Here is a 72,089-nt window from a genome sequence, read left to right as displayed (position 1 = left end):
AAACAATAAATAATAAAAATGACTTCTACCTCAGGAAGGCCCAGCAAAATGGTCCTGGTTCTAAAAATCCTTGTTCTGTGCTACCTTCAAAACCTTCTCTGCAGTGGTGCTTGCTCTGGCCAGTCCTGCTGTCTGTCTTGCTTTTCCTGTTTTATCTGTTCTGTCTACCCTCAGTCTCTGCCTGTGTCTTTCTCTCTGTCCTTCACCTCTGTTTTTTCTTTCCTTTCCATCTTCTGATACAGCCACAGTATAATGAGGGGTTCCATGTTAGTTCCAAGAAGCTGGTTTGTCAGGGGTGTTTACTTGATGTTATATGTATTTACCACCACCCTTCAGGTGACAACTTTTTTCATTATTTATCACCATAATAAATACATCACCTCTTACTGCACTCAGTACACGTTGGTAGAATGCCTAATCAGCTCATTACTCTTCATTAGCATGCCCATTACCATATTTACACAGACAACCATGATAACCCCATTTAATATGTCTTATTAAAGGCAATAAATAAGTAGTTACTAGGGAAGAGTTTGCTGGGAAATAGCTTGATCATGTGCTAAATGTTTTATCACACTTTAGTACATCTACCTCAATATGAACTATACTATTTGAATTGTTATAAATCAAAATGAAAGTAAACCTGAATGCTCAGTGGATATGTGTTTAATACTTCAGCATGTTCCTGTTATATAATCCAACTAGAGTTGGGAGTACAAAAGTTGCAATGTCTTCAATTCTAGAGGAAAATAAGTCACATACTTGATGCTGCAGTGATGTCTGTGAATTAAAAAACATCAGAACCTGAGCAGTTTGCTTTCCCAACCCAAACTTGGACTTGGGCTTGAGAGGGCTGTAGTTGGAGGGTAGAGAGGGTTAGTTCTAGTGAAGAAAACAGCCTGCAAGTATTAAACAATGCACACTTATATTTCTAATGAAAATCTTGCCTCCATGATACACAAATTAATTATAAATCACCTGGCCTGTTATAATTCTTTGGAAATAGGCCATAACTCTTCTGCTGGGCACAGTCTGCAAAGAATGTAAAATACAGTTGCCTGGATCCTTTGCAACTTAACACTTTATTGTCATATTTTCTAATGTTTCAAACTGTCCATTGATTGTCTATATATTGAGAACACAATGCCTTCAATAGCTATCAAATCATTTGGTTTGCTATGTTCCAAAAAGAAATTCACATGCTTCACACGAGGTATTGTTAGAATCTTCTGCAGTCAAAGAAATTAGTCTAATTAACACTAAGAAGAAGGCCTTTGCCTGTATAGGTCCTTCTCTTGAAACCTATCTAGTGATTTGTACTCTACTGATGTTATGCTTAATTGATGTCTTATAAGGCTTGTAAGGTTTGGGTTTTTCTCTCGGCCTTTGACTGAGTTTTCTTGCTGCTGGCATTATGATTGGCTCTATATAGGTAATATTATTTATGTGTTCTTTATTTCTTGTTTTATGATGTTTAATGGTTTGTTTATGTTATGTGGTTTTGAATGAATTGTCAAAACAAAATGTTATGTGGTTTTGAATGAATTGTCAAAACAAAATGAATGAGGTCATTTTCAGTTTCTATGAATAATAGGAATGGAAAATTAGCCTCAGATAAAAGTACCCAAAATTTTCACGTATTTTTGTATTTAGGCATAAAAAAAAAAGGTCTCCGGTGGCACCAGGCCTTGTTCTAGATCCATCCCCCATCATAAGGCCTGGACTTGGGCCTAGACCTAGGCCTGACACCGGGCCAAGCTTGAGGCCAGGTATCAGAGGTCCAGGTATAGGCACAGGCCAGGTCCAATGCTCGAGTCACACCAAGACCAGATCCCATCGCCAATGCCCAGGCCTTGGACCAATGCTGTGCCCCTGTTGCTGAGGCCCAGGCCTGGGCCCCAGTCAAGGTTGGTTCCTGTTGCTGAAGCCTGGACCTGATTCTAGGTCTGAGCCAAATCAGGAGTCCAGGTAAGGCCGGGTTTCAGTCACCAAGGCTCCGGCCTAAGCCCAGATCCAACACTGAGGTACAGGACTAGTTCTGGTTCTGATTCTGAGTTCTGGCTGAGGCCATTATGTCAGCATAGTCTAGACTCAGGAGCATTTCTTCTAGCACTTCTTTCTTCTTCTGTTGCTCAAAATATTGTCCTTGGCTTAACCCCAGTGTCACACCCTGGCCTAGGCCTTGTAAACCTGGACCTGATTTGAAGCTGGGTCCTGGTGTCAGGCCTAGCCTAGGCCCAGGCCTAGGACAGGGGTGGATTGGCCTATCAGGGGATCAGGCATCCCCCGGTGGGTCGATTGCTCCAGTCACGTGGTCTGCCGTGCGCGGCCATGACAGAGCCGTGCTCGGCAGACCATGTGACGTGTCCTGGGCCAGCCTGAGCGGCGAATACCCGGGCCGGTCCGACATCGTGAGTCCGCCGCTGGCCTGGGACTTAACAATGGGACCCAGCCTTGATCAAACCCTGGCATTGGACCAAGATCTAGGCAAATGGAAATCAGCTTCTTGCCAGGCCACAGTATCAAACCTAAGAATAAGCTCATATCCTGACCTGAGTGATAATACCTAACCTTAGCCAGGCCATGGCATCAAACCCTGCTTAGGCTTTGAGCCTAGTCCTGGGCCTCAGTGACTGGGACCTGGTCTTGAGTCTGGTCCCAATATCAATCCTAGGCCTAATATTGTACCTAGTCCTAGTCCTCGGGCCTAGGCCTGAGCCTCAGCAATTGGGTCCTGGCCTTTGGCTAGGCACTTGTGTCAGGCCTAGGCCTTAGCAATGAAACCCAGACTTGGCTGGGCCACGGTTTCAGACCTGGGCCTGGGCCTCGACAACTTGTACCCCCATTATGGGACTCAGGTCTAGGCCTTGGGTCTATGCCTGCATATCGGCAATGGAACCCATCCTTGGCCTATGCCCTGGCATTGGGTCTAGGCCTTGGGCTTATGCCTGGGCATTGACAATGGAACCCAGCCTTAGCCTACATCCTGGCATTTTACCTAGGCCTATTCCCAGGCCTGAGCCTCGGCGATGAGACCTGGTCTGGTCCTTGACAATGGGACTTAACCTTATCGTGGGTCCCTTTGTCAAGCCTTGGCCCCAGCCCTTTTTTCTTTTACATTGACATCAATGAAGGCTTTCCCCATTGATTTCAGTGTAAAACAAAAAACAAAAAAAGCATAAAAATTTATTTTTAGACTCTGCACATCCCTAGTGGTTACATTTTTTTAGGTTTTAATATTTTGTTTTGATTTTGCATGCTAAATATGTTACTTGTATTATTTGCTATACTACCTGAAACCCATTGAATTTCCCAAGAGGCTCCTATTCACTGTCCTGCTCCCCAGTCAAAACCTAGCACTCCCTTCTGCCCTACTCCAGCACATCCTTCTCCTGATTCCTTCCCCAGCCCATTCCAATGCCCCTCACAGCCCACTCTGACTCCCTTCTCATCTCCACCTCATTATTATCTTCTCCCCTCCTACTGGCCCATCTTTTTCACACTATGACCAACAATGCCTCAGCAAACTCCCTCCTCAGCCTGACCCTGGCTCACTGTTAGAGACCTAGCCCTCATTCTTGCCCCTTTCCTCTCAATTTGCAGCATTCTGATCCCTCCTCCCTAGCCTGACACTAGTACATTGTGATCCACCCTCCCCAGTTTGACCTCAGCACACTCTGATCCCCTCATTGGCTTTTCCCCAGCATTCCCTTCCCCCTTACTAGGCCATCCCAGCACACTCTGCCCACAAACCCAAACACAGGACTCCCAACTCCTTCCCAGCTGAACCCCAATACACTCTGACCCTCTCATCAATCTGAGCACAGTACCTCATTTCCCTCTCCCAAGCTTTACTCCCCAGGATCCCACCCACAAATTCTGACTCCTGGTTATGGTCCATCATCCACCAGTAAACCTGATCATACAAAATAAATCTGTTCTCTAGATCCCCTTGATGTTATCCCTCCCTAAATCTTATCTTACTCCTTCATGGATCTAGATCTTCCCAGATACCCAGTCACTCCTGCCCCGCTGCTCCATCAATGAGGAATGGCTGCCGGTCAATCTGTGTCTATAGCCATTATTTATTTATTTATTGGGGCAGGCCTCAGATTGACTGATAGTCATTGTGCAATGATGGAGTAGCGGGGCAGGAGTGACTGGGCCTCATTCCTGTCCCCAGAAGACCCAAACATGTGAAGGAGTAAAGGCTGGGATGTGGAGAGGTCAAAGGGGGGGGGGGGGTCATAGAAACCAGAAGGTCCTTTGTTGAATCTTTTTTGGGAAGATGAGGGAAAAGAACTACACTTGATGTTTTGGGGGTGGAGTGAAGTCTAGAGATCCTTTGTCTACTAGGATCTTGTTCAGGGGAGGCTGCTTATTCTGGCCTAGCCAAGTGAATTTGAGATTGTTGAGGTGCACATACATGCTCCATGAGCCACCTGCTCCATTCTGCCACATATATTTGGGCCAAGCCTGATAGGAAGTGGAGTGTGCATTCATGCTAGCATTCACATATGCACCCATTCCCCAGAGACAGAGAGACAGCATCCAGCTATGCACATTATATATTGAGATGTCTCTGTATTTACTAGAGATGTGAATCGTGTCCTCGATCGTCTTAACGATCGATTTCGGCTGGGAGGGGGAGGGAATCGTATTATTGCCGTTTGGGTGTGTAAACTATCGTGAAAAATCGTTAAAATCGTGAGCCGGCACACTAAACCCCCCTAAAACCCACCCCGACCCTTTAAATTAAATCCCCCACCCTCCCGAACCCCCCCCAAATGCTTTAAATTACCTGGGGATCCGGCGGTGGTCCAGAACAGCGGCGGTCTGGAACGGTCCCCTCAATAGAATCGTGTTGTCTTCAGCCGGCGCCATTTTTCAAAATGGCCGCCGCAAAATGGCGGCGGCCATAGACAAAAACGATTCGACGGAGGAGGTCGTTCCGGACCCCCGCTGGACTTTTGGCAAGTCTTGTGGGGGTCAGGAGGCCCCCCCAAGCTGGCCAAAAGTTTCCTGGGAGTCCAGCGGGGTTCCGGGAGCGATTTCTTGCCGCGAATCGTTTTCGTACGGAAAATGGCGCCGGCAGGAGATCGACTGCAGGAGGTCGTTCAGCGGGGGTTCTGGACCGCCGCTGAACGACCTCCTGCACTCGATCTCCTGCCGGCGCCATTTTCCGTACGAAAACGATTTGCGGCAAGAAATCACTCCCGGAACCCCGCTGGACTCCCAGGAAACTTTTGGCCAGCTTGGGGGGGCCTCCTGACCCCCACAAGACTTGCCAAAAGTCCAGCGGGGGTCTGGAACGACCTCCTCCGTCGAATCGTTTTTGTCTATGGCCGCCGCCATTTTGCGGCGGCCATTTTGAAAAATGGCGCCGGCTGAAGACAACACGATTCTATTGAGGGGGCCATTCCGGACCGCCGCCGTTCTGGACCACCGCCGGATCCCCAGGTATTTTAAAGCATTGGGGGGGGTTCGGGAGGGTGGGGGATTTAATTTAAAGGGTCGGGGGTGGGTTTTAGGGGGTTTTAGTGTGCCGGTTTTCCTGCCCTCCCCCTTCCCCCGATTTACGATTTTTTAACGATAAATCGGGGGAATTGGTATTGTATCGTGGCCCTAACGATTTTTTGACGATTTAAAATATATCGGATGATATTTTAAATCGTCAAAAAACGATTCACATCCCTAGTATTTACCCAGATCTCTTACTGGAGAGGTGGTTATATAAATGCAAGACATAAATATGGTGTATCATTCATCAGTCTTTGTGCCTTCCCCAAATTTTAGGATTGGTTTGGAGGTATTAACATACCCCAATTAGATCCATACAAATATTTGATTGTTGAAAATCCCAGATGGGAATACACCTTGAGGATATCAATTTATTCTTCATATCTATAGCCAGTTATTTAAGACTGTACTACCCACCCACTAAAAATCAAACAGTTTTCATAGAACATGGTTATCAGAAGAGTAAAATCTGTGCCAAATAGAACTTAGTATGAAAGTTGTGCACTAATGTGGAACTATTATTAATAGGGATGTGCATTTATTTCAAATGAATAAGGAAGCCAAACTAAAAATGGCCATTTTTTGTTTGGTTCATTTCAAATAAACCACATCCAACATTTTGGGGTGTTTTTGTTTTATCAAATAGTGCACACTCTTAGCAAATATCATGTACTATCTGCTGCAAAAAAAAAGAAAAAGAAACGCTACCCCTCCACTCCCTGCTAACCTCTTACCCCTTGCATAGTGGTGCTAAAGGAGCAGGAAAGATCCCCAGTTCATCCTGCCCACTAGTATCCCTTTTAAATCAGCAACAGCTGACCTTGAAATGACCCCCCATTGATGTCAACAAATTGGTTCCAGTCTCAGGGCCAGCCAAAGCCATTTTGTGATACGGCTGAATGTTTGTACAGCCAAGCAAAAAATGGTACAAGACGGCCTTGAGATCAGTGTCAATTGGTGATGGTATCAGGGCTAGCTAGCACCATTTTTAAAGGGATATCAGCAAGGCAGAATTGACTGGGGGTTTACTACTGCCCCTTCCTTCATGGAAGACCCCATGGAAGGGGTAAGTCCAAGAAACAGGAGGGGGATCGTAGGGGCCATGAAGACCCTGACTGGGCTTGTCTCTTCATATCCAGGTAGGTCCAAGTTCAGGCTTAGTGGCAGGGGAAAGGTATGGAGGATCCCAGGAAGGCCCCAGAGCAGTAGTGTGGGTTTGGGGAGTCCCCATTTTGTGGGGTTTTTTGTTTGGGAATTTTAAGGAGGTTTATATTTATTTTGGTTCAACAAGCATTAAAATGAGCCAAAAAATGAATAACCCTCCACAAAATGAAAAAATGAAGAGAAACAGTATTTTTTGGTCTGCACATCCTAAATTATAATTTTCCATCTTTTATCCTATAAAATGTAGCCTTATAAAATTATAATATCTTTCCAATCCCTTCATTGTATATCCCTCTACTAAGTTTTTATCACAGTAGTAGAGAACACAGAGACTCCTGGCTTATACTCCTGTTGTGCCTCTATACCAATTCAATTCAGTTGAAATCACAGAGCAGTCAGAGCTAATTATTCAGTTATGAAGTATCTTGAAAGCTACCCTGTCATTGGTTGATGTCAAGCAGTTTGAAATCTACTCTGATATTATTTTAGTGTTTAAGAAGAAAGTAGAAAAGTATCATGAAATGTCCACACATCCTTATTATTTCCAGGGAAATCATGGTAATGGTAATGATAATTTCTATTTAATAGACCATTTTTCTGGAAATCAGAAATGTGTATAATAAATAATAATACTTAGAGAACATAATACTTTAAGAAACTTTTATCATAACCTACTGCTCAAAGTTAAGATGCAGAGAAAGTAACTTTGTTTCAACAAAACATTGGGAGACCAAAATTCAGCACTATAGTATTTATCCAGATTAAGTAGAAACTTATCCAGCGAAGCAGTAGTTAACCAGATTACCAGGGGGCGGGCAGTAAGCGGATTGGGGAAGAGCTAGTTATCTGGCTAGCATAGCCAAATAATTAGCGATATTCGTATTTATCCTGTTAAGTTAATTGGATAAGTTGGACCTGCCATAGAGCAGGTCTAATTTAGCCATATATAACTTATCCTGCTAAGTAGTGCCAAATATAAGGATATTCAGCCATGCTGCTGAATATCCTATGTAAGTTAGCCAGATAGGTTTTATTTGGAACCAGATAGCCAGATAGGGGGGCGGGGGGGGGGGGGGGGCAAAGCAGGGGGCAGTCCTGCGATAGCCAGCAGCGATTGCACCTCCGCGGTGCAATCGCTGCCGGCTTTCGCGCCGAATAACTACACCATAAAGGTGTAGTTATTCGGCGTGAAACTGGCGGCGATTTAGAATCTTACCTTTCTCCGCCAGCGATGTGTCCGCAGCATCGGCCCCCAGTGCCACCCCGACTCCTCCTCTTCTGCGGCCGACTCTGCCCTGACTCCGCCCTGAGCTAGCTATCACACATGAAAAGGGACTTTTCGCATGCAATAGCATTTGAGAATGACCCCCTTATCTAGCTATTTTCTTCTGAATATCAACTCCAATATCTTTGTCATAAGAATATAGAAACATAAGAATTGCCAATCTGTGTCAGACCAAATCCAATAACCTCAGCATCTTGTCTATAATAGTGGCCAATCTGGATCACAAGTAACCAGCAGATCCCAAAAAGTAAATCTGTTCCTTGTTACTCATTCCCAGCGATAGCAATGACTTTCATTAGTCTACCTGGCTAATAAGGTTCTATGGAGATTTACTCCAGGAACTTGTGAAACTTCTTTTAAATCCGGCTACTCTGGTCCCCTTAACCAGATCTTCTGACAACAGATTCCACAGCTCGATTGTGTGTTGTGTCAAAAAGTACTTTCTACGATTTGTTTTAAATCTGATGGTTGTTAGTTTCATGGAGTGTTCTCTTCTTTTAGTATTGTTTAAAAAGATTAATAACCTTATTTTATCTACCCATTCTACCAAACTCATGATTTTATAAACTTCTGTCAAGCCTTCTCTCAGCTGTTTCTTTTCAAGCTGAAGAGGCGTAATCAATGTCATTTTTCCTCATAAGGGAGTTATTCCACCCCTTTGATCATTTTTACTGCCTTTCTCTCACTTTTTCTAGTTCTGCTAAGTCTTTTTTGAGATGAAGGTGACCAAAACTGCACGCAATACTCAAAGTGTTGTCACACCATTGCATAATATAGAGGCAATATGATATTTTTCTGTTTCATTATCCATTCCTTATTGGATCATTCTAACATTCTATTTCATTTTTTGATCACCACCACACACTGAGCTGAGGATTTCATCATATTGCCCACAAGGACTCCAAGGTCCTTTTCCTGAGTGTTGACTCTTAATATGCAACTCATCACTGTTTGGCTGTAGTTAGTACAATTTTTTCCTATGTTGATCCTATGTACTTTTCCACATAGCATATTTGAAAAACCCCAATTAATAATACAATACCTACAGAGAAAGTGCTATGGTTTATGATTTTTGCAAAGTAGCTTTCAAGAAGCATTTTAAACACATTCTAATTTTGAATCTTTTTTCTGTGACATAAGCCTGGGAGGATACTGGATAGCATTTTTCCTTCAAAAAGTACAGCGTGCAAAATATCAGTGAAATAATAGGTCAATTCCATAAGTTAACCCTTTATGGTAGAAATACTATCATGAGAAGTCTGCAAACATTTTTTCCTTGTAAACTGTAAGCAGATTGTAACAGGAAGCATTAAATCCACTTTTAATTTATTCAATGCCTTTTATCAAGAAGTTGAGCAAATTGCATAGTGGATACATAAAATAGATCTGCAATATAAAAAAGGGAAAAGCATTATATTTGGCACTTGCTCCAGTTTTTCTATGGTAATTGCTTTGTTTTCTTTTACAAAGGGACTGCAGTCCTTTGTGAATCTAACTCCAAAGGCTGAAATCTCACATACGCTGCAAGGAACTGATTATTACTTTTGAGTTTCAGGTCAAGGTCTCTTCCTTTCATGTGGCTTTGATGAATAAATTGGAGGGAGCACTTTCAACTGCCGCATTCAGTATTATTTATGTGACTGAGCTCCATCTAGGAAGTACTGACCTTTGAAATCTGACATAAGTATGTTGATGTCATTCTTTAATACCCTTAACACTTTAGGGAGGTGTGCTGAATTTCCTCAGTGGATTCCATCTCTGACAATGCAGATCCAAATGTTCTCTCAGCATTCCACCCAGTATTCAGGTTTGTTTTTTTACAATGAAAACATAAAAGAGGAAGTGAGTCTGGAGCACAGGATAATCAGTTAGTTATTTTTTTTTCATTGTTCCTTTTGTCCCTTTATTTATTATTGCTTCATTCTTTTAAAAATGAACTCTGACCCAGCTCAACTTCTTGATCAAGTCCCATGGTTTATAGTCAGCTCATCCCACAGACAAGGGAACATTTATTTTCACCCAGGACTGAGTTAACTCTACCCCTTTTGAGATGTTTGCTAAGAATATCAGAGTAACCACGGAGATGCAGGAAAATTAAGTCAGTCCCAGAAATTCCAAATTTTAAATATGCAAATATTTTTATTCATCAAATCAGCAACTCCATTGCTCAAAAAGTACAGAATTTGTTTAACACAGGGTCCCCCGACACGGACCCGTGTTTCGCCAAACGCGGCTGCGTCGGGGGGGAACAGTATATTCTTTGTGGCATTCAAACTAAAATTAAAAGGAGAAACAATAAATTAATACTTAAAGTAAGGGGCTGATTACAGAAGTAGATCCTATATTGTCAGAACAATAAGTATAATGTACCATGTAGGTATGGCGTTTTTTATATTTCTAAACCACAGAGAGAAACAGTGCTTATGAAAGACATCGATAAACAAAAACAAAAAATCAAGACAAAAATCAGAACAGAATTCACCAGGATATTAAGCACCAATTTGGACACTAAGACATTTTTGGACATCAATATTGTGAACTCCTAACCTAAAAATAGCGACAAAATATGAAGCATATAACAAATTAAATCATAGGTATATTTAGTAAGTTGTGCAGATCACAAGAGATCTTCCCTCAATCAAATAAATCGACATAATTCGACTTTCAGTATGGACCTTATAACATCTCTAAAGTTTAAATGCTTATCAGTAATTCTAATCGTGTGTCAAAACAATATAAATAGAAAGCCGGGTACCTTTAAATTTCAGCGTCTTTGGTGGCAGTTTTGGCAAGGAGAGCCAAGAGCGCCGGCATTACCCAATATTTAAAGTGTCAAATTTGGCGCCAAAATTGACCAATCCGAAAAGGTTACCATGGTAACTTACAGCCAATCAAAATTAAGCAAGCCCAGGGGAACATAGAGGGTTCGGCAATAATCTCTTAAAGGAAGTATTGCCACTCGATTTCATTATTGAGTCCCTCAGGCGTGAGACTATGTAATTTAAAAATCCATTTTTGTTCCCTACGTGCCAGTATATCAGAAAAACAACCTCCCTGCGATGGTGGCATGACTACATCAATAACATAGAATTTTATATTGGATTCAGTGTGTCCCATAGAGGTCCAATGGGTAACTAGGGGAGCTGTTTCCCTGCTATTTTTAATATTCGAACGATGTTCGATGATGCGAGTTTGAATTGGGCGAGACGTCTTGCCCACATATAGTTTTGCACACGGACATATAATTATATAGATCACACCTTTGGTTTGACATGTTGAGGTAAAATTCAATTTGTATTGAACATGTGACCCAGGGTGTTCAAACATAGTTACATTGGACGTCAAAGAGCACATTGAGCAGTGTCCGCATGGACCGTGGCCTAAAAATTGTTGTGTTGCTTCAGTTGTGGTAGAATCTATTTATTTATTTATTTATTTATTTATTTGAGGTTTCTTATATACCGAGGCACGTTTTAAAACAAAACATCACCTCGGTTCACAATAAATCTATAAATTGTGAGTGTACTAGAACATCTTTAAGATTGTGACCTCGGCGAAATGAAAAACGAATTGGGACATCAAAAATCTTCTGTATTGACAACATTAGCCAGTACTGTTTAATAATAGTAGTGACACGATATATGTGGGTGGAAAAAGGAAGAATACAATTGAAGCAATCATCAGATGATCTAGTTTGTGGTAAAAATAAATATTCACGATTGGCATATAGGGCTCATTTAAAAGCTCTATGCAGAATTCAGCAAGGGTACCCACACTCCTGAAACCTTGCTATCATCTGCTTAGCTTCAATGATGAACTCATCACAGGTAGAGCAGATCCGTCTTAACCTAAGTAACTGGCCTGTTGGAATATTTGACCTTAAAGGAGTGGGATGATGGCTATCAAATCTTAACAATGAGTTTCTATCTGTAATTTTTCGAAAAATGGATGTACTAAAGCTTCCATTGTCCACTGAGATAGTGACATCTAGAAAAGCGATGGACCTGGGATCAATCATAAAATTAAACTGCAAATGTTTGTTACATGAATTAAGCCAATCATAAAACATATAAAATTGAATGTCAGAACCCGTCCATACTAAGAAGACGTCATCGATGTACCTTAACCATGTAAATATAAAGGGTGCCCATGAAGATGTATAAATGAAATCTTCCTCAAACTTACTAACGTAGAGGCAAGCTAAACTGGGAGCCATAGTGGCTCCCATTGCTGTCCCCTTGATTTGTTGGAACATAGTGGTTTAAAATTGAAAATAATTTCTAGTTAGGGCCAGCTGTGTGAGTGTAAGAAAAAAAGAAGTAGAAATGCGTATTGGATCAGGGCACTGATTCAAGATCTCCTCAGTCAAATTCAAAGCCTCTTGTTGAGGAATATTTGAATATAATGAGATAATATCTAGGGAAACCAGAAAACAACCCGAGTCCAGGGGAACTCTCAAATTTTCCAGAATCTGAATAAAGTGATTAGTATCTTTAACAAATGAATGTGCCTTACAAACCAGTGGTTCGAGAAAAATATCAATGAACTGTGATAAAGGTTCCAAAACTGAACCTATACCCGAAACGATCGGGCGGCCTACCTACCTACCCTAAAATGTCATTAACCTTTCTCTATCTTTTGGCAAATTTGGATGCCAACAGCTGGTGCAAGTCTAAAGAATGGACCTAGTGAAGAAGCAAAATACAATCTGAAATTAGATGTAATCCTAGAACAGACTGGGATCTTCCAAATTTAAGTTATTCTTTTTGTCAAATTTTAAATTCCTTGGAATTCTTCAGTTATCTCTTTATAATCTCTATTTCTTCCTCCCATTATCTGCAAAAAGTATTGATGAGATCCAGACATCTCTCCATGTGAAAAAAAAGCACAAATGCAATATTATAGTATTTTATGTCTTTCTTTGCAGTTGAACCTTCCAAAGGGTTTAACTGATTAACTTCAAGAGTTAGACCTCTGCTGTTAAAAATGTACTTTTCTCAGTAGATACATTTAACCACATATATTGCTAAAACACCATAATGCATGGTGTGATGCAAATTAGGAGTTTGGGGCAGGATTTCTGGCCAAGTGGGCTGGCTTTGCAAATTGTGAAGCCATATTGTACAGTTTTACCTACACCTTTTTCATTAAGCTGTGTAATATATAACTATTTTATATATTTTATATATTTTATATAACTATATTACTATTATAATTATCCTCTCATTACTCCCAAGCCCTATTTCTCTCGATACATCCATCTGTTATTTATTTTTTTAATTTTTGTTTTTAATTCCTCATTGGTTTTCTGCAAGGCATCTGGTTAAGATGAATAATTCAAACTCTATGCTTTATTATTGTTCCTACAGGTTTCATGTTAGTTGTTCTCTGTTACATGTAATGCTTTCAAGCAAGTTTAATTGTTCAATGTAAACCGATTTGATTTGCATCTATGCAAGAAGACCGGTATATAAAAAACCAAAATAAATAAATAAAATAAATATGGCTTTGTTGCAATGTTTTTGCAAATATGAGAGAGAGAGCAAGAGATTGACTGACTGACTGACTGACTAGCTACAAGGCCCTCATACTAAGTAGGTATTTATACCTCTATAGGAGGCCTACCTAGCTACTCGAGGTGAAGTTTAGGTATTAGTGTAGGGTTTAGGGACCACTTTGACATGCAGAGTACGACATACAAACAGAACAGTGAACTCTTGGTAAAATGTGATGACCTTCAGAGTGAGGAAACTCACCCAAAGATGAGATTTGTGCAATATTCTCTCAACCTACCTTGATGGACTCTCTACCTGGGTAACATCAAGCTAGGTTGAGAGAACATTGCACTAATCTCATCTTTGGGTGAGTTTCCTCAATCCGAAGGTCATCAAATCTTCACAAGAATGCACTGTTCTGTTCGTACGTCTCTCTCTGCATGTCAAAGTGGCCCCTAACCCCTACACTAATACCTAAATGTCACCTAGAGTAGCTAGGTGGGCCTCCTATAGAGGTATAAATCCTATAGAGGTATAAATACCTACCTAGTATGAGGGCCTTATAGCTAGTCTCTCTCTCTTTCTCTCTCTCTCTCCCCCCCCCAGTGGTTGTAGGTAGGAATTGCAACAATTGTGGTACTTACTGCAAAGTGTGAAAAAGTTATCACAGTCTGCAGTAATACCTATGCAAAGCACTGATAGTGCACTTTGTGATAAATAGCCTATTACCATAAAACACACCCCTTTTCCTATCACATGCAATATTTTGTGCATTTTGATAAATCCAGGCCTTAATTTCCTAAACCCAAGTGGACAAATACTAGACCTAAATCTAGTTGACTATTACTCCTGCATCTCCTATCAATTTCTCCCTCTGCCTAGTCATCAACTCTTATTTCCTGCAGCACCCATGGCTGAGGGTGGAGGGTGGGAGGAGATGCTGGTCAAGAAAGAGGGAGGTTGACCAGAGGCTAAGGCTAGCATAGGAGTCGGGGAGGTGATGGCCAGGTGGTGGGTGGGATTTGCAAGATTTATTTATTTATTTGGAAATTCTTATATTCTGCTTCTTCCAACAAATAAATCATCAGGGTGGATTACAAAAATGAATATCTATAAAATACAAGTAAATTACACTATAATAGCAGTATGGCAACTCAAGTTCCGACACCTATTGATACAAATAACCTGAATATTTCCACACTTCTTGAGACATTGGACACTGAATTAGCTAGTTCTGCAACATTTTTTGTCTCTTTTATACTTGAGTCAGATAGAGATGAGGATGTGTCAGATAGAGACTGGGTTTTGAGGATGGGTTTTTTTTCGATATTGCACCAAGGTTTTCTTAGGCTGTAAGGTTATAAAGTCTTTCCAGAATTCTCAAGGCAAACACAGAAAAGGAAACAATTTCTTATTATGTGACCTAGAGTTGTAGAAATAGGTGCTTCTTTTTTCTTAAATACCCTTGCAAATGGCTTGTTAAATATAAAGATGTACCTTATATTTTTTTCAGCCTTCTCAACTGACTCATTTTCTTAGTGATAAGCACTTGCAGGATGATTATTCTTCTGAATCTATTCCTTCTTGAACTGTTCTTTCTCTCTTTTTTTATTTAGCAGAGAATTTGGATCTATATTAGATTTATGATCTCTCTGACAGCTTTCTTGTTTCTTTGTAAGATTTTTCCTGATGATTAGTGTTGGATTAAATTATTGAGACTTAGATTGAATTGGATATGTTTGTTTTCCTATTTCTCTTGTAATCTATCTTTTTATGTCATATCTGTATTCTGGTTTTTTCCTTTTTCAAGTGTATTCTTGGAAAATGTCATATAAAAATGCAGAAATAGACTTCCGGCAATGACGTCACAGGCGCGGGTGTCTGGAGACTGAGCTCCGGGCCCCCCCGAATCCCCCCTGTTAAATCCAGCTGGTGGTGGCAGTTTTTGATTATTTTCACCAGGAAGGGCTCCTACATGGCTCGTGCCCCTTTTAAAGAGTTTTTTGGTGCGCCGCGGGTAGTGGGTGTTGCGACCGGCGTGGCCTGGCCCGGCAGGGAATGGCAAAGATGGCACCCGCTGCAGCACATTACCTCCTCTAATTGCCTGTCTGGCTGGTGTTTTTGAGGTATTTTTTCCCTCGGGAGAACTGTCCACCTTCTGAAATGCAAATTCCTCTTCTGGGGCCCCGTCGATAATAATGATTGCGGCTGGTGTGGTGCGGAGCATATTTCTGTACAGCATGGCCAAGAGGACGGCCGCCTCGTGATCCTCCTGTCCTGAGTACAGCAATTAATTCACTAATCTGAGGAATAATTGTTTGGGAGGCCCTTTGAGGGATCTGAACTCTCACAGGTGAGCCTTTGGTGTGCTGATGGGAGTGGGAGCCTGTGGCCAGGGTGGTACAGAAGAGTGCACAGCATGGTGCAGATGACTGCACAGCATAGCATAGCACGGACAGCGACTGCTTCTAAATTGGGTGCACAATTCGAGGGCTACTCCCACAGGTCACAATATCACCTCAGGTGTCTCAAGTTGCACAGGAGGCACGCCGGTGATGCGCCAACACAGCACCCGCAATAGTGCTACTCGCCGGCCTGGTTCGTACAAGATGGTGTCGGCCCCTGCCAGTGCGAAAGTGCTGGAAACTGTCTTTGAAGATGCACTGCTTCAAATATCGCAAAGCCTGATGGCAGCCCTCGACCTTTGTCTCATTAAAATTCAGTCCTCGATGGAGGAAATCAAGGCCATAGTTGAAGGGCAGGCTAAGCGGATAGAGGAAGCGGAGCATGTGCTGTCAGATCAAGGGGACACCTGACTGAATCAGAACGCTATGTGGCTGACCTTCAAGCCCAACAAAAGGAGCTGCTAACCAAAATAGAAGACTTGGAGGACTGTGGATGCCGGAATAACATCAAAATTATTGGCCTATTGGAGGCCATGAAAGATGGGGAACTATCTGATTTGGTGGAGCGGTGGTTCCCAGCGCAACTGGGTCTGGACTTTGCATTAGATCCTGTGAGATGTGAGAGAGCCCATTGAGTGGGATTGCCATGGGACGGTGCTAAACGGCCACGACCGGTGATGGCAAAAATATTAAACTGCACGCACAAAGCGCGCCTGTTGCAGGCTTTCAAGCAAAAAGCAGATGCGCTGGTCTACCAAAGTAACAAGATCTTATTATTCAACGATTTTTCTGCTAGCACGGCAGTGCAGCGGAAAACTATGATGCCGGCCTGCACTGAATTGCATAAACGGGGCATTAAATTTGGATTGCTGTATCCAGCGAAGCACCGTGTCTATCACGACAACAAGGTTCTAAATTTCACAACTAAAACAGAAGTGGATGGATTTATTGCTATCCTGCCATGTACTGGAGTAATGTTAGTGGTGTCTTTACATCTGCCAATTCACGACTTCCGTTATGATAGTTGGCTTTTTGTTTTTTCGCCACTGAAGATGCACAGATTTCTTTTCTCAGGCTCTTTCACCTACAGAGACTAACTCACAGAGCAGAGGCCTAGGAGTGCTACGATGACAGTGCCTGTGGTCAAAAGAGGCCTTTAAGCTCAATACTGCATAGTCGCACAGCCTCTGGGAGTCACGGAGGGGTTGTTTTGGGCCTGCCATTAAATATCTCTCACCCTGACCGTGACATATAGCAGTTTGGAGCCTTATGTGGGGGCTCAGCATTGTAAATCTTGTACTGTAAGATGGGATGGCAACGGTTAAGATCACCACACTGAAACTGGATGGCATTCACTCCCCTATAAAGAGGAAGAAATTGTTAAATATGTTCAACTGTATGCACTCTCAAATTGTATTTTTGCAGGAAACTCATTTGAACGATGCCGAATACCACAAACATCAAAGGGAGTGGGTGGGCCAGTGCATACATGCCTCATATATCGCTTGAAGGCGAGGAATAGCCATCCTCATACACAAGCAGTTGCCATTCCAAATAACGCGCACCTGTCACGATAAGGAGGGACGGTATGTGGTTGCAGCTGGAGTATTATGCCAGCAAAAGGTGGTCCTTTGTAACATCTATGCTCCTAATGTCTACTCCCCCGATTTTTTCTCACACTTAGTGGATATGCTGGCTGATTTTTCAGATCATATTTTGGTGGTAGGGAGTGTTTTTAATGTGGCAGCTAATAAGTAGCTTGACTGCAAACCACCTGAGCCTGTCACGCCTAAGGATCAGCATGGCCGGGTTAATTTCCTATGTTCCGAACTGCAGCTTTTGGACGTGTGGTGAGTTTTACATCCAGGGGAACTTGATTTCACTTTCTTTTCTAACCCCCATCAGGCCTTCTCTTGTTTAGACTACCTGCTAGTGTCTGATAGGTGGTTCCCCAGAGTGGAGGAGGCAAGTATAGGAGTCAGGTCGCTATCCAATCATGTCCCTGTCGCTGTGCGTATGGGCAGGATCCTAGACCCCCCCCTTTTCTTGGCACCTGCAGCCAGATCTGTATTTGGACAAGGCATTCCATCTTCATTTGCAAGGCTGCTGGTAAGATTATATGGCAAATAACTCTATGCCGGATATCACTTCAGCGACACTGTGGGAGGCTGGGAAAGCAGTTATGCGGGGGGATACCATAGCTTATGTGGCCCGGGTTAACCGAAAATGTAATGCCAAAATATTAAGGCTCGCAGAGGTGTTAAAAATACACAGCGCCAGCACGTAGTTGATATGACCCCGGAAATGAAAGGCCAAATGGACCAGGCTCGGGAAAACCCTGAATTGTTTGCTCCATCAACGAGCCTCCAAATCTCTTCGATATTATCAATATTAGTTATATAAATACGGTAACTGGGCTAGTCAGTTGCTTGCCAATCTGGTGAGGCCTAGGGATCATAGGAAAGCCATAGTGGGTATCAGGGACTGTCAGGGTGTCCATAAGACTGCCCCGAGTGACATTTCAAAGAGATTTCTTGAATATTACCAACAGTTGTATGAGGCAAAGCAGCAGGATCTGGAGGTTACTGAGGCTTTGTTCGGTTCTCTCCCCTGGCCACGGATAGCACCAGAGCAGGTGCGAGCCCTTAATGCCCCCATTGGCGAGCAGGAAATATATGCAGTTATCCAGAGGCTTAAACTGGGAAAGGCTGCGGGACAGGACGGGCTGGGCACCGAGTTCTATAAAATCTTAAAATTTCTACTTTTAACACCCTACAAAACTTCTATAATGGTATCTTGGAAACAAATTCTTTGGCGGAGACGTTGAATCACTCAGTAATAGTAGTGCTTCCGAAAAAAGGTAAGGACCTGTTGGAAGTGGGCTCTTACAGGCCCATTTCTCTTCTAAATGTTGACATCAAAATCTTAGCTGCTATTTTGGCTGGGCGGCTTAATGCCGTGCTTCCTTCCTTATTCCACAGTGATCAGATGGGGTTTGTCCGGGGACGACATGGGGTCAGCAATGTACGTCGCCTGGTAGCATCGTTAAGCTACAATTCAGGGGTGGAGGAGGCAATCCTCAGTTTGGATGCTGAAAAAGCCTTCGACTCTCTGTCATGGGAATATCTATTTTGGGTAATGCGGAAATATGGGTTTATGGGGGCATTCTTGAAGTGGATAAAACACTTATACAGCAATCCTACGGCTAGCATTTTAGTCAACGGTATGCCAACTCCCTCCTTTGCTCTGCACTGTGTAGTGCAACAGGGGTGTTCCCTTTCTCCTCTGATTTTTGTCCTGGCAATGGAGCCCCTGGCCACTCAGTTAAGGGGAGAGCAACAGTTTTGGGGTCTCAGTGTGGGGGGTCACCAACTCAAAATAGCAATGTTTGCCGATGACATTTTGCTTTTTGTTGGTCGGTCTCGTACCAGCATACCGGTGATTATTGCTCTTTTTGAACAATTTCAGCGGGTGGTGGGCATTCACATTAATTTTGTGAAATCAAAAGCTTTGGCTGTGGACCCCCGACTGCAACATTCTTGGATGGCCCCTTCCCTGTTAGGTGGACGGATGATCAGTTGAAGTATCTTGGAATCTGGGTTCCCCGGAATCTGGAACGCTTGTATGAACTTAATGTTAGCACTATTATAGATAAGATACAGGTTCAATTGGAGGGCTGGCGTACTTTTGCCACTGACTTTGTTTGGTAGATGCACCCGTCTTAAAATGGTGGTGACCCCTAAGATTTTATATGTTATACATATAATACCCTGTAGGTTGCGGGTGGGGGACCTTCGACGCTTGCGTGTCTTAATCCAGAAATTTTTGTGGAAGGGTAAAAGAGCGCGCCTTAGTTACTAGAGGGCATTCCATGAAGTTAGCAAGTAGCACATTTAAGACTAATCGGAGAAAATTCTTTTTCACTCAATGCACAATAAACCTCTGGAATTTGTTGCCAGAGGATGTGGTTAGTGTAATTAGTGCACCTGGGTTCAAAAAAGGTTTGGATAAGTTCTTGGAGGAGAAGTCCATTAACTGCTATTAATCAAGTTGACTTAGGGAATAGCCACTGCTATTAATTGTATCAGTCAATCCCAACTCCAAAAATATCCCATATATAAATTTGTATTGTGTCTTTATTTGTTATTCACTATGGGAAAAAATATTTCCCTTTTATATAATGTTTCACGTAACCTTTTTTTTTTTTTTAAATTGTGATGTACTCCAAAACACCAAAAAAAATTTTAAGGAGAGGGTGGAACATTTCATAAGTTTTTCAATGTCATTACCACTGTGCGCATGTTTCAGAAATTAAAAATATTTAGGACGGTGGTGGATCGTTAATGATTAGGAATTGGTACATTACATGGCGGACTACTGACCCCCCCCAAGACTTGCCAAAAGTCCCTGGTGGTCCAGCGGGGGTCCTAGAGCGATCTGCATGCAGGTCGTCGGCTGCCAGTATTCAAAATGGCACCTATAGCCTTTGCCCTTACTATGTCACAGGGGCTATGGGTGCCATTGGTCGGTTGCTCCTACCATGTGACAGGGGCCGACCAATGGCACCGGTAGCCCCTGTGACATAGTAAGGGCAAAGGCTATCAGCGCCATTTTGAATACTGGCAGCCGACGACCTGAGTGCAGGAGATCACTCCAGGACCCCCGCTGGACCACTAAGGACTTTTGGCAAGCCTTGACCCCCCAAGACTTGAGTCAGTATTGGCATACAAGATGAACCTTCATTTGAATCACCAAAATTTGAAGATAAGTATCTTTTAAATGTATATTTAAAAATTCTTAAAAAATATTGTGGAGACCCAAGTAACTTTGCTGACAAAGGTGGGGGGGTTTAGATAGGGCTGTCATGTTGTCATGTTGGCTATGCCTCCGTTCCCTCCGAGGCCGCTCCGATTTCGGAGCGGCCTCGGAGGGAATGGAGGCAGGCTGCGTGGCTCGGCGCGCGCAGGCTGCCGATTTTGGGCAGCCTTGCATGCGCCGACCCCGGATTTTAAAATCCCGCATACTCTTGTTTGTTTATTTATTTAGTGATTTTTTTTATATATCGCGGCACGTAAAAAAAATACATTACCTCGGTTTACATTAAACAATAAATCAGCAACAGGCTTTACAGACAAAAGAAATTAAGGTGTACATAAAATAAATCATTTAAGAACTATTATGAACAAATACATAATATAAATCAATAGCGAATTAGTTAAGAACAATAGGCAATTAAACTGTTGAATGTCCTATTCCATTCGTTAATGCCAAGTCAAAAATCATAAACAGAAGGTGGTCGGGAGTATAAGGAAAAAGGAGAATTTCGCAGCGAGCAAAATTAATTGGGGAGAGGAATAGGGGCAGGGAGATAGGGAACAAGAATACAAGTAAACAGCATTTCAGATTAATCGGTGTTCATTTTGTTCGCTCCTGGTGCGCGAACAAAAGTATGCATGTGCGCAGATTTATAAAATCTGCCCCATAATGTCAGAACATGATCTTCTCCAACTCCTGCATGGCAGCCATGTAGAAAATCAAGGGTCTCAAATCTGTATACACCTGAAAGCTTGCACCTCTGCTTGGGAGATGACAATCATGATAGCATGTCCCCCCTGAAGACTTCAGCCTATATGTTTTAAGGGTGGCCACATATAGGATAAGAGCTGTAACTGATGCTAGCAATCAGACCAAACAAACACTGTACTTACATAAGGCAGGACTATATGCATTGCCTAGAGCTGGACAGGAAGGTCCCTGTTAAACCCTTATATCTTAATTTTCCCCAATGGTTACATGTCAGGATAGGTTTATAACTTCTAACACTGCTTTGCCTTTGGTTCAATGAGGTAAATCATTTTCAATGCCACATGTGGGTGCCATTATTGTCATCACAGAATTTCACATGTTTCTATATACACCAAGTGAAGGCATGATACCATTTTATTCCCAATCCAAGCTTCAGATGGTCAGACCAGCATCCTTGAATAGACTCCTTGTGCAGCTAACATAGCCAACATGACAGACCAAGGGCCAAAGATCTCAACATCTATACATGAGAGTTGACTGCTTATTTAGGTATAACAGGGCCCAGATGTGCATGGTTGTGTGCAACCCCCATGAAATATGCTAGCTTGCAATGATCACTGAGAAGTTTGGGATTCCCACGCTATTGGACATGTGCTTATAAAAAGGCTATAAGTAAAGGCCTGCTAAGTATGAACTTAGTTGTCAGCACTGCCTCAGAAATTGAAGAAGCACATCCTTACATCTGTGTATTTGCATGCCGATCTGAGACTAGGATTCAGATGTACATGTGGATATATTCAGATGCATACGGATGTCAACTAGGGAATCAGACTGTAACATATAGGATCAGTGATTGATGATTATATTGTCAACTTCTTGCTTCATGCTGTGCCTTTAGGCCATCATGAGCCAATGCTTCTCACACTCAAGATGCATGTCTATGGGATGATATAGTAGGAGACTGCAGCAGATCTACTTGTACTTTATTGTACAAATGGAGCATTTGGCTGCTTGGCTTCCATTATACTTATTCAGCTATCTTGGCAACATATGAGGGCTAGGATAGGGTAAAAGGCATAGCCAGAGCTAGCAAAGTGCAATGCTATGCTGTTTTGATTGTCCTACATGACTGCGATGGCGAGACGTGACTCTTTTAGACACACATTCAATATTAATGCATTAGAATAGCAACTTTTCTTTGTTGTTAGGTTTATTTTGTGTCTACTTTGTATACTACGGTTGTGTCTATAGCAGCTAATGATATACTTTCATGATATTGCCTAACTAGACATAGGTGGTTTCTGTTACACACTGACCCAGACAGAGGATTGGTCACTAAATGATTAGATGCAGATTTGAAAAGCAAAAAACACTCTGCTGTGCTCTATTCCATGCAATGGTAGAGACAAGATTATGACTAACAGGCAAAGTAGCATTGTACAACACTTTGCTGAAGCTGTCTGCTAGCCTGTGTAGTCTCCCCAGAATGTGGAGCAGGAGATCCTGAATCCTCAGATAGATCTGGAAAAAGATCAGCTGAGATGCCATAGCATAGAGCAAGATTATAAAATACCGAACTGATAAGCACTATCTCTACTACTCTGACAGGGCCATACACCTCCCATTTTGTCCAGATAGTGAAATCTACATTTTAAAACTCCAAAAGTCTGTTCAATGACATAGCATGTAGAACATAAGACCTCGTTTTACCTCCTCTCTGCAACAGGTGTGAGAAGCCAGGTCCTGCAGCCATATCCTGAATTTCCGGTGGCAAACAGATAATAGCTGTGTCACTCGCACCACTATAACTTTGTTTATCACTACCAACCCACAGCATCCTAGAAAATGCTAGAAGCTAAGCTCTAGCTTGACATAAGCCCGGAAAGGCTGTGTTATAACAGAAAGTCCATGCTGCCTTTTACAGTTACACATATATGTAATAGTACTTTGGTATGTTGGGTCTGATCATCATGAATGGATACCTGCGTCTGGGATTCCAACAGTTTTTACATGTTTATAGCACCTAGAACATGTGGAAAATTTGCTATGCTATTGAAATCTCTCTTCAAGTCCAGCAAGTCCTGACTTTCACAAGGGAATCTTATGTAATTATGAATGTGCATGCATACAACTATTATAACCTGGCACAGACAATGGAAAAAGATGTTTGTGATATTCCCCAGTTAACCCCAACTATTGTTTGAAATGTGCCAGATGCCATAAAATGCAGGGCGCACAAAAATTTGGTTAGACCTGGCGTAGTATGGAATCTTTCTATGACTAGATCCAGATCTCCTCTGAGTTCTTGACCACATGATCCCCTGGCATCCCCAGCAATGTGATATAGGGATGAAAGTTGTGCTCCCTGTAAAGCCTGTGTGCCCTCCTGCATGGCAAGCCCTGACATGGGCCATCCCACTCCACCAGTGGTACTTCCAGCTCAGGCTCAGTGCAGGTACTTCCCTAGATGTCATTTGAATCTCCCTTCCTTGTTTGGGTTGTTGTTGAGCTGCCTGAAGCATTCAGTGTCCCAATACTAGTAAACTGCTACCTAACATTATGGCTATAGGAAGACAGGGCAGGTAGCAAAATGTGGGGTTTTTTTTTCCAGATCTTTTATATTGGCATTTTGTCATAAATACAAATAAGTGCAGTAACACACATTAGCTCAAGGATAACATAACTTGTAAACATAGTGAAGAGATTTTGTACACCATTTCAGGCCTCTCTCTTTTCCAATCCACCTGCCTATTTTGTAAATAAATAAAAATGGTACTAGGTTTGGTCCAGTGGCTGCCTCCTCTTTCCACTTTTTCCTGATGGAAAAAAGGAAGCAAGTTCAAAAAAGATTCAGGTGGTGACCTGGCAGAGACTGGCAGAAAATTAACACTGCAATGTTCTCTCCTGAAATCCCCATGTCTGGAACTAAGGCTTTCTTAAGGTCAGCAACTGCATTCCACAACATTTTCATGATAATTTCATCAGGAATGTCACTGCACCTGGAGATCTCTCTCTTCCAGGATAAGTTCCTCCAAGCTGGCCAGTTGAAGTGCTCCTAATAGTTGGGACTATACCTCCTTCAATAGACATTGGAACAAATCCCTCACACCACTGCCGCATTGCTCTCTCTACAGCAACAAAGTCTGCAACAGGGGTTAAGCTGATACAGTCAGCTGCGTGAAGAAATCTGGAACTAGAAGCAGCATCTCTTACATTCGCACTTCCAGGCAGCGAGGGCTTTCACTGACTGTTAAACAAGAGAGACAATTAAAACTGATAAAGGAGTGGAAGCTCCCAATCTCGCTCCCACCAAACCTTGCAGCATCAGTGAAGATGCTGCCTCTGGTTACTCAGAATGATGTATCCCTTCAGAGATTGATGTATGCCTCTGGATATTGCAGATATATTTTGTTTCAAAATGTTCACAAAGAAAGAGAAACGAAAATACTGTCCAGTAGGGGATTATTTGTCGCTTCAACAGACGTACCTGGTCAAATTCTGCACAGCAGCAGCCATTTTACCCCTCAGTTACAGTTTTTAAACCATTTTGTTTTACATAGACTTAATATAAACAATATATGGTAAAAAGTGACTTTCCCTCATTATAACATTTTGGGCATTTTTATTTGCTACTACTATGCTTGAAAAAATAGCTGAGTGCCTGGTTTTGTTTCTTATGCAAGGTTTTGACAGAAAACTTGACTTCAAAAAATCAACACTGTTTTTTTTCTTTGCTCCTTAATCTTCATTTCAAAGTTAAGCTCATCAGCATTTGACAAAAACTGCAAATAACAGCTAGGAGCTAGATTTGGTTTTATCTTTTAAAGCAAGTATGTGGTGCTAATTAGTGTAAATTGATTAAACTTTAATTGCCTGATCCATGGCTAATTAATATTTATAAGATGAATGAGCAAGGCAAGTAGACATTTATAAAATGCTTTAATGATTTTTTATATGTATTGACAAAGCAATGACAAATAAATGTTATTCAGAGGAAACATGCCAGGCAAAATAACTTTACCTGCTGCTATTCATGTGCATCTGGCAGTAAAAAATGTTTTTACAAAACAAAATTTGGAACAAAAAAAAGTTATTTAGAAAATCATAATGTTTAATAGAGGGATATTGTTTGTAGGTGATCACTTTTCATCATATTCATTCATCTAACAGTTAAAGAGCCCTCTAAAGACAGAAGTCATTTTGCAAATATAAGCCCTTTGGGGAACCACAGTATTTGCTTGATTAAGTCCTTATGAACTATATATTGCTTTAAAGCACTACAGCTATCTCTTATTAATTCTGAGAGTCTAGACCACTATTCTTCATTGTAAAGCCCAGCACCTAGTGGTGGATCCCATCAATCCTAAGTGCTTTTCTATGACTCTCTTCCCCTATTTTCGCTGGGGTTTTACTGCTGGCGCTGTCTGTGGAACAGATGTTCTCTTGTCTGCTAGCACAACATGATTCTCCATGAGCATGAGTCACATGGTGCCCAAACTCCCATGCTGTTCTCACAGTGTTGTGAGAACAGCATGAGAGAACGGACACCATGCAACTGTTGAAATTATTTACAATCCCAGGAGCTGCCTTCCCCTTTCTTGTCTTAGTTGACAAAGAACCAGAGGCAGGAGTACACATGAGGCTTAGTTTATTTAGCTACAGTGAAAGCAAGCTTTTTATACAAAGGAGAGTTTTCAGACCTTGATTAATTCCAAGTTCTGACAAGGTCTGAATACTGAGAAAAATCACACAGAATATATAGGATACAAGACAATAGTGGCATATCGCTAAACCCGTAAGTCATGAAGTTCTTGATAAATCTTGCAGATGCACAAACCACAGTTCTTTTCCTGAAGTTGAATGAAACCCACAAGGGAATGTCAGAGGCATAGTGACATTTTCCACCTGCACCTACAGAAAAGGTCACATGCCTCCACGCTAGGCTAGAAACATGTTTATGACATCACAAACACCTTTCTATCTTTAGCTTTCTTGGTACCCAGTGGGACTTTCCATCCACCTGCTAGAAGCGAGAGCATTGGTGTCACCTGTTATGCTTCTTGCTTGGTCCAGGTGAGACATTTAGCTAAAATGCAGCTGCTTGAGTTATTACTGGGACCCCAAGGAGAGAACACAACACAACTCCTGTGTTGAGAGACTTCCATTGGCTCCCAGTTAAATGGAGGGGTAGAGTTAGGTTGATTAGTATTGTTTTCAAGCTTTTGAGAACAGGGTCTCCATGTTCATTGAGAAACAACCTTGAGTTATATACTCCGGGTTGTTCTTTGAAGTCACAGGATGCTCAATTACTAGTTTATCCTCCAGTTAAAAAGTTTAGGTGGGTTCAGACTAGACGGATTTTCTCTTCAGTGGTAGCATGACTGGAAAAAATTGCATGCTGTGCTTAGACAGCAGCAAGATTTTAAAATGTTAAGCCTTAAAGGCAGCTCTTTTTTCAGGAGGCATTTGAATGAAGTAGTTCATTTTAAGAATTGTAAATATGATTTAGGCATATTTATATGTATGTAATATTTTAAATGTCAATTTTTATAAGTTGCAATTTTGTTTTAATATTGCACTTGAATATTTTATGATTGTTCTTCTGTAATCAGCACCGAACAGTTATTGGGAGGATGTGGAATATAATGACTTTAAATAAATAAAAATAAATCCACAAGCATGTAGGTTCGATTTGGCCAACCTCAAACATCTTGTCCCAGCTTTAGACTAGCTAAAGGTATATCTTGTAAATGTCACTGCCTTATAGTAAATTACTCTTATTTACAGCATTTATTGCTATATTGTATTTAACCCTTGAGCTTCTCACCAAGTGTAAAAGCATTTCTTCTCTACTGAATCTAACCCTTATCAGTGCACAACATTGTATTTCTTAACAAGAAGGATAACACATCCAGTAATTAACTAATCTCTGATTAGATTTAACAATTTCCCCTTTTTATCCTGATGGTCTAGCAATACCTATCTCTAATGAAATGTCACACAGTAAAAACAACTAATTTAATCTTGGGTTTCTTCAAACATGAGAGCATCCTCTGCTGAGTCGGGGTAGAAACTTGGAGAGGTCATCACAGCAATGACAATTGACTAAGTTCCTGTCTTCCTGCAGAGGGAAAGAAAACACTGAGCACAAAATCAGAAGCATAGCAATAATACTAATACAACAATAATAAGAAAAATAAAGGAGGCAATTTTAATGCCTAGGCCTCCAAACCATGAGCCAACATTAAGAAAGTCCCAGTCCCATCCAGGAGCTTTAATGCTGAGCTCATGGGCTTGTTGGCCCAGATCTTGAAAAGTGGTAATGGAGTAGTGTATTTGTCCAGACTTATCAACATAGGAACAGCAGAATGTATTAATAAACTGGCAAGCACCACCTTTCTCAACTAATATAATGTCTAAGGTCATTCTATTATTAAGGATGACACCTGCTAGGGAGGAGACTTCTTATTGGAGTGCAGAAAAGCCCTGTCTGGTTTCCATAACAATAGATTCAACTATAAATGAAAGGATTTTGACCACTTCTTTTAACTCATCTACACTCAAGGAAGGTATAGTAGTTCTAATGAAGCAGTTAAACCAATTATTATTTAAGAGATGATGGTAAGTTCTCTTAACTCATCAGTGGAGATGAATGGCTGAGTGAAAGGTGAATTCATTTCTGGGTTGTGGTATATAGAGAAAATGGGAACGGTATACCCTATGGTAAATCAGAAAGTGTTAGAGGCCAGAAGAGTTTTAAAGGCTTTCTTTCCATTGAGAAAATAGGTCCCCTGCATTTGTTTAGACAATAAATCTTGGCTGATGGACCACAGAAGTTGTTACGGTTGTGGACCCTTGGGCCGGTTGGGACAAAGGATGGAGCACTGTAGAGGTCCACAGCAAGTGCCCCAACCAGGAGGCGGTTCGGGGAACTCGGAGAAGGCCTCGGCACTGGACTAAGGCAGAGTCCTATGCGACCAAGGACTTGGCAGCCAGAGGAAGAACGGACGACGTTGGGCCCTGGTGACTGAAGAGTCTTCACCCTGGAGACCAGTACTCCCCCGGGAGGAGCCCTTAGGAGTCCAGCCGCTGGGACTTTTGGAGATTCACCCTGGAAGCCGGAGCCTCCCCAGGAGGAGCCCATAGGGGCCTGGCCGCTGCGACTTAGGCGAATCTTCAGGGCCGGTGAACACCAGGAACCAGAGGAGCAACGATGGCCAAGGTGGGAGTCCAGGAACGAAGCCGAGTCGGAAGCCAAGAGTCGCAGGAGGAACCAAGCCAGGGATGAGACAGGAGATGGAGTCGTGGACGGAGCCGGGTCAGAACCAGAGGTCGGAGGATGACAAGCCAAGGACAGAAGCTGAAGACGAAGTCGTGGGCGAAGCCGGGTCAGAACCTGAAGTCAGAAGGAGATGCCGGAACCAAGGGACAAGACGGAGGAAGGTCAAGAGTCAAGCCGGGTCGATGACGAAGAGCAATCCAAGGAACGCAGCAACTAGTAGTCAGGAGACCTGAGGAACCTCGTTGCGAGGCGAAGAAGGAAGCAGGGCTGAAATAGTCTGGGCGTCTGATGTCATCCTGGGATGGCCCAGAGATTTCCCGCGCTGGCCCCTTTAAATCCCCAGCCCCTGCATGCGCGTGCGTGCGCCTAGGGGGCGGGGCCAGCCGCGGCGAAACACCGGCGTCTCCCTCGAGGAGGGAGAGCCACGGCAGAGGCCTGAACAGGCCTCGACGGATCTTCGGCAACCCGAGCCGGCCTCAGGGTAAGTAGGGGACCCTGGGTACGGCCAGGGGCCATAACAGTACCCCCCCACGCCCCCTCCCTGGAGGCCGAGGCTTCCCTGGATGGTCCAGATGGAATTTGTGGACAGGTGAATCCAAGGTTCGGTAGGGACTGGTAATGTCTGAAGAAGACCCCAGGGGCGTCCATGCAGGGGCTTTTGCCACGCGCAGATGGGACATGACTGGACGTAGAGACGGACATCCCTCTTCAGTTGCGGCCACCAGTAGAATTCTGATAGGAGGTTCAGGGTCCTCACTACTCCTGGATGTCCGGCGGTCAGGGAATCGTGGGCCCAGGCTAACACTTTCCTATGAGAACGAACAGGAACTACAGTCTTCCCCTCGGGAGCCACCTCGGTGGCCGCTAAGAGGACCTTGGCCGGGCCCAGAATGTACTGTGGCGGCGGGGAATCCTCTTCAGTCTCAGTGGTACGAGAGAGGGCATCCGCCCGGATGTTCTTGGAGGCAGGTCGGTAACGCAGAGTGAAATCGAACCGGCTGAAGAAGAGGGACCATCGTGCCTGCCATGGGTTAAGGCGCTGGGTGTGACACAGGTATTCCAGGTTCTTATGATCGGTATAGACAGTTATCGGGTGTTGGGCCCCCTCCAGCCATTGATACCATTCCTCAAAGGCGAGTTTAATGGCCAGCAGCTCCTTGTCCCCTATGCCGTAGTTCCTCTCAGCAGGGGAGAACTTGTGGGAGTAATAGGAGCACAGCAAGAGTCTCCCTCTCTCGGATAACTGACTCAAAACGGCCCCGACCACTACGTCGGAGGCATCGACCTCCACAATGAATGGCCTTTGGGGGTCTGGATGTCAAAGGCAGGTGTCTTGGAGAAAGCCTCCTTCAGATCCTGGAAGGCTTGTATAGCCGTCTGCGGCCAGTGTTTAGCGTCGGCGCCTTTCCTGGTAAGAGCCGTCAGCGGAGCTACATTTGGGAATAGTGAGGGATGAACTGCCGGTAGAAGTTGGCAAAACCCAGGAAGCGTTGGAGCGCCTTCACTCCCAGTGGTTGTGGCCAGTCTTTGATCGCCGCGACCTTTTCAGGGTCCATAAGAAACCCGGTGGAGGACACAATATACCCTAGAAAGGGTAAAGAGTCCTGCTTGAAAGTACACTTCTCAAGCTTGGCGAATAATTGATTGTCTCGCAGCTTCTGTAGTACTCGGACATCCTGGCGGTGCGGCTCCAGATCCTTGGAGTAAATAAGGACATTGTCTAGGTAAACTATGACCGAAGAGTGAAGCAGGTCTCTGAGAACCTCATTCATGAGGTTTTGAAAAACCGCCGGGGCGTTACAGAGGCAGAAGGGCATAACCAAGTATTCATAATGACCGTCCCTTGTATTGAATGCGGTTTTCCATTCGTCCCCGGGACGGATCCGCACCAGGTTATAGGCTCCTCGGAGATCCAATTTAGTAACTATCTTGGCCCCTTGTAACCTGTCCAGGAGCTCCGGTATCAGAGGCAAGGGGTACCAATCACGGCGGGTAATGCTATTCAAGCCACGGTAGTCTATGCAGGGGCGGAGTGACCCATCTTTCTTGGCCACGAAGAAAAAGCCTGCTCCTGCCGGGGACTTAGATGGCCGAATGAACCCTCGCTCCAGGTTCTCCCGGATGTATGCAGACATGGCTTGGGTCTCAGGAAGAGACAAGGGATATACCCGACCTCGTGGGGGTGTGGTACCGGGCAGAAGGTTTATCGCACAATCGAATGGGCGATGTTCAGGGAGAATCTCGGCTTTCTCCTTGGAGAAAACATCGTGGAACTCCTGATAATGTGGAGGCAATGCCAAGAGAGTCGTCAGGAGCGGCACCGGGGCTCAAAGCACCTTAGTCAGGCAGGAGCGGAAGCAGGCCGGACCCCAGGAAGTCACCTGGAGAGAGTCCCATGCAATGACAGGCGAGTGTCTCCGAAGCCAGGGCATTCCTAGAATGATAGGATGCATAGATCTCTCTAAAATGAGGAAGGAAATCTCCTCCTGGTGCAGAACGCCAGTACGTAAGGTGAGTGGTTGGGTGCGTGTAGAAATGATTCCTGGAAGGAGTCCTCCCTGGATGGATGAAATGCGAAGCGGAGGATTTTGGGGTCGCACCCCGATCCGGAGTTGCCGAGCTAGCTCCTGAAGGATGAAGTTCTCTCCAGCCCCAGAGTCAATTAGGGCCTGGGTCTCAAATTCTCCCTCCAGGAGAAGTAAGGTCACTGGAATGAAGCATGGGGAATCGGTGGTGGTATGACCTAGGGGAAGCTCCCCAACAATTCCTAGGTCCAAGCGTTTCCCAGGCACTCGCTACACTGGGCAAGGAAGTGACCTCTTCCACCGCAGTACAAGCAAAGGCCCAGCGAGCGACGTCTCCTTCTTTCCTGCTGGGAGAGAGGTCCTTGACCCACCTGCATGGGTTCAACGTCTTGGGTCCCAGAAGAGGCTGGCGAGGAACTTCCCCGGTGGGACGGAGCGGGTCCTGAGACAGCAGACCTATGAACCGCCCTCCTGTCTCGGAAGCGACGCTGGATGCGGCGGTCCACCCTGCCGGCCAAGTCAATAAGATCGTTCAGATCATCAGGAAGGTCTCGGACTGCGAGTTCATCTTGTAATCTCGGGGAGAGACTTTCCAAGAAGATACCATGTAAGCTGTCGCTTCCCCAGTTTAGCTCCGCAGCGAGGGTCTGAAACTCCATGGCATGTTCCGCTAGGGACCGGTTGCCCTGCCGCAGCTGGAGCAATTCGGAGGCAGCAGTGGGTTTACGAGTAGCCTCATCGAAGACCTGCCTAAATGCGGAAACAAAGTGGACCAGATTGTTCAGGCGAGGATCCTGGCGTTCCAGGAGATTGGAGGCCCAGACCAAAGGTTTCCCATCCAGTAGGGAAATAATATAGCTGGTCTTGACTCTTTCAGATGGAAACTGAAGTGGGAGAAGGTTGAACCAAATATAGCACTGATTCAGGAATCCTCGGCAGCGCCCCGCATCTCCTGAGAACCGCGAAGGCGCCGGCATCTGGATAGGGGCTGCAGCTGCAGGAGAGGGCCAAGCTTCGGATGCCGTGGAACTGGCAGCAGTGGCTCCACCGACGCGATCAACTAAGGCTTGCACGCTTGCTGTTGTTGTAGCCTCTGGGCTATACCGGGGATGGCCTTCAAGCCTGCAAGGTCCGCCGGGTCCATGGCCTTGCAAACTGTTACGGTTGTGGACCCTTGGGCCGGTTGGGACAAGGGATGGAGCGCTGTAGAGGTCCACAGAAAGTGTCCCAACCAGGAGGCGGTTCGGGGAACTCGGAGAAGGCCTCGGCACTGGACTAAAGTGGAGTCCTATGCGATCAAGGACTCGGCACCCAGAGGAAGAATGGACGACGTTGGGCCCTGGTGACTGAAGAGTCTTTACCCTGGAGACCGGTACTCCCCGGGAGGAGCCCTTAGGAGTCCAGCCGCTGGGACTTTTGGAGATTCACCCTGAAAGCTGGAGCCCCCCCCAGGAGGAGCCCGTAGGGACCCGGCCGCTGGGACTTAGGTGAATCTTCGGGGCCGGCGAACACCAGGAACCAGAGGAGCAACGATGGCCAAGGTCGGAGTCCAGGACCGAAGCCGAGTCGGAAGCCAAGAGTCCCAGGAGGAACCAAGCCAGGGATGAGACAGGAGACGGAGTCGTGAACGGAGTCGGGTCAGAACCAGAGGTCAGAGGATGACAAGCCAAGGACAGAAGCTGAAGACGAAGTCATGGGCGAAGTCGGGTCAGAACCTGAAGTCAGAAGGAGATGCCAGAAGCAAGGGACAAGATGGAGGAAGGTCAAGAATCAAGCCGGGTCAATGACAAAGAGCAATCCAAGGAACGCAGCAACTAGCAGTCAGGAGACCTGAGGAACCTCGTTGCCAGGCGAAGAAGGAACCAGGAAGCAGGGCTGAAATAGTCTGGGCGTCTGACGTCATCCTGGGACGGCCCAGAGGTTTCCCGTGCTGGCCCCTTTAAATCCCCAGCCCCTGCGCGTGCACATGCCTAGGGGGTGGGGCCAGCCGCGGCGAAACGCCGGCGTCTCCCTCGAGGAGGGAGAGCCACGGCAGAGGCCTGAAAAGGCCTCAACAGATCTTCGGCGACCCGAGCCGGCCTTGGGGTAAGTAGGGGACACGGGGTATGGCCTGGGGCCATAACAGAAGTGAGTAGCAGAACATAAGAACATAAGAACATAAGAAAATGCCATACTGGGTCAGACCAAGGGTCCATCAAGCCCAGCATCCTGTTTCCAACAGTGGCCAATCCAGGCCATAAGAACCTGGCGAGTACCCAAAAACTAAGTCTATTCCATGTAACCATTGCTAATGGCAGTGGCTATTCTCTAAGTGAACTTAATAGCAGGTAATGGACTTCTCCAAGAACTTATCCAATCCTTTTTTAAACACAGCTATACTAACTGCATTAACCACATCCTCTGGCAACAAATTCCAGAGTTTAATTGTGCGTTGAGTAAAAAAGAACTTTCTCCGATTAGTTTTAAATGTGCCCCATGCTAACTTCATGGAGTGTCCCCTAGTCTTTCTACTATCTGAAAGAGTGTTTTAGGGAAAGGAATTACTCATACAGAGAAAACAGCCTAGCCACACAGGTATCCAATGTAAGTATTGTTTTCTGTGACAGTACAATTAGAACCAATATTAGGAAGAGCCAGAAGTTCAGGGGAAATAGTGGACTTATAGAACAAATGATAATGTTTTTGTTTACATCTATAAGTCTCTTCTGATGCCTCCTGAATTTCTGCTGCTTACTTTGCAGTTTCTGTGAATCTGTCATCTCCATATGCTTTTACCCACTTGCCTTCTATCCCACATGTTCTAGACTCTTTTCCAGTGACCTCTGATCACCAACAACCAACCAAATGTTGGTTTCAGTATGTTCCAAATGCAACCTACTATGACACCAAAGTCACCAAGGACAACCAACTGTACTTGAACTGTCTGACTCTACACAGAGGGCACCTTCACTCTTCCTGCTAGATGGACTGAAGGAGGCAGCAGAAGAGAGTGCGAAGTGTGAGAAATCCAATAGTTGCTGAGGTTTATTTTGCAAAAGGAGCATGCGTGTAAGGCAAAGATGCTTGACATCATCCAGTTTGTGGAACCCCTAAGAATATTGTGGCTGTGCCCATCCATGACATCATTCAGTATGCACAGGTGAGAATGTGGGATAATCCTCTTTCTGTGGCTCCAGTTAATAAGAAGGAATATGATATATATAATGTCTAGAAGGTGCCCAGATTTCAAAAACAGCTGCTGCCTCACAAATTCATAGTGGTTGAATCCACTATCAAGATGGTCAAGAGATCTAGAAACCATTCCTCGATACCCCTAGGGAAGTATTTTCATGCCCTGGACTTTCTTGAGAGAGGTTTTTTAGGGGGCTATGTTCAATGCCTGCATAGTGTCCTACCAACTCTTCATGAGCCAGAATATGTGGGACATACTGAGAAATATAAAGGAGTAGGCAGAACAGCTTCCTCAGAAGCAGCATGATGCCTAGGAGCCACCGGTGTACAAGGGTATGGAGTGTTGAAGGTCATAATCAGGATGTTTTTGAGATGGCATCAAAAGTCTCTGCAGTAGGTATTGTCACCTGCAGACTCACATGGCTGTGGGTCTCAGAGCTATGACAGGATGTCCAGAAAAGACTAGCTGACATGTCTTGCAATGGGGATAAATCTCTTTGGCAATAAGATCAAGAAGTGGTGGCTCAAATTAAAGATCACTGTGTGATGCTTCATACCTTTCCACTGCCACTGCACTCCCACCCTCCTCAACTAAGAGGTATTCAAGTAGGGTGCAGACAAGACATTTCTATCAGCCAGGGAGATATTTTCCTCTGCCCCCTCAATCCCATCAGCAACATGGTCTTCATTCTTACACTATACAATAGAGGTCCCCAAAATCACAGCCAGCACCCCAGCTAAAACCTGGAAAGAGTTTTAACTAGATCATGGAGACCATAGCAGGGATTCCAATATCATAAGAACATAAGAAATTGCCATGCTGGGTCAGACCAAGGGTCCATCAAACCCAGCATCCTGTTTCCAACAGAAGCCAATTCAGGCCACAAGAACCTGGCAATTACCCAAAACACTAAGAAGTTCCCATGCTACTGATGCAATTAATAGCAGTGGCTATTCCCTAAGTAAACTTGATTAATAGCCGTTGATGGATTCTCCTCCAAGAAGTTATCCAAACCTTTTTTGAACCCAGCTACACTAACTGCACTAACCACATCCTCAGGCAACAAATTCCAGAGCTTTATTGTGCGTTTGAGTGAAAAAGAATTTTCTTTGATTAGTCTTAAATGTGCTACTTGCTAACTTCATGGAATGCCCCCTAGTCCTTCTATTATTCGAAAGTGTAAATAACCGAGTCACATCTACTCATTCAAGGCCTCTCATGATCTGAAAGACCTCTATCATATCCCCCCTCAGCCGTCTCTTCTCCAAGCTGAACAGCCCTAACCTCTTCAGCCTTTTCTCATAGGGGAGCTGTTCCATCCCCTTTATCATTTTGGTTGCCCTTCTCTGTACCTTCTCCATCGCAACTATATCTTTTTTGAGATGTGGCGACCAGAATTGTACACAGTATTCAAGGTGTGGTCTCACCATGGAGCGATATAGAGGCATTATGACATTTTCCGTTTTATTAACCATTCCCTTCCTAATAATTCCTAACATTCTGTTTGCTTTTTTGACTGCTGCAGGATACTGAGCCGACAAGAGCCTTACTGACAGAGGGAGGTGAAATATTTTTGTAAACTGTTGGTTCAGAATAACTTCAGACAGTTGGGTCCTTTGTATAAATTGACAAGGATACTATTGCATCTATTGAATGTCTCAACAAATCACCCACCAAAACACATTTATATGGGCTCTCAAAATGAAGAAAATTTTGGAATAGTAACACCTTCTTCCAACAAGAGAGAATTACCACATTGATAGCCACTGTGGAAAGAATAAGAATAAGTCAGCAAATGTCAGCATGGGATATTTTGAGGTTGTTGGGCCTTATGGCATCAACAGTCCATGTTACTCCCTTTGGATCTACTCAAATGAATAGATCCCAGTGGACCCTCAGATCACAGTGGAATCAAGCTACTCAAGATGTTTGTGACATAATTAGCATTACTCACTCTCTGAAGAACTCTCTGTACTGGTAGCTGATTCATTGCAATCTGGCCAGTAAAATAACCTTCCAAATTCCTCCAGTGAAAATTGTCCTAACCATAGATGCATCCAACATTGATTGGGAAGTCCATGTAGAAAGACTGTAATCACAGGGCATTAATTTCCTCAGGAAAGGCTTCATCAGATAAGGATGGAAAAGTACACTCTTTTATTTATTTATTTGAAATTATTTGTAACCCGCATCCTCCAAAGGATAAAAATAATGCAAATTGACTCAAAAAACAACTGAGTTAACATGTATAACTCAAATGAAAAACAACTTCAATCTTGCAAGAATAAACGTATTATGCTGTTTGGACCTACTCATATCAGGAATAGTATTTTGATAAGGTGGTCATCAGGCTTATAAGAACCAACAAGGGTAGATTAGCTGAAGGCAGTATTGGGAGGGGGAATGTAACAATACTTTCTTAAAATCTGAGTCATTTAGAGTGCATAGGGAGGTAGCAGCAAGGTTTTCAGGGTAATTTCAGTTATTTTGCAACTCACATGGAAATTCTGGGAACCCAAGTAAAAACAGATTGATTTTCAAAAAGACCAGATTTTCCATCAACTCTGGCACCAGCCTTCAGCATTGAGGACTCACGATGCCCCTGGTCATTGAGAAGACATATTCACTGGGCATTCTGGTTTGTGGGCAGGAAATATAGTACTGAGCCACCTTGGACCTGGATTCATCTTTTTTTCACAGAATGATGAATCCTGTGAAAACGGGGGGCGGGGGCTGAAGGGAGGGTGGGCCTGCGAAAGCCCACAGCCTTCGCACCACGGTGGTGTGCCAGCTGCCGGCTTTTGTACCGAATAGCACCACCGTGAAAGGCGGTGCTATTCGGTGCGCTACTGCCAATGACAACATTACTAACCTTATCGCCGGCAGTGAAGACACCACCGACTCTACCCCCTCTCTGCCCCAACTCCTCCCCTCCCCCTAATTTACATGCTATCACATGTGAAAAGGGCCTTTTCGCATGTGATAAGCCTTTAGAAAATAACCCCCTTGATTAGGTCTGTGTGCCCAATATGCCAGTGCATCCATGTTCATGTCCTTGATGAGCTCTGTCATATAGAATGTCACAGAAATTTGTGCTAGGGTCATCTTTGTTGCATAGGTTGATGATCTCTCTTACTAGCTGCTTTAGCTATGGTCTGTGTCAGGAGTGATGGTTCTTTACAAGCAACCTGGCTTTAGCGTATTGAGGTGGGGGAGTAAGTACTAGTACTTGCTTGTAATACTCTCTGGAGTGACTATTCTCTGGGCTTTATCCCCATTGTCACACCGCCTCTGACATTCCTGTTCACATACTTTAGCTAACAGCATCTCCTTCATGTATGTGATACACTAGGATTAGAGGGTGAGACTCTATTTCAGCTGTGGACCACAAAATTTAGCAACTATATATATATATATATTGTTTTCTGTCAGAAGTTTCAGTTTCACTTGCACCTGCTGCTTCAAGGAGTTCACAAACTGCAACCTCTCTGCTACCATTCTATTCTGTTCACAGAAACCCTGTAACTTTTCTTCTAGAACATTTACTGTAGAGATGACCCCACCCAAGGTAGCACTTCTAGAACTCAGATCCTCCTTGGCATACTTGAAGGTCTTCAGGATTTCTATCAGCTGCCTCATCATTACCCAATCATGATGCTCCAGAGGGTGATCCACACCTATTGCTGTTTCCAGGGACTGATCAAGAAGGGGTGTCTGCTGCTCCATTAACCTCTGCAGCATCATCTAGCTGGAATTCCAATGGGTGCCAACATATTGAATCATATGCTTGCGATGTATCACAAATTCTTACTGTTTCTCAGGGAGAAGATTCCCCTAGTCACACTTTGATGAAAATGCCCCACTATTTTGCTGCACTCCTATATCAGGTCCTTCAGGAATAAATTCCTGTAGTCCTTGGGCCCCAGCCCCAGGGCATTCATCACTTCCATGTGTAGCAAGTGTGTGCAAAGCAATGGATAGCCTTAATGCTTCCCAACTTCTATTGCCGTTATCTTAATTTTCCCTCTGTCTTGTACAAAGAAACCTGTGTAAAGATTGTTGTCTCTCCAGCCTAGCTGCCAAACTTCCATCATCTTTATTGCTGATAGAATATTGCACAAAGTATGGCAGCTATCCATCACCTGATCTGCAGCCAGCTAAACTGCACCCTGATGCTCGGTACTACAAGAGCTCCTGCCTGCCTCTGCCTTGGCCATATCCAATCAGTGTGCTGTCAGAGAGAGGTAAACATGCATAGCATTTGCACTGATGCAGATATCTCTGGTGAAATGCATACTACTCCCCTTTGCCTTAGTCAGCTGAGCTTGTATGAGACTATGTGACTGGTTGTTCAGGATGAGGATAACCTATCTGCTAAATGTAGACCTGGAGGGTACTTTGGATATGAGGGATATGAGAAAATGAGAAAAATAGTTAGAAAAAAACTGAAAGGAGCAGCTACAAAAGTAAAAAGTGTGCAAGAGGTGCGGTTATTGTTAAAAAATACCAACCTAGAAGCACAATCCAGATGTATTCCACACATTAAGAAAGGTGGAAAGCAGGCAAAACGATTACCGGCATGGTTAAAAGGGGAGGTGAAAGAAGCTATTTTAGCAAAAAGATCTTCATTCAAAAATTGGAAGAAGGATCCAACAGAGGAAAATAGGAAAATGCATAAATGTTGGCAAGTTAAAAGTAAGACATTGATAAGACAAGCTAAGAGAGAATTTGAAAAGAAGTTGGCCATAGAGGCAAAAACTCACGGTAAAAACTTTTTAAAATATATCCGAAGCAGAAAGCCTGTGAGGGAGTCAGTTGGACTATTAGATGATCGAGGGGTTAACTTAGAGAAGATAAGGCCATCACGGAAAGATTAAATGATTTCTTTTCTTCGGTGTTTACTGAAGAGGATGTGGGGAGGTACCCATACTGGAGAAGGTTTTCATGGGTAATGATTCAGATGGACTGAACCAAATCACGATGAATCTAGAAGATGTGATAGACCTGATTGATAAACTGAAGAGTAGTAAATCACCTGGACTGGATGGTATACACCCCAGAGTTCTGAAGGAACTAAAAAATGAAATTTCAGTCCTATTAGTAAAAATTTGTAACCTATCATTAAAATCATCCATTGTACCTGAAGACTGGAGGATAGCTAATGTAACCCCCATATTTAAAAAGGGCTCCAGGGGAGATCCAGGAAATTACAGACCGGTTAGCCTGAATTCAGTGCCAGGAAAAATAGTGGAAAGTGTTCTAAACATCAAAATCACAGAACATATAGAAAGACATGGTTTAATGGAACAAAGTCAGCATGGCTTTACCCAAGGCAAGTCTTGCCTCACAAATCTGCTTCACTTTTTTGAAGGAGTTAATAAACATGTGGATAAAGGTGAACCGGTAGATGTAGTGTACTTGGATTTTCAGAAGGCATTTGACAAAGTTCCTCATGAGAGGCTTCTAGGAAAAGTAAAAAGTCATGGGATAGATGGTGATGTCCTTTCATGGATTACAAACTGGCTAAAAGACAGGAAAAAGAGAGTAGGATTAAATGGACAATTTTCTCAGTGGAATGGAGGGGGCAGTGGAGTGCCTCAGGGATCTGTACTGGGACCCTTACTTTTCAATATATTTATAAATGATCTGGAAAGAAATACGAGTGAGGTAATCAAATTTGCAGATGATACAAAATTGTTCAGAGTAGTTAAATCACAAGCAGATTGTGATAAATTGCAGGAAGACCTAGTGAGGCTGGAAAATTGGGCATCTAAATGGCAGATGAAATTTAATGTGGATAAGTGCAAGGTGATGCATATAGGGAAAAATAACCCATGCTATAGTTACACAATGTTAGGTTCCATATTAGGTGCTACTACCCAAAAAAGAGATCTAGGTGTCATAGTGGATAACACATTGAAATCAGTGTGCTGCGGCAGTCAAAAAAGCAAACAGAATGTTGGGAATTATTAGAAAGGGAATGGTGAATACAACGGAAAATGTCATAATGCCTCTGTATCGCTCCATGGTGAGACCGCACCTTGAATATTGTGTACAATTCTGGTCGCCACATCTCAAAAAAGATATAATTGCGATGGAGAAGGTACAGAGAAGGGCTACCAAAATGATAAAGGGAATGGAACAGCTCCCCTATGAGGAAAGACTAAAGAGGTTAGGACTTTTCAGCTTGGAGAAGAGACAGCTGAGGAGAGATATGATAGAGGTGTTTAAAATCATGAGAGGTTTAGAACGGGTAGATGTGAATCGTTTTTTTACTCTTTCGGATAATAGAAAGACTAGGGGGCACTCCATGAAGTTAGCATGTGGCACATTTAAAACTAATCGGAGAAAGTTCTTTTTCACTCAACGCACAATTAAGCTCTGGAATTTGTTGCCAGAGGATGTGGTTAGTGCAGTTAGTATAGCTGTGTTTAAAAAAGGATTGGATAAGTTCTTGGACGAGAAGTCCATTACCTGCTATTAATTAAGTTAACTTAGATAATAACCACTGCTATTACTAGCAACGGTAACATGGAATAGACTAAGTTTTGGGGTACTTGCCAGGTTCTTATGGCCTGGATTGGCCACTGTTGGAAACAGGATGCTGGGCTTGATGGACCCTTGGTCTGACCCAGTGTGGCATGTTCTTATGTTCTTACGTACAGCAATCTCATATTATCCATTCCCTACAGAGGTTGGTCATCCAGGGCAATACTTTCCATGATGCCAAGAGGCAATGTTAGTTGCCTCTTTCCCCAGGACAATGATATGGAATACCTCCCTATTTCCTTTATGGTGATTTACCACTGTGGCTTCATGGTAGAGGCCTGCCACTTGACTTCTGAAAGGGGCTGCGGGATCAGCATGAATAAAAACTCTTCCCCTTTTCAACCTCTTTCCTCTGGAAGTTGCTTTGAATGGCAGAAGGGGTCCCCAAGCTATTACTGCCATTCTCCCCTGATGCCAATTGTGCGCTCACCACTCATGAGGCCCATCCTGCGAGCAGCCTCATTCACCTCCCTAGCCCAGCTTCGGCCCTGCTGCCTTCCATGGCTGTAGGCCTCTGCTATCAGCCACTCCCTTGTGGTCTGGATGCCACTGACACCGCTATCCATTCTCCAGCCCGAAGCCGTCAAAGGCCTTGTCCCTTCTTCGTGGCATGGCTGAGTGCCATGCCATGAGTACCATGGTTGAGACCTCCCTTCATAGCTGGGGAACCACCATCACTGCTGCTTGCTGGCTGGACGCCAGCCCTGCTCTTCCCACGGCTGGGGTGCCGCTGCCTTTGCTGATCTCTGCGACATGGAGTGCCGCCACTGTGTTCCACCTACTGCTGCCACTGTGTTCCACTTCTTCACAGCAGGGACGCCGCCAACACTGCTGCGCCTGCCTAACCTTGGTCTCCTGCATAGGTGTGCACATGCGCCTCTCTTCAATATTTTAAGGGCCAGCAGTGGGAAAAGCCTAGTGGCCCCAACAGATTATGTCATCACCTCGCCCTGCCTGCAGCCCTATATAAGGGCTCTTCGTCAGTTCCTTAGGGCCTTTGCATTGGATCCTCACAGTTGTCCATGGTCTCTTCATCCTACAAGGTCCTCCATAGTCTACTTCTGTCTAGATGGTTCTATGTTCTTTGTTGGATATTCCTGATCTTCCTGTTCCAGTCCCGGTTCTGCCTTCTTTGTCCTTTGCAGCTCCATTATGTTGCCTGTTCTGTGTTTCTGGTCTCCTGTTGGTCCCTCATCCAGTCTTCTGAATCTTTGTCTTATGTGGCTCTTCAATCAAACTCTTGATGTTCTGGTCTTCTGGATTTTTCCTCATCTTTCCTCCAGGTGTGCTGGCATTGTTGTCCATGACCAGCCACGGGTGGATGTGTAGGGCGCTTCCTAGCACAGGGCTTGTTTCTAAGTCTGTCTTTGCTGAATCAAGTCCTCGGAGTCCATCCTTGTTCAGAGTTCCAAGTTTCAAATTCCAAGTTCTAAGTCAAGTCTCGAGTTCCTATTCATGTTCCTAGTTCTGGGCTCGTGGAGTTTGTCCAAACAGCGGATCTTCTTATTTCTCATTCCAAGTGATGTCCTGACTCCTGTCCTTCTCTGAGTCTGTCCTGAGCTTGACCCACTCCCCATGTGGTCCACAACCAACCTGTGGCAGGTTGTGTAGAGCGCACAGTGGGACAGCAATTTTGCAACCAGCCCACGGGGGACTGTGTAGGGTGCACTGAGGTATAGTGTCACAGGAGGTTGGACTCCGCTAGTTCCTGACTCTCCATCTCTAGTTCCAAGTCTCCAGAGTCTCTGTCTCTAGTTTCCCTTCTCTAGTTCCAAGTTTCCTGAGTTTCCATCTCTAGTTCCAAGTCTCCAAGTCAAGTTCCATGTCCTATGAGTCTCCATCTGAGTTCCAAGTCATGCCATGTCCTGCCTCAGCTTTCGTCTGTCCTGATGCACAAACCGTTCCCAAAGAGGTCCGAAAGGCCTATTGAGTGGCCGGAGGGCTACCCCTGAGACCAGCATTGCTTTGTTGGGTCTCACTCTGTGCATTCAGGGTCAGCAGAAAGTGAGATTCATTCCAAGACCCAAACTACGTTCAAAATTCTGAGTCCAGCCCATACTCAAACTGCTCATCTCCCACAGTGCCTTCCTTGGAGTCTCGCTCTGGGGTCATGCCGCGGTTCAAGTGATCACTATTCTTCAGCAAGCGCCCGCATGCCCCGCATTCACAACAGCCAATGCTAGAGAGCTCTACTTCTGCAGGTGATGCTGCATTGTCAATGTTGTCAGATGCCCCACTTGCTTCCCCCAACTAATAGCTATATTTCAGTGAATACACCGACCAAGGCATGGGTCCTTCCTAACTTTAAAGTGCCTCCATGATCTCTTCTCTACATTCTTGGGAATTGATGCTAGCACTGAAGTTGAAGATGAGGGTAGACCCTGAAGAAAAATGCCAGGATATGGTCCCTAGTACTATCCCGGTGCTTCATGAAGAGGCTATCTGTGGCTAAACAGTTATTTTACTGTTAAAAAAAAAAGTAGCCTGTTGTGACTGCAGCTGCAGAGTTGAGGGAGGGAAACTTCGGTGGCTCTGCTGCAGCTGCAGTCAGACCAAGAGAAACAGCTTAAAACATTTCTTATTTGCCATTTTGGTGCAAAAAGGGTTAAGCTTCCCAAAGCATACAGCTGAAAACCTAACTCTAGGTGGCACTGTAAAGGAACTCTGGGAGAAACATCAGCATAAACTGGTAGAGTATCATTAGAGATACTGTGGCAATTAGAGAACGGGAAGAGAGAAGAAAAAGAAACAGCAGAGAATAGACAAATGTCAGCTCAGCTGATCACTTGAAGCAGAAAAAGTGATAAAAAAGTAACAAAACATTGAAAGAACATAGGAGACACATTGGTGTGTGTGTATAAGAGAATGTGAGAAAACTAGTTTTATTGAATTGTACTTGATATAAAAGGTACCTACAGGTAAGGGACAGGAAGGCAAAGTTAAGTTAAAGTGGGATGATTTGAGGGCAGGTAACAATCAGCATAGTAAGGGGCGGATTTTCAGAGCCCTGCTCGCGTAAATCCGCCCCTATTTTACATAGGCCTCCCGGCGCGCGCAGAGCCCCGGGACTCGCGTAAGTCCCGGGGTTCTCCGAGGGGGGCGTGTCGGGGGCGTGTCAGGGGGCGGGCCCGGTTGGCGCGGCATTTCGGGGGCGTGTCGGCAGCGTTTTGGGGGCGGGTACGGGGGCGTGGCTACGGCCCGGGGCGGTCCGGGGGCGTGGCCTCTGGGAGGCGTAAATCCCCCGACAAAGGTAAGGGGGGGGTTTAGACAGGGCCGGGCGGGTGGGTTAGGTAGGGGAAGGGAGGGGAAGGTGAGGGGAGGGCAAAGGAAAGTTCCCTCCGAGGCCGCTCCGATTTCGGAGCGGCCTTGGAGGGAACGGGGGTAGGATGCGCGGCTCAGCGCGCGCCGGCTATACAAAATCCATAGCCTTGCGCGCGCCGATCCAGGTTTTTAGCAGATACGCGCGGCTCCGCGCGTATCTACTAAAATCCAGCGTACTTTTGTTTGCACCTGGAGCGCAAACAAAAGTAGGCTATTCGCGCGCCTTTTAAAATCCGCCCCTATGTGTATGAAAGAAAGAAAGTGAGAAGGGAGCACTAGGAGAACACTGAGATCACTTAAAGACTCACATCCCAGGGTGATGAAGGCTCTATGAACTGGCTGGAAGCTCTAAAAAAAATAGTTTATAATCCCAAAGAAACTTGAGGCACCGAAAGTGTAGCACAGCTTTAATAGTAACTGGAATATTTCAGAAGTAAATATTAAAAAAAAAAAAGGAAAAGAACACAGGAATTTCATGTTCCTTCATTGATTTTTTTAGATTAGGGCAAAATTAATTAACTGTTGTTTTTATTGATTAGCTAGATATTTAGTAAGTTCAATACATTTTCTGGACTGACACCACAGGGAGCTTTATTTAGAAATTTCGGAAGATATACAGTGCTAGAGCCACACAAGGGGTTTTGCCTCCTTTTATTTAACTAAAGCATAGTATAGTAGGGAGAAGATTGTTATACCTGTTGGTCACAGATGGCTGCGACCGCGTATACTTACTTTTTGTACCAATCTCCTGCCCTCCTCGCATCTGCTCGCGGCGCGGGCCAGTTTAGATCGCCGCATTCCCCGCGACTCCTCATAGCGGCATAGATGCCGTTACCACTCTCCACGACTTCGGGCCTTCTTTGGCACGTGCGCGCATCACCGGCCCTGCCTTTGAAGCCTCTTCGGTGGGACCTCGGTGGCGTCCCTGTTTGATGACGTCATGGGACTGCTGTATTTAAGTTCCACCTTCGCCCCCAGCTAGCCGACTTGGCAACAAGTTCTGTATATGTCCTCAACTCCTGCCTTCGTGTTCCTAAGACTTCGCTGCCTAGCCTTCACTCCTGGACCCTGTTTGACACCCGCTCCTCGGGGGTCAGTGTGTGCTCCTACAGGGACTCGCTCCCCTGGCCTACCCCACTCCTCAGGCTGGCTCTGCACCTCTTGGGTTCTATCTTGCAAGGCTTCTGCTTTTTGGAATTCTTCCTGGAACACCGCGGCAACCTGTGAGTTCCATGACAGGGCTTCCCCGTTCCTCGGGGTTGTGCCTGTACTCTACATAAGACTGTCTGCGCCTCCCAGCTCCTCGGGGCCGTGCCTACTAATATCAAGAGATTCTCAGAGCTTCCCCCGCTCCTCGGGTTTGTGCTCTCAGGTATCACTGTGATTGTCAGCCCCCTGCTCCTTGGATTAGCTTCTACTCTAGACTGCTGGCATTTCCTGCTCTCTGGGACACTACCTACATCTGCAGCAGAGGACTGGCTTGGGCTCTCCCGCAACAACTCGCATCTCGGGCCAAGGGTCCACACACCCACGAATCATAACAAAGATTCTCCAGGAGAACAGAGGTCCTATGACACAGAGACAGTGCACTCAATGAAGATACATCAAACAGCAATGTATACCAGCATCTGAAAGCAGTATTATTTAATAGCATGCACCCCAACAGACATTCATATAAAATAAGCAAAAAAAAAATAAAAATTAATGCATACATGTATTAAGGCAGAGACAGAGAAAGATTAGAAAAGAAGGGACATACAAAGAAGAAAGACATAAAAAGAAATATTTTAGATTATACTCACCACCAAACACTTAATTAGAGAATAGAGGAACCCTGAGGCAAAGAGTGCACAAAGGATCACTATCCTTATATACATTTATTTTATTTATTTAGGCATTTTATATACCTTCATTCCAAAAGAAGATCACAGTGGTTTACAAAAAGCAACATTCATATTCTGGGTCTGCATTCATGATCTAGGTCTATACAACAACAAATCAACATTTAAAATCTAGGTCTTTACAACAACAAATACATGTTCTAAGTCAACACAACATCAGATACATGTTAATTAGGGGCTGGGACAGTAGTTTATGATATATAAGTTCCAATTCAATGACCATTACGTCTTGGTCAGTGAGTTGTTATGATACACTTCATGTCTCTCATTACTTTTGCTCATTCTGCTAACAATATCTATGATGTTTTTTATATTGAAGTTATCTGCATATTGATAATCTAAGTTAAATCATATGCATTTTTGAGGAGTCATGCCTTTAGCTTGTGTTTGAAACTCTTTCTTTCTGTTATTAGATGTAATGCCTCTGGTAGAGAGTTCTACAACTTAGGACCCGCTATGGAAAACATTCTGTCCATATTTGTGTTAGATGTGTACTCTACATTGTAGGCACATTTTAGGGATGTGCATTCGTTTTGAACGAATGCGCAATCCGCAACATATAGGTCCCTATTCATTGCATTTGTGGGGTTCCGAAATGTATGGCGAACCCCTACGAATGAATGCAACGTATCACTAATGAATAAAACCCCCACCCTCCTGACCCCCCAAGACTTGACAAAAGTCCCTGATGGTCCTGCGCGGGTCCTGGAGCGATCTCCTACACTCGGGCCCGATGGCTGCCGGTATTCAAAATGGCGCCAATAGCCTTTGCCCTTACTATGTCACAGGGACTACCGGTGCCATTGGTCGGCCCCTGTCACATGGTAGGAGCAATGGACGGTCGGCACCATCTTGTGCTCCTACCATGCCACCCCTTGACATGGGTAATTTTAACACATACCTCTGACGTGCAGGACCTATGAATACAGATCAATGAGAATTTTACAATGAAAAAGCATGTAAGCAAATTAATTAAATCAGGATATTCCAAACTAAGACTATTGCGTCGGTTTAAACCTTTACTAACCTTACAAGACTTCCACACTGTTTTAAAGTCACTAATATTTTCAAACATAGATTACTGTAGCTCCCTTGTACTAGGCCTACCTTCAGGACTATTTTAACCTCTAAAATTATTGCAAAATGCCTCAGCAAAACTTTTATTAGGGGTAAGGAAATTTGACCACATCACCCCTCGCTGATTGCACTGCACTGACTGCCAGTACAATCCAGAATTCAGTATAAAGTACTAACAGGGACTAACGAATAAAACCCCCACTCTCCTGACTCCCCCAAGACTTGCCAAAAGTCCCGAGAGTGGGAGATCGCTCCCAGGGCCCACTGGACCACCAGGTAATTTTAAAACATTTTTGGGGGGGTCGGGAGGGTGGTGGAAGCTAAGGGAGCGGTTTTAAAGGATCGGGGTGGGTATTTTGTTTATCGGCCGACAGCCCGAGCACGAGAGAACGCTCCTGGGACCCCCGCTGGACCACCAGGTAATTTTAAAATGTTTTTTGGGGGTTTGGGAGGGTGGTGGAGGCTAAGGGAGTGGTTTTAAAGGGTCAGGGTGGATTTTTTGTTTATCGAATCGGGCACAATCGATAAAAAAAAAACCGATCGGGCCGGACGAAAAAAAATGCACAATTTGATTCGGAACCGGAACCGAACCGATTCTGGTTTCGATTCACATCTCTAATGGAGACTATGCTGAAGGAAAGGATAGTGAATAGGGATGTGAATCGTTTTTTGACGATTTAAAAAAATCATCAGATAATTTTTAAATCGTCAAAAATCGTTTGAGTTGCAATACAATAGGAATTCCCCCGATTTATCATGAAAAATCATAAATTGGGGGAGGTGTGGAGGGCGGGAAAACCGGCACACCAAAACAACCCCTAAACCCACCTTGACCCTTTAAAACAAATCCCCCACCCTCCCAAACCCCCCCAAAATATTTTAAATTACCTGGTGGTCCAGTGGGGGGGTCCCGGCGCGATCTCCCGCTCTCGGGCCATCGGCGCCATTTTGGCTACCACTAATATAAATGGCGCCGATGGCCCGATAAAAAAACAACCCACCTGACCCTTTAAAATGTCCCCCTTAGCCTCCCCCACCCTCCCGATCCCCCCAAAACCTTTCAAAATTACCTGGTGGTCCAGTGGTGCTCCCGGGAGCGATCTCCCGTTCTCGGGCCATTGGCGCCATTTTGGCTGCCACTCATAAAGATGGCGCTGATGACCCTTTGCCCTTACCATGTGACAGGGTATCCATGCCATTGGCTGGCCCCTGTCACATGGTAGGAGAACTGGATGGCCAGCGGCCATCTTTAAAGATGGCCGGCACTCCTACCATGTGACAGGGGCCAGCCAATGGCATGGATACCCTGTCACATGGTAAGGGCAAAGGGCCATTGGCGCCATTTTTATGAATGGCAGCCAAAATGGCGCCGATGGCCCGAGAACTGGAGATCGCTCCCGGGACCACCACTGGACCACCAGGTAATTTTGAAAGGTTTTGGGGAGATTGGAAGGGTGGGGGAGGCTAAGGGGGACATTTTAAAGGGTCAGGTGGGTTTATTTTATCGGGCCATCGACGCCATTTTTGAGTGGCAGCCAAAATGGCGCCGATGGCCCTAGAACAAGTGATCACTCCCGGGACAACCACTGGACCACCAGGTAATTTTGAAAGGTTTTGGGGGGATCGGCAGGGTGGGGGAGGCTAAGGGGGATATTTTAAAGGGTCGGATGGGGTTTTTTTTTTATCGGGCCATCGGCGCCATTTTTGAGTGGCAACCAAAATGGCACCAATGGCCCAAGAGCGGGAGATCGTTCCGGGACCGCACTGGACCACCAGGTACTCATAAAAAGTTTTGTTGGGGTTCGGGAGGGTGGGGGAAGGTAAGGGGTCAATTTTAAAGGGTCTGGCCTCACTAAAAAAAAATTAACAATGTGAATCGGAACAGATTCCGATTCACATCGCCACCGATCAGATTTTTTTGGCCCTCCAGCCGAACCCGATCGTTAAGACGATCGGGCACACGATTCACATCCCTAATAGTGAACTTTCTGCAGTCAGGAGGATTGCTGGAGCCAAGGCAACATGGATTCACCAGGGGAAGATCCTGTCAGACAAATCTGATTGATTTTTTTGATTGGGTAACTAAAGAACTAGATCGAGGAAGAATGCTCAATGTGATTGATCTACTTGGATTTCAGCAAAGCTTTTGATATAGTCTCGCATAGGAGGCTTGTGAATATAATGAGAAGTTTGGGAGTGAGTGCCAAGGTGGTGGCGTGGATTACAAACTGGTTATTGGTCAGAAGACAGCGTGTAATGGTCCATGGAAGCTACTCTGAAGAGAGAACAATGTTAAGCAGATTGCCACAAGGATCGATGTTGGGACCTGTTCTGTTCAATACCTCTGTAGGCAACATTGCGGAAGGGATAGAAGTTAAAGTTTGTCTGTTTGTGAATGATACTAAGATCTGCCACAGAGTGGACCCGCTGGAAGGAGTAGAGAGAATGAGAAGTGATTTAAGCAAGCTTAAACAGTATTCGAAGATATGGCTACTGGGATTCAATGCCAATAAATGCAGAGTCATGCATCTGGGGTGTGGTAATCCAAAAGAGCTATATGTAATGGGGATGAAGGGCTGTTGTGCACAGAGGGACCTTGGGGTGATAGTGTCTAGTGATCTGAAGAAGGTGAAGCAATGTGACAAGGCAATGGCTATAACCAGAAGAATGTGGGCTGCATAGAGAAAGGAATAACCAGTAAGAAAAAAGGAGGTGACAATCTCCTTGTACAGGTCCTTGGTGAGGTCTCACTTGGAGTACTGTGTTTGGTTCTAGAGACCATATCTCAAAAGGGACAGAAACAAGATGGAGGCAATTCAGAGAAGGGCAACCAAAATGGTGGGGAGTCTCCATCAAATGACTTATGAGGAGAAGTTGAAGGAACTATATGTATGCCCTGGAGGAGAGGAGGTATAGTGGAGATATGATACAGACCTTCAGAATCCTGACAGGTTTTAATGATGCACAATCAACAAATCTTTTCCATTGGAAAAAAATCAGTAGAAATAGGGGTCACATAATGAAACTCTTCAGGAAATATTTCTTCATAGAGAGGGTGGTGGATGTCTGGAATTCCCTTCCAGAGGAGTTGGTGAAGATAAAAACAGTAAAAAAATGTCAAAGGAGCATGGGATAAACCCTGTGGATCACTAAAGGCTAGTGGATTGAAATGAAGAAAAGAGTGCATGGGGATAACTTGCTGGTGTGGTAGTTACTACCCTTAATGAATAAACCTGATGCTTTTGAAGCAGCTCCAAAATAGCTCTCTGCTCCAACAGCAAAAGGTAACACAGAATTGGACTCATACAGCAACCAACAAGGGACTTGACTTTGATGGTCTGGGAAAATGATAAGTATGGGGGTGACATGTATGGCGCGGCAGATGCTACCATAAACTGGTTGGGCAGACTGGATGGACTGTTTGGTCCTTTTCTGCTGTTATTTCTATGTTTCTATGTCATTTCATCATTTCTATGACTGGACCTGTGAAAGAACTCTATATCAAACCACTAATCAAGAAAGAAGATCCTTTATTAGAACATAAGAACATAAGAACATGCCATACTGGGTCAGACCAAGGGTCCATCAAGCCCAGCATCCTGTTTCCAACAGTGGCCAATCCAGGCCATAAAAACCTGGCAATTACCCCAAAACTAAGTCTATTCCATGTTACCGTTGCTAGTAATAGCAGTGGCTATTTTCTGTCAACTTAATTAATTGTAATGGATTTCTCCTCCAAGAACTTATCCAATCCTTTTTTAAGCATAGCTATGCTAACTGCACTAACCACATCTTCTGGCAACAAATTCCAGAGTTTAATTGTGCATTGAGTAAAAAAGAATTTTCTCCGATTAGTTTTAAATGTGCCACATGCTAACTTCATGGAGTGCCCCCTAGTCTTTCTATTACCCGAAAGAGTAAATAACCCATTCACATCTACCCATTCTAGACCTCTCATGATTTTAAACACCTCTATCATATCCCCCCTCAGCCGTCTCTTCTCCAAGCTGAAAGGTCCGAACCTCTTTAGTCTTTCCTCATAGGGGAGCTGTTCCATTCCCCTTATCATTTTGGTAGCCCTTCTCTGTACCTTCTCTATCGCAATTATATCTTTTTTGAGATGCAGCGACCAGAATTGTACACAGTATTCAAGGTGCGGTCTCACCATGGAGTGATACAGAGGCATTATGACACTTTCCGTTTTATTCACCATTCCCTTTCTAATAATTCCCAACATTCTGTTTGCTTTTTTGTCTGCTGCAGCACACTGAACCGACGATTTCAATGTATTATCCACTATGACGCCTAGATCTCTTTCTTGGGTTGTAGCATAGGTCAATTGCATATAAAAAATCAATAATTGAAAATAAACAAATATGCCATCTCATTTCTGAAATACATATTGGGTGACCATGCCCTTGCTTGCTGAATTTCAATTTGCATACACTGAATAATCATCCTTCTGTCTCAGAGTTGGCCATAGAAGCCAACCCTCTTTAAACATTCTGCTGTCTAGGACGCAAGGCCATCAAGGCCTCACTCCTCAAGTTATCCTGCAATGTAATCCTTAATTAGTGGTCCAACATTATCTGAAGTGCTACGATGTCCTGGTCCATAGAACAGCAAGAATCATTTATGAATATGCCATTCCCAGCAACCAAAGCCAAAGACTTGATAGGCAACTGATCTCTGATCCTACCTACCCTTGAAACATAGAGATGGGAAAACCAGTTATTTGGTATTCCCTGCCCAACCAGCTTTAAACATAGTCGTTCCTGTGTGGCTTTACACATAATCAACCCCAGTGAACTATTCTGTGTCAGTTTGGTTCCCCCACCCCACCACACTTCACACGGACTGCCCACAAGCTGTCCATGTATGGGCAAGATAAGTGAAAAGAAGAGACTAGAGTGTGACCACTTATATTGTGGTTACTGGCCCACCCCCCTTCCCCACCAGCCTCCACGCCCCCTCCCGAGCTGTACCCCCAGGATCCAGAGCTGGAGCACCGCCCTGTTTGTGGCCTCCCCACCTTAGATGGGGATGGTTCGGCTCCTTTACCATAAGTATTCACAGTATGTAGTTTTCCTCATTGAATCATATGGAGCCAGAGTGAACAAGTACTGCAGATATGATGCAAATTAGGGAATGGAAACTGAAGTGTAGGCACGCTTTGTTGATTTTTGCCCTGTCTTTGTGCGGTGTGGTTTCCCCAACTTTTTCTATAGGTGATTGACATCACCCAAGTAACTTTAGTTGTTGGTAATAAGGATAAAGAGATTCCTACGTATTGTAATAAGGTTAATAATGCATTCTGCGGCTCAGAGCCAGATGGAAGCCAAATGCCATGGGCTCATTATTGGACAATTCACAGCTATTTGATCCCTGATGCAGCCTCAGTTCAAGATTTGAATAGCATTTGTTTTATTCATCCTGTATTCTCAAATAGCTATTTCCCTTAGTCTCTTTTCTATCTTCAGATTGGGTGAATAAAGAATTCAGAGTTTTTAATAAGAAAATATTATGAAAGAGAAAATCACTGACAGTGAGAAAATTCTGTAACAGTAAGCAAATGTTGAAGCAATTCCACATCTGCAGGTTCATAGAAAGGTACTGCTTTTGTTGATAGCATACATATAACACAGATAAATGCATCACTTAACAAGGTCAGGGCTTTTCAAATAAAAATGTTCAGCCTAACATTATTGAAAATTAATCTCATATATTTTTTTTTTAAATAAAGCATTAAACCACACTAGGGAGTGCTTTAGCTGATAATTACAATACTCTTTACCTACATTGTGAAACATGAGGCAGAAAATCTGCTGCTGCTACTATTACAGTAAAAATTAGGCAAGCAAAAACTTGTGCAAAAAGCACTGTGGAACTTTGCCTTGGGTTCCTATATTTGGCTTGGTTTTGCTTTGCTAAAATTGCTGAAAATTACATACTTATGCAAAAATGCACTATTTCAAAATTAAACAAATTGACTTGCAGGCTTTTTGCACTTTTTTATCCTATCTTTATCCCACATTTAAATCTGATCCTTTCACTCTACATACCTATACATAGAAGCAAACCATTTTTCATATATCAGCCTCTTCTATTCAGACTGTATAGTTACAATGAATTATGCATCCTCAGTAAAGTATGGTTTATTAACCTTAACATGCATGTGTAAACTTTTTTTTGTGGGGGTACTGTCTCCCAAAAGGCCATAAAATAATTTGTTTCTTGGCGTTATCTCCATAGGCATATTTACCACTCTTTGCTTGTCCCAAGGGCGTGGGTCCTTTCTATGGGGGGGAAGACTGACCTTCAAGGCCCAGGTGGTGTAGTGCATTCCTCTTTTAGTGTGTGTGTGTGTGTGTGTGTGTGTGTGTGTGTGTGCCTGTATTATATTTCTCGCTTTCTTTCCCTTTCTAATGGTGCTGCCTGGACCAGACAGGACATAGTATTAGGTGTTCAAAATAAAAGTTTACTGTGATTCTCTTCAATGTAAATACAGTTCAATCAATCAGAAATTACTGGACCACAATACATCTGTATTTACATCTGGGTACCAATGGCTTCTTTCACTGGCCTGTTCTCTCCTCTCTGTTTATGTGTCCTCAGCACCATGTCTTGGGCTATATTTCTTCCCTAAGGAAGTAAGATAATAAGAAAAATACGAATTGGGGAGGGAAATCACTAAGAGTGCAAATGATCCCCTTAGTTGCAGAAACATACCAGAGGTCCATACAAGTCCAGACTGTCCTCCACCCTATGTCCAGTGACTCATAGGGTAAAGATCCCATTGTGGGTCTCTAAAGCTCTTGTCTCTTCTTGCCGGACTCCTTCTGAAGTGAGCTCTCATTAAGATAGGTCTGCTGCCGAACAAGCAGGCTAATATAGCCCACCTTCAACCATGAGAAGGGGTGGCACTAAACCTCCCCACAAACCAAAATGGGTAAAACACTTTCAAAGTCCAAAATGCTTCTACTGAGGTGATGAGTCACTGCTGCCTTTCTACTTCAGGGGAAGGGGTACAATAGGTCTTCTCACTCCTGGCCCCTGGATTTGGGTTTCATCCCTCAGCAGAACTGAATCAAACTCAGGCGAACTCAGGGAAAAAAATGTCCAAAATGTAACCAAAGTCTCCTTTCCCAAACTGGAGGCAGACTCTGACTGCAAGGGGTACACTGCAGAGATCTTCTTTAAAATTAACCAGCTCTCAAACAGGATTCTAATTCTCCAAAAGCTAAACTAAAATGCCCACACTCTCCTTGCCTCTCTTTGCCCCCCACCTCCCGCCTTCTGTACTGGGACTAAACCTCTACAGTAATCCTTTAAGGGAGGTTCTGTTGGGAATGGTTTCTCCCTGCTATCTGGTTAACAAAAGGGCAGGGATCTAGGGCCATCTAGTGGAGATCAGTGGGCCTTTATACATGATTCACATACAGACATGCACAATATTGCTTACAATACCTACTACTCTTACATACAATCATTTCCCTATCATGTTATTACCCACACTACAAATGCAACACCTCCATTTACAGTCCACTAGTCATATATTTTCTTGCATATAAAAGTCACAACACAAAACACTTCATACAGGAACTGACACCACGTACAAGAAATAGGATCAAAATAAAACTATTTGCAGAAAATTTAAAAAATCTATACCATTAGCTACTTTTTGGCAGACTTCATTCCTAGTCTTTGCTGATACTGAGAACAGTGTTGGGCCTACTTTCTCCTTATTCTCCCACCAAATGTAAACATGATATGTTGGGCTTTCAGAAGAAGAATAACTTCATAAAAATAAGTTCTTAAACTTTTTCACAAACCCTATCTAATTACATGCAACAGTCACAAAGAGAAGAAGACAAAGTCGACAAAGGAAGTAACTGATGCAGAAACTAAGAGAAAAGTGAAACAAAGAGAGAAGCACAAATCAGAACAGATGACAGTGTTACATTACTGATACCAGTGAAATATGCCATGTAAAATGCAGGGAAAGGAAAGTAAATCATACAATTCAATTATGCGGGTATACAAATGGATGAAAGAGGCAATTCATGCAAAAAAGGGCATCTTTCAAAAAATGGAAAGCAGATCTAACTGGCAAGTTAGATGTATAACAGTAATAAGACATAAAAAAAAATTCGAAATGAAGCTTGCCATAAAGGTAAAATCTAATAATAAAACTCTTTTCAAATACATTCAAAGCAAAATGCTTGTGAAGGAATCAGTTGAACTGTAGATGACCAAGGGGCAAAAGGGGTACTCGGGGAGGACAAGGTAATAGCAGAAAAACTAAGTGGTCCATATTCAGCCACTGAGTAACTAGTAAAGTAAGCCTGATACACCTATCTGTCTAACTTAACCGGGATAATTAGCGATGCAGCAGTCTCACTGAATATACCCAAATATCTTAAAGTTAGCCTGATAGGTATATTTGGATAACTTTAGAGCAGCTCTACTGCCAGTTAGGTTAACTGGATAACTTCGATATTCACTCTTGGGAACACCTATTGCCCACCCCCAAAATGCTCCCAACTTAACCAGCTAAATTCTAGCCAAATAACTCTTTATCCAGCTAGAATATAGCAAGTTAAGATTTTTAAAACAGCAGCTTTGCCATTTAGATAGCTTTTTAGTTATCCATCTAATTGGCTTTTGAATATCTATCCCTTAATTAATTAATTAATTAATTAATTCTTTCCCTCGATCTTTACTGAGGTGCATGTTGAGGGCATATCCAAAGATATTGTTAACAATGGCAAAAGTGCTTCCCACAAAGCAGTAATCTAAAACAAAAAACAGCATTAAAAGCAACAATAATGACAAAAGTAAATTGCAAAAAAAATGATATGCTCAGACTATATAAAAAAAATCACAAAATGCTAAATATGGTGATGAAAAGGGTTTGTTTTTTTTAAATAAGGTGTATCAGACGCCAAAGAGCTTTATATGCTCTATATGGAGCTAAATTGCAAGTGCCAATCATTTATGCCACAAGATTAATAAGTGGACTTTATATGAACCTTGTGAGAAGAGAGTGAGATGGAAAGAAAGTGAATTTTATTTGAACCTTGGGGGGACCTACGCAGCTCATAAACACTCTTTGATGGTGATGATTCTGAGTAACTATAACAAATCATTATGAAACTGGAAGATGTACTAGATCAAATCGGCAAACTAAATAATAATAAATCACCAAGATTGGATGATATTTACCCCAGATTGTGAAAAAACTAAAAAAATGAAATGGCAGTCACTTGTAAGTCATGAGCTCCCCTGACCTAGATTATATATCCTGTTAAAAACTGTTTCTTCAGTGAAATATAGCTATACTTAACAAAGAACAAGAGAAGAAATCCTTGCTGGAATATTGGACAGATAAAATCCCCAAACCTCCGAGGCAAAACAAGCCCAAGGTAGTAGAAAAAATATGCTCTGGAGAGAACTCCATATAGGAGGATGAGTGACCTTTGCCTGCAATACCTCTAGATACCACCAGAATCCCACAGGACACGTTTGAGATATTCTCAGAAAAACTTACTTCCGATATCATGAATAAATTGGTGGTGGTCGTGAATTAACTTGCTAAGTTAGTATCGGCTATGCAGGAGAACTCCACACATCTTACAGAAATGGAGGGCCACATGGATGTTCTGAGCTCTTCTTATAGAGGCCCATAAAAAAGTTGAGATGTTGGAGAGGAAGCTATCTACAATGAAAGAAAAAAATGATGACATTGAAAACAGAGGCCATAGAAAAATATTCTTATCATAGGGAGTCTAGAAGGCACTGAGGATACTAATGTTGTTCTGTTTTTTGCATCATGGATTCCTGAGGTGCTGGGCCTGGAGGCAAAGAAAGGACAATTGAAATTGGAGCACATTCACTGGGCCTTAGCCTCCCCTCCCCACCTCTTCAGTCAATAGACCACAAGTGGTTGTTCTTCAATATTATGATGATAAGGTTCAGGTAATGGACAAGGCAAGGTTGAAGGCTGAGATCTGGTTTCAGAAGCATTGCAGGGGTTTTTCTCAACGACTGATCTCAAGCTATTCAGAAAATGTGGGCAAGTTTCACTGAGGTGAAAAAATCCATGCGACAGCATGGTCTGCCCTATATCTGGCATGGCTGAAAGTTATTGTAAGTAATAAGGAATATATTTTATAATCAGTAGATGCAGCAAAACAGTTTCTGGCTGAACTAGACAAAGTTACAACATGAAAGAACTATAAGGAATGGTAGAGGTTTCTTCCTTGTTTGTGTTGCAAACCATGCAGTTGGTTAACGTAACATTTGCATGTTTGGATTCCAATGTTAGGCCAAAGTTTCACTACCATTTTTATGGTCAGGAGCAGCTAGCTTTACTAACTGACAAATGTTAAGATGTCACAAAAATAGAAGTCTAATACTGCCGCAAACTAAATAGTCACAAAAATATTCAAATGTATTGCAGGACAAAGTATATAGAAATATATTCAATACTATGAATTTGTTAAAGGACCATCATACTACCCTTTGGTTTTAGAACAAATTTCATGTTCATTAGAACCAACTGGGTCTCATATAATCATTGGTCCAGATGTTAAAGTCTTTGATACAATTTTGTAATTTTTTGTTATAGTGATGCTTAAATAAAAGTGTACTTCCCCTTTATTGTGTCCAATGCTGCCAAGCCCAACACGATATCATGTTTCATAGTAGTTGCTTCAGGGGTTCCAATTGTATGTGAAGATGAAGTGATGAAGTGAAGATCTTTAGCGTGCTTGAGAAATCCCTGGTGTTCAAAAATGTGGAACAGAAAATCTAAGAGCTGGAGCCTCACCATAGGGCCAAAGCTGGGGCCTCACCTAGGTCAAGGCCCAAAGCAGGGGCCACGGCCTAGGACCATACGTGAAACACAAGGCTCTTGGCCGAGGAACAGCTTAATGACAGAGTCTCGGCTGAGACCCACCCACCCCCGAATTTTTTTAAAAAGAAACAATAATTATCAGGTAATCGGAAGAAGGCAAGTCCTGACAGCGTCGCCCGTATGACATAGTGAGGGCAAAGGTAGTGCCGGCGCCATTTTGAAGATTGGCAATACGGCCCGCGTGCAGGAGGTCGCTCCCAGACCCCCGCTGGACTTTTGGCAAGTCTTGTGGGGGTCAGGAGGCCCCCCCCCAAGCTGGCCAAAAGTCCCTGGGGGTCCAGCGGGGGTCCGGGGGCGATCTCCAGCAGGCATGACGTCGGGAGCCAGGAAACAAAATGGCGCCGGCGCTACCTTTGCCCTGTCACATGATAAGGGCAAAGGGACACCGGCGCCATTTCTCAATGCAGTCGTGGCTAGAGAGAGAGAGGGAGATCACGTTGGTACCCCCCCCCCCCCCACTGGACCCCAGGTAATTTAAAACATTTGGGGGGGTTCGGGAGGGTGGGGGATTTCTTTTAAAGGTTCGGGGTGGGTTTTAGGGTTTTTTTGGTGTGCCGGTTTTCCCGCCCTCCCCCGATTTACGATTTTTAACAATTAAAAAAAAAAAACAACACGACGATAAGATTTCCCTCCCCCCCCAGCCAAAATCGATCGTTAAGACGATCGATCACATGATTCACACCTCTACATGAGACTAGTGCTGATTTGGTCTGAATTGTGAATCAATCATGAAATCAAGGGGAGTTTCTATTAGAGATTGTTAACTATTGTTAGACCAAATTTGTAAAGGGGAGAGTTAGACCCTAAGAGGTAGCTTTTAAAAGCCTTACACACCCATAAACAGCCACATTTGCACATAAGTGGGCCATACAAATTTTAAATAGCCAGCACTGACACATGTAACCTTTAATTTTCCTCAGCCAGCATGCGTATGTTTTGCATGTAACTTTGCTACAGCTACTCAGTAGGCATAGGAGGAGAGAGAGAGAGAGAAAGAAAGAGAAAGAGAGAGAGAAAGTCTTTGTAAAGCTCAGCCTGACACTCAATTTAGGGACCATTGTAAGAGGGCAATTTGATTTGGGATGAGATTTTGGGAGATGGGTTGGGGTTAAGGGTGGTGGTGTTACAGACACATTCAGAAGTATTCATTGTAAAATTGACATCATTAAAGAATTTTAGACCTTATAAGTGATGAAAATTGTAACAAGAGAAGTTGATTTTGTACACTGCAGTCTCTGCTAGCTGCATTGTACAAACCAACTCCTTTTCATCACTTATAAGGATCTTAAATTGTCATACGTTGGATATACTTTATAACCTTAGCATCCTGAAAGGGGATTCAATAGCTCCCCTTCAGCAGAAGAACCTTAGTGAATTTTATATTCTTGGTCCTAAAATATTACCTTTTTAGGACATTGTCACAAACCACACAATGTACAAAACCTCCAAAGGACGGGTCTTTAAAGTAAAAGGTTGTAGATGAAACACTGAGGGGTTCAAATTTGCCCTGACAACTTGATCTCATTATTTTTTATAGAGGGTGCTCTTATTGTCATTTCAGCATCTAATGACTTGATTCTCAAAAACCTGCTTTAAAAAAGGTCTGCACTTCATGGTTCATAAAAGTTCACCAGGACCTCATCAACACACCTTGAAAAATGGCTTCAACAGCTGTCAATATTTTAATACACAACAACAAAACTGATATTTATTTATGTATTTGTTTGTTTTTGTATACCGATATTCAACAAAAGTCATCACATTGGTTCATATATAAGAAAAGGAAGATAAAATACAATGTGACAAATAGAAGCAGAAAAATTATATAAAGTAAGAGAGAAAATTAAAGAATACAGAAGAGAGAGAAATAATGAGAGATAATTAAATTGGATTAGGTAAATAGTTCTTTTTAACATGCTGAGAAAGCTTTTATAAAAAGCCATGTTTTCAGGTCTTTCTTAAAAATGTGTGTGGATGATTCAAGTCTTAGTTCAATTGGTAGGGTGCTTGTTTCCATCTTGCCAATGTTTGTTTCTATCTTGCCAATGTAGTATTTTCTCCAGACTGCTCATATGCAATACCAGCACATAGTTGGAGCCTTTGAGGAAGAAAAAAGTTGTACAGATAGTACTGGTCAGACTCTTTTCTGAGGCAAGATAAAACAAAGCTCTTTCTTTTTTCAAGGGCTTGAAGCCTTTAAACTTTTGAATAGCAGTTCTTTGGAGTCTCTGTAGGAAAAGAAAGATGTTCACCTATAAGCTTTCAGCAGTCATTATCAACTATAAAGGAAAGACATTATGGAGCCACTTGTCTTGAGGAACCATTTAGAGTTTTAAAGGGTCATTGGCCCAAAAAAAAAAAGTTGTGGCCAAACTGTGAGGTTGTGATTTGGAGGGGTGGGGGTATTTGTATTGGAGCCCATGGCCACATTTTATTGTGCTCTTTGGGGAAGGGGAGGGGCCCAGAGCTGTTGTGGTCTGGTTTTTTTTTTTAACTTTTTCATATTTTGGGATGTACTGACCCCCACTCAACCTTGACATTTGGTCATGACTTACATTTTTATTTTTCTGTTGTTTTAAATGTGCGTTGGGATCCTTATGACCCACATTAGGGTTCAGGCCTCCCTCTGTAAAGCTAATGCATTTCAAATAGGTGTAGATAGTTTATCGCAGTTGACTACCTTTTTGGTCAACTGCAATGAAGTATTTACATAAAATTGACTAGTAATGACCTTCTGTGTATGCATTTGCATTATGCATGCATGCAAATTGCATGCAAAGAAGGTCAACATAATAGGGGAGGGTATCTGGGGGGGAAGATGCAAAATATCGCATATATCATGCAATATAACAAGTGTTAGAACCCTAATATGGCTTGATGAATCACCTGGTAAGTGACTTGGGGGCATTATAAATTTCCTAGCCTTGACCTAGATTCATCATTTTGCTATAAATTTTGCTAGAATAGTGCCCTCACTAATAAAAGGGGCATGGTTAGGGTAATTTTCCATATACAACATCGGATAGGCATTTTACCACAATGCACATTAAATTTATCATACCGACATTACTTTCACATTGCAAGCAGAGAAGTGCCTGTCCACATTTTGGGTTGGAAAGAGAGAGAGAGAGTGCATCAAACTAGATTGAGAATAGATTGTACAAATCTCATATTTTGTTATTATTTGTGATATTTGTGGGTGGATCCTTTGGCAGATGACCATGCCCCCGGGGGAAGATCCCGAGAGGGACCACCAGTCAGGCTCAGAGTTGGGAGACAGACACACACTAGATCTTTTATTAAACTGTATAGTGAACCACCAGAGGTGGCAGTAGGGAGCTGGAAGAGCCCAGCTGGGCTGTAGTCCCTCAGGCACTGGAACAGTGATCCCAGTATGGCTGAGCTGTAGAGAAACTGAATATAGTGAGTAAGCAGAATATGCAGAGTTCAGGAACAGAACCTTGATGGTAATACTCACACAATAGTCTCTTGAAGCAGCCCAGAGGCTAGAATGAAGTAGGCCCTCGAGGAGCGAGTACCTGGTTCCAGGGAAAGCTCTGAGAGAGAGATTGTAACTCACTGGTGTTGTAGGCAGTGGTGTCTTCCTGGCAGAAGTTATATTCAGTAGCAGGTCTGGGAACGTGGGCCCTCGAGGAGCGAGTACCGGTTCCAGACTGCGACCTGAAAAGCAAGAGAGAGAGCGAGGCCCCCGAGAAGCAGGTACCCCTGGTAAAGTCCTAGGAGGCAGAGTAGCAAGGTATGCAGAGAGCGAATCCCATCTGCAGCGATACCTGGAGGAAGCCCTTGCTAACTGGAATAGCTAGCAAAAACGAAGACCTTAAGTATCCGGTGAGGATGACGTCATCTCAGGGGGACACCCCTGAGGTTCGCTCCACAGCTGGTACTTGAGTTGGGGCCGTGCCACGTGTGCCCTTAGGCCTCAGGAGAACATGGCAGGAAGGCAGCATCTAGCCGGTCCGGGGACACCGGAGGAGGTCGGCAAGATGACGCCGCGGCAGCCAAACTTCCATCAACCAAAGAGGGAGTCGCAAAAGAGGTAAGGTGGGCAGAGTGGAGTTGTCGGGCAGCGACGGTCGCAACATATGAATGTACCTTTCCTCACTCCAAATCACATCAAATCTTCACTGATATGTACTGTGCTGTTTGTACCTCTGACTATACATATAAAACTGCCCCCCACCCCAAAACCTAGGCCACCAGCAAAACCTCACCCCGAGTTACTGGTTGCCTCCTACAGTGGTATAAAAAGTGGATTAATATGTGTGTGTGTGTCTCTCTCTCTCCCTCCCTTCCCCCCCCCCCCCCCAAAATGGGATTTGTGATTTTTTAGCGCAAATTCCATTTCAGGCATATTGCACAGCATAATGCCAGGAAAAAAGATGTAGTTATTTCTGGTGTTAAAACCCATGATAACATGTGGCACACAATTCTAAGTACCCCTCATTTTCATTTACTCCGACCAAACTCCTTCCAATTCGGGAAAAAAATTTAAAATTTCCATATGCATCTCACGATGCATTATTTATCACAGGCGTTATCTCAAGCTGCGCACAGGTTAGTAAAATGGATATTCTAAAATTGAGCGTCCATTTTCCTAAGTGGCTGAGAGCAACCTCTCCCAGGCGCCTGCTGCCGAGGAGGCTCTAGGGGCACGCAATTTCCCTTATCAGCTCCTTTTTACCTCAACAGCCCATTTGTATGTAGCACTGATACTCCGGAGGGGTGGATCGGCGCACATTAAGGGAGCATGTGCTCAATCATGAGCACCCCTTTAACACGCACCGATATTGCATCAGACCCTCTGTGACAAATGCTATTTTTTTTTATTTTTCAAAACTTGTTTTTTCTGGCTCTGCTATAGGTGTATACTGCTGCTACTACAGCTGCTGAAATCTGGTTACCCCAGCATCCCAACACTTTGTTTTCTATCTCTGCAGCAGTGGGAGTGATTTTGCTGCTGGTAGAAGCTGCTCTAAGCTTGCTTCCTGCCAGCCTAGCACATTTTTTTGTGGCTCCAGTGGTGAGAGTGATAGTGCCATTGCTGCAGCTGCTCTGGCCTAGGTCCCCAGCATACTTGCTCTTTAGTTTTCAATTCCTTGGTAGTGGGATGATTTTCCACTTCACTGTCTGTTGTGAACTGGATTTCTGGCATTTAACAGCTTCACTTGTAAGGCTTTTATCATGGATTGTAACAGCTGAACTACATTTCATTTCTGGCATGACAAGACCAAACTTACTTTTATATTTTTAGTTATCACTGACACAACACTACTTTGTTTTTTGTCTGCAACATAATGCAGATTTGTATGTTAGAAATGTGTTCTATTGTACTGGATTGATTTTTAGTGATTATGTACTGAAATATTATTTTGAACAACCAGCCCTCTTGGTGGATTGAAATGCACTATGTGACCCTTCTCATAAAATGTTTGGAGATCCCTGTTGTAAGGCACTTTGGTCAGCGCACCATATGAAACCAAGCAAGCAGCAAAGACAGTGCTGAACATTTAAAACACATCATCTAAACATTTAGCACTTCCTCATTTAATAATCTGTGATAGCAAGCTTCTGTTAACGTAAAGTGTTATGTACCAATTACAGTGCGAAGGAGAATCTATCAGGGTGCCTCCTTTGTCTCTCGGTGTTTACCTGGGAAGATCAGCTAGTCCTTGGCAGAAAGCTGTGTGAGTCCAGCTGCTTCCATTTCACAGATCAATCAGGCATTGGCAATGAGAAACGTTGCACGATAACTGACTTGAGAGCTCCATTCATGATTTTCATGGCAGCACAGCAGAGAATTTAAAGGGCTCCTGTCCATAACACACAGCTGATACAAGTAAAAGGATAATGGATTGCACTGAAGGGCAGTCTAAATAAAAAAAAGACTAGGAGGTGCAATCTGACGTCCTTCCTACTTAGCTTAGCTAAGATGGATTGGTCTTTGATAAAGATGCCTGTGATCCTCCAAGTGTCCCTCTTCTTTCATGAATAATGTAGGAGATGTTGAACCTCATGCAGGAGAATTGTTCAGCACTCAATTACTTCCAATATTGAAGGAAGAAATGGATGCCATCAAGCAAGTAACCACAAAAATGATATACTTCTAAAACTATGAACTGATGTGCATACTCATTATTCCATCAAAAAGATTAGCATTTTACACTACAGGTCTGCATTTCAAACATTAAGTAGAAAAAAGTACTACCACTTTTTCTATTTTGCACCATTTATGAAAATATAATCATTAATCCCATTTATGTATGTTTTCTATTTTACAAAATTCAATTAAAATAGGTTCATACTCAACATCCACATCATACCTCAACACAGCTGTTTTTCAGTGCAAGGAACCTGCCTAAAAAAGATTGAGAATAAAGGAAAAATCTTTAAAAATATATAACTCATTACTGTGAGTCTGGTCACGCCAAAGGCCGTTGAAGAAATGAAGAACAATATACATTTCTGAAAACTAATCACTCGGGGCAATTTTTAAAGGGATTTCTGTGTATAAAAGAGTGTTTACCACCAGAAAAAGTACCCTTTGAAAATTGCTTATGCCCTTTGTGGGGATAAGGGATGGTACTGTAGGCGGGGTTAGGGTGGACCCCTGGAAGTGCACATGGGGATTTCAGTTCAAGTGTGGTCAAGTGCTTTTAGCTTCATATCTTTTTCTTGTGCTGTCATCATGGTTTGAGCATGCTCAGTGTGTTTTCATCTTCCAGTTTCAGATGTTGATAATGCAAAGATGGTTACGCTATATATCTCATAAAGGACAATGAGGCTTGTGTGCAGTGAAATAAGGCTGATAAGAGTAGAGCTGTTCTAAAAATTAATGGAAGCGTGCTTTGTGATTTTTTTTCTAAATTAACAGGGCCTTTTAGTAGGGGTTTTTTTTTTTAACTTATTATGTGATTGTCATTCATTCAGCAAAATGTTTTCTAAGATTTAAATCTGGTTATTATAATTTTGAACTCAATTCTGGAAATTTTAATGATATGCCAGAATATCTACATGGGAATAAATCTTTGGGAGACAGAACTGAATCTCCTCTAACCTGGCCTGCCTTTTGTGCTGCATGAGAAAAATGCTATCATCAAATAGCTCCAGATATTTTCCCAGCAATGGTGTAGAATGCAAGTCTAAGTTTTCATGCTCACAGTTGATAGTCTTGCATTCATAGGCATTAAAGATGATGTATTATACAGTATATGCTTTCTCATTGCTGTCATTTACAAATTATTTGAGTTCAGCTGGAATCTCATCTCATGCATGATCCTGTACACATATAATTTATGAACTGAAAATTTACCTACCGGTAGTTTACTCATAATTCACTTACCCATGTTACCTACTGTATTTAAGATCTTGAAATATGCCCTGCAATCATTGTGAAAACAAATTAGCTTCAGAACCTACATCATTACGTAACCAGGTTATGCCAAGAATAATCCTTGGTGGTGAGCAGCATTTTGGAGGTTAATGTTAACAATTTCCTATCGAGGCATTCTCGTCAGCTCTAGTCTACTTGAGAGACACTATTTTCATAAAATAATTTAAAGAAAGGACTTCCTGGAACCCCCTTCAGTATATCATTGGTTAATACCTTATCTGCAATAGAACATAATTATTAGGGTTCCCATTTGTTTCACTGTAATTTTAAAACACATTTTTCAAAACAAAAACAGAATCTTCATACATGCTAAACAATTACAAATTTCCTTCTAAGGAACATGTAGATGTGCAAGAAACCAGTCAGGGCAGGAAACTAAATGATTATTTAAAAAATGTTTATTATTTTACTTGTAAAGTATTTTCCAACCTCCAAAGTCAGCAATGTTGCTACATGCTAGATCAACAGCCCTCTAGTCTGCTACCATGAAAAGACAATTATCTCTATGAGAATCAGTAACCAATATATTGGTCAGTAACTCATTGATAGGTGTTTTGGGGTTTGTTTGTTTTTTTGCTCCAGTTCAATTGAAATAGCAAGTACTATTGATAGATTCTAAACAATTAGGTTTGTGAAACTGGGCAGTCAGAGAAAATTAACATGCTTTGTTCCAGTAACATTTCCTCCAAATAAACTAATCATTTTCCTTAGTGTATAATAGATGACACTGTCAGTAAACTTGAAATGTTAATGGTCAGAAATTATTTTACAGGAATGCACTTGCACTAAGCACTTATAAAACAAAATTGTACAAATGTGGGAGGTTTTAAAGAAAAGGCATTTCATGCACAAAAATTCTGGCACATGTTTTGGATAAGCTGAATCTATTCCTTTGTTTCCTACAGAAATAACAATTAGTTGAATCTACGAAGAACAGAGGATGAAGCCCTGGAGGTCACACTGGACATGTTTTCTTGGTGTGCCCATGCTGGGCTAAAAAGCTGTTGTGTAAGACTGCAGCAGAAGAGAACACATTAAAAAATCAAGCTCCTGTGAATTTATGAGAAGTGCATCACAAAGACAAATATTTCAGGCGTGCAATTGCATTCGGCCTTTTCAGCTCTGTGTCCATAGCAAGTCAACGGCTAAATTGAAAAATCAATTCCAATTTAAATTATTGGAATAAAGAACACCAGGAGTCAGAGATAAAAAGGCTGTGTTCTCCGAGATCCTTTTTAATTGGAAAGTCATTTCTTCAGGGTATTCTAATGGTTCTGAAGGAAGATTGCAAAATAAAGTTGATGGGCTGGAGGAAGGTTAATAGCTAATGTGCTTTTCTTGCTGCACAGCAGCCGCCTGTCTTTATGACAGCCCACATCATATGTGGAAAGATCCCAAGATTTTCAATCATTCGATACTCTGCCGTTTTATATTGCTTCTCTTTCCTTAACTCATCATGCACTGAAAATGTGAGGTAGCCTTTAGCTGGAATTCTAACTGTACTCTTGTTTTCTTTCAAATGACTACTCTAATTTGCTTCCGTTTTAATATTTAAATAAACAATTAAAGGCTAAAGATTTTCCCAAGAATGTGCCAGAGCAGCAATACAATGTGCACAAGTTTAAACAAAATAAGACAAGCAAAAACAACACATGCAAATTTTAAAAAGAGCAAAGTGAAGGTTAAACATAGTACAGAGGCAGGTGAAGCCAAAGGCAAGCTCATAATTGAACACCAGAGAAGTGGGTGTTCTTACCTAAAAAAGTGAGAGAGAGGGAGAAAGAAAGAAAATGTAAATAAGCACAGATTAAGAATTATTCTTAATTTCTAGACCAAATGAAACACTGGAGATTTTATTCACTAAAAGTTTGTTTGGCCTTTGAAGGGCAAATAGTGGGCTAAACCCTGATAGCTACTGTTGTGAAAGAAGATATTCCTTAAATATTCCACAAATAAAGAAAATATTTATCACAAACTGAGAAAACTGCACAGACCAAAGGTTGGCAGCTCCGGTTCTTGAGTGCCACAGACAGGGTATCCACAATGAATATGTATAAGAGAGATTTGCATGTGCCACCTCCATTGTATACAAATATATATTTATGCATATTTATTGTGGATACCCTGAAAACAAGACCTATTTGCAGCACTCAAGAACTGGAGTTGCCCACCCCTGCCATAGATGGTCCATTACAGGGCTTCTCAAGCCTATCCTGGGGACCCCACAGCCAGTCATGTTTTCAGGGCATCCACAATGAATATACAAGAGATACAGTTAGATACTGAGTCTCGAAGGTATGCACATTTATCTCACTCATGTTCATTATGGATATCCTGAAAACCAGACTGTTGCGCGTCCTGGCCGCGTCCGCTCCGTGGCCGGCCTTGCTCACCTTGCTCTCCCGTCCACGAGCTCCGGGCTCTCTTCCTCCGCAGCCACAGCCAGTTCACGGCATCCCCAGCTCCCCCGCTCGCAGTCTCCCGTGCAGGCCTCACAGCAGAGCTCCCGTCGGGGCACCGCGTCGTCAGTGTCCTTGGTCCTGCCCCTAGGCGCGCGAGCGGCCAACCTGCAGCACTGTAAAGGGTCAACAGCAGGAAACCCGCAGGGGCACCTCCCGATGACATCATGTAAGCCGGTTACTTAAGGCGAGGCCCTGCTTCCTGTCCCTCACCTTGGCAATCGGGTCGTACACTACGGTGTTCTCTAGTTTGCCTGTTCCAGCATCTCCTGTTCTTGCGTCTCCTGTTCTTTCATCTCTCCATTCCTGGTAGTACCCTTCGGACTGATCTCATGATACTGACCTTTGCTTGCTCCTGACCTCGTCTGACTGCTGCCCAGAACTTGACCTCTGCCTGTCCACTGACCATGTCTGATCGCTGCCTGGAACTTGACCTCTGCCTGTCCACTGACCTCGTCTGATCACTGCCTAGAACTTGACCTCTGCCTGTATACCGGCCACGTCTGACTGCTGCCTGGAACTTGACCTTTGCCTGACCTGACTACTCCCAGACTGACTAAAGGTACTGACCCCTGCTTCGGCTGACCATTATGGACTGATACTCTGGCCTTGATCCTCGCTATCCACCAAGATACTCTATTCTGGCCTCCTGCGACCTCTGGATATTCTTGCTTGGTCATCGACCTCGCACCCTTGTTCATGGTGGGTACTCCCCTCGCTTCTTCTCTAGGAGACCCTGCGAGGCCCACCTAAGACCAGGCGGCCCGGGTACCAAAGGGCTCAATCTGCGGAAACCCCGGATTGCTATTGGCGAAGCTCCAGCTAGCCTCCTGTGCTCCGCCTCCTGGTGGCAGGTGCTCTCTGGGTCCGAACAGAGGGCCGTACCAATCCTGCACCAGGCCAAGGGTCCATCTCCAATGCAACACAGACTCCCTGTGGAGTCCCCAGGACAGGTCTGGGAAGCCCTGCTTTATTAATGACCTCTTTTTCATCTACAAACACTCCTTCACCAAAGCAGATACAAGCAGCACTCAGACATGAATATATTCAATCTTACTTTTGGCATAATATTGGACCAGAGCACTATCACTGCCATGTAATTTCAGTTCTTCCTATTCAATTAGTTCTGAAACTTTGAAATAAAACAGAAAACATCATATTGCCTCTGTATCGAGCCATGCTGCAATAAAACCTTGAGTATTATGTGCAGTTCTGGTCACCCCATCTCAAGAAAAATATAGCAGAACCAGAACAGGTGCAGAGGAGGGCAACAAAATGACAGAGGATGGAGTATCTCTGCTAAAACGGGAGGCTATGCAGGCTAGGGCTCTTCATTTTGGAAAATACGGGACATGATAGAAGTTTATAAAATCATGAGTGAGGGTTAACAGGTAAAGGAACAGTTATTTACCATTTCAAATAATACTATAACAAGGGGATACTCTTAGGAACTAATGATCTGCAGGTTCAAAACAGATCATAGAAAGTAATTCTTCTCTTAGAGGTAGATTTTAAAAGAACTACATGCCTAAAAAATGGCACATAAGTGAGTAGGTAGTTCATGTGAGCAGAAAGCAAATTTTGCATAGTGGTATTTGTGCGTGTAAATGTGCTTGTGTGCACAAACTTGCGCACATAAAAAAGGGACGTGTTGGGGCATGTCAGGGGAATATACATGACTAATGCGCACATGACGTGTTTTATAAGGGACCTGCACATATCACCTGGCACGTTCCGTTAATCTCACGCGCATATATTTTCTACTGCCTGTGTGCGCAAGTGACTGCTTACTTTCAAGTTTCCTCAGTTGTTTGCGGTTTCTTGGCCTCATCACTCTGGGACACTCGATTCCAGAAGAAGGCAGAAGGTGGGAGGAAGAGCTAGTGGGGCTTACTGGTGGTAACTGGAAAATGGTAAACTGTTTACCTTGTAGGGATGTGCATCCATTTTCCACGTATTTGTAATCCGCAACTTATTTTGTCCTATCTGTTAAATACGTGGGGAGGCGAAACGCATCGTGACTCCCCACGTATTTAAAAGATTTCTGTTTTATTTGGCTTCCTAAATAAAAATGTAAAACCCCCACCCTCCTGACCCCCCCCCCCCCCCAAGACTTACCAAAACTCCCTGGTGGTCCAGCGGGGACTCCAGAAGCCATTCCTGCATTCTCACACCCTCGTTTGCCGGTTTCATCATGGCGCCGATAGCCTGTGTCAAAGGGGCTACCAGTGCCATTGTTCAGCCCCTGTCACATGGTCACCGGCGCCATCTTGTGCTCCTACCATGTGACAGGGGCTGACCAATGGCACTGGTAGCCCCTGTGACATAGTATGGGCAAAGGCTATCGGCGCCATTTTGAGTCCTGGCATCGGACGGCTGGCGTGCAGGAGATCGCTTCGGGACCCCCGTTGGACCCACAGGGACTGTTGGCCAGCTTGGGGGGGCCTCCTGACCCCCACAAGACTTGCCAAAAGTCCAGCGGGGGTCCGGGAGCGACCTCTTGCACGCCGGCCGTCCAGTGCCAATACTCAAAATGGCGCCGTTCGCCTTTGCCCTCACTAGGGCAAAGGCGATCGGCGCCATTTTGAGACGCAAAGGCGATCGGCACCATTTTGGGATTAATTGGTGATTTCCTAGATCAATACCAGGTGGCATAGATTTTGGTGGATTTTGGCTCAATCAAATATTTTTTTTTTCAGGTTCAATGAGAGTTTCAGTTGTGCTAGTTTTTATTTTATTGTGTTCATATATTCAGAGATGAATGATGCTGTTTTCTCAAATGAATTAGATAGGGGGATATAGAATTGCAGATCATCCACATATAGAAAGAAGTATAATCCAAGGTCTTTTAGAAATTTGCATAAAGGAAACATGTAAATATTAAATTGGATTGCAGATAGTACTGAACCCTGTGGAACACCTGTTGTGCATTGGAATGTGTCGAATATGTGACTGTCTGGAAAGATCTATCTGTGAGGAATGAGGTGAACCAACTTAGTACTTTTCCATCTACTCCTTTGTTTCTCAGCTGGTGGCATAGCAGACTATGGTCAACTGTGTCAAAGGCTGCAGTTAAATCGATCAGCAATAAGCAGTATGGTTCATTAGAGTCGAAGCCTCATAGTATAGGGTCCATTATGGATTGTATAAGAGTTTATGTTTAGCGATTCTTTCAGAATCCAAATTGGTTAGGATATAGGGTCTTTGGTCTTCAAGATGCTGACTCTAGTTGGGAAAGTACAGCTTTTTCAATAATTATTGGAAGGAAGGTTAGGTTAGAGATTGGTCGGTAGTTATCCCAGTCTTCAGAACTTCCTGCTTTATTCTTCAATATTGGATTTATAATTGCCTGTTTTAGACTTAGGAGCATGTTTCCTTTTATGAGGGAAAGGTTGACAAAAGTTGTGATTGTGGGTGTTATTGTTTGGTTCACTTGTTTTAACGAGAAGGCAGGTATCAGGTCGAGGTGAGTAGCTGGTTTGAGTTTTGATATGATTTTGCTTATTTCCATTTTCGAAACTGTCAAAGGAAGTCTATTTACCATAAGAAGTATAAGGAGAGAGGTGAGGGTGATTTGTTGTTTCAACCTCTGTATTTTTTCAGTTAAAGCTATTGCGTAGTCATTACAAGAAGCTTTCAACGATTGGGGTGAAGAGGGATCTTTGATCAGACTCTTAACTGTCTCGAACAGAAGTTTTGAGTTGAATATTACTCCATGTATCTATTTGGCATAGTAGTCTTTTTTTGATTTATTTGTTTGGGTACGGGATTTAGATAGGTGCGATTTGTAGCTTCTGAGTGATTCCTCTGAAGGGGTTTTTTTTTTCCAATGTTTTTCAAGTTTTCTTAAGTGTTTTTTTTAATTCTTTCAGAACTTCATTGTACCAAGGGTTGATTTTCCTGTGATTATTATTATTTTTGTATGTGTTTTTCATTTGGATTGGGCTATATTTGTCTGCAATTTCTTTGATCATTCTTTCCCATGCGTCCAATGCTTCTTTGCAACTGTTTAGATTTAGGGCCTCATTTTCAAAGGGAGTTACCGCGCGCGATAAATTCGCAAATCGCGCTAACAGCCG

The 72,089-nt window shown here is 43.4% G+C and overlaps 1 long non-coding RNA gene across 1 annotated transcript; it reads left to right on the top strand.

The window, feature by feature from the left end:
• The first annotated feature begins 34,055 nt into the window (after nucleotides 1–34,055).
• LOC115091530 lies at nucleotides 34,056–66,872 on the top strand. Its single transcript, XR_003856753.1, has 2 exons — nucleotides 34,056–34,341; nucleotides 66,457–66,872. It is a non-coding gene; the product is annotated as an uncharacterized LOC115091530 (long non-coding RNA).
• The last annotated feature ends 5,217 nt before the right edge of the window (nucleotides 66,873–72,089 follow it).

The sequence above is a fragment of the Rhinatrema bivittatum genome, chromosome 5 (assembly GCF_901001135.1).
Source record: "Rhinatrema bivittatum chromosome 5, aRhiBiv1.1, whole genome shotgun sequence".
NCBI lineage: Eukaryota > Metazoa > Chordata > Amphibia > Gymnophiona > Rhinatrematidae > Rhinatrema > Rhinatrema bivittatum.
The sequence above is the reverse complement of the archived record's forward strand: the minus strand, read 5'-3'. Positions and strand labels throughout refer to the sequence as shown.